Raw genomic sequence first — 65,029 nt, forward strand, 5'->3', positions numbered from 1 at the left:
CAACAGGGAAACACAAAGAGGGAATTTGATACTAGAAAGACTGTAAATGTGTCAGATATTCGCTTAATGTGACTCAGACTGCTGAAGCCTCATAGAAGCTTTCGGGTGAACGTTTAAATTCATGAAGAGTGTCTTTTACTGGCCAGTACGAACAGGAGGAATGATTACAGGGAAGAAAACCTCTTTCAGTCTTCATATGGACACATGGCTGTTGTTTTAGGACAGACTTGAAAAACTGTGAACCTATCCTTAAAGCTCCCCAATCTTGAAGCCCTGTCTTAAAGAGGGGCATGTTTGACCTTCAAGAGTATAAGAATGCTATATCCATTCCACAAGAGAGTGGGGGGACCAGCAGTTCATGTTTGCCCCAGGCACAAATCCCCCATTCTTTTTACAAACATTGATCTGGCTGTCCAAATAAGATGCTTGCTGAGTAAAGTATATAAACATTGCTGCTATGTGTTATTACAAAGGTGGATTGTGGATTTTCCATGATAGCTATCCCCCCCCCCCAAAAAAAAAAGCCTGCCCACTTCACTTCAACTTCAACAGATGTCTCCCTTGTTGTGAAGGGTTGAAATGATTGAGGATTGAAGTGAGGGATCCTAAATCGTTAGTGATCTTTGTCTTATCATTGGCTCTTTGAGCTGTGTGACTAGATTACATCCCTGACAATCCATGGCTCATGTAAACATCCATGTAGGGTGTTAGTCGACCTACTCACATGTCATGACTGTGTTTGGTCATTTAATATTTTGAGTTTAACTTAAAAATAATTTTGAATCTTGATCTTTCTTTAGTTTATGGAACATCTTGTGAGAAATACCCCACCCTATTTAGGATTGTCCCCTTGTATCCCATCTGATGCAATGTCTTGGTATGTTGCCCTGCTGATGCTACTGCTCTGTAATGCTGTGGGAAGTTGCATCAGCCGGCTCAATACTGAACAATATGGAAATATCTTCAGAGATTGACAAGATGGCTGCTCCAATCATACGTTTAGTCAGTTAAAGGAGACAGTTCATTGGCCAATCGTGAGTAAAGTTTTAGCCTATAGTGTAACGAGTTTGGCTTTAAAGTCCCGCCTTATTCGGCGCACACGAAATTTGATTGGGTGAAACGCGACAACAAATAAAATCTCTTAATTACTATTGGTCAGAAGCAGTGACGTAAATATGCCCACCCTCACGTCCGCATTATAAGAACATCGCTAACTCGCCTCTTGTTATCGAGGAAACCATTCAATCCACCGACACTGCTCGGCTACGACTAGACTACCAGCTAGTTGTTTTAACACTAATATTTAATCAGGCCTCTATCGTTTCATTTGTTAGTCTTAAAGTCGCGTTTACCTCGACCGGCTGAACAAGCTGGTCAAAACGGGTTTTGTTATTTTTAATAGGATCTGAAGGGCCTAACCGGCCGCCATGGATTTTTAAGGCGTAATGCGGCATCTGTAATGCAATGGCAATGCATAGTGCAAGGCAAAAAACTGCGAAACTCCATCTTCGCAACTGCTAAGCAGTTGGGCTCCAATACCGTCCGCGGTATACCAGCGAGCCAACCGGTACCTCTGCTCCTGGACCGGAGGAAGCTCACGTTAGCTAGCTAGTCACCTTAGCTTAGCATTGTGTTAAGAGAGAGAACGTGATCCATAGATTCATTTTAACGCCGTCTACACTACCCAACAAAATGAAGCCTCAAGACATAATCTCCGCGAAGAGCAGCCTGTGGATCTTCGGGTACGGGTCGCTGGTGTGGAAGCCCGACTTCAAGTACAAGAGGAGCAAAGTGGGTTTCATCAGCGGCTACAAGAGACGCTTCTGGCACGGAGATAACTTCCACCGTGGAAACGACGAGCTGGTAAGACTAAGAGTGTTTTGTTTACTTTGGCACATGATGTTCTGCTTGTGTTGGTGTTAAACCAGCCGATGTGAAGCTGCTGGTTAAGGCCTGACTGACAGGCGGTGTCCATGACGACTTACCCATTTTTTCCTCTTCTCCTCCTCCTCCTCCTCTCTGCAGCCCGGAAGAGTGGTGACGCTCATTGAGGATGATGACGTAAGTAAAGGTTCCTGTTGCTTCCTGCTGGTTTTTGTAGTTTCTAAGCGGCAGGTTAGAAACTACAATGCAGCTCCAAGTGTTATTTCCTCACTGAATCATATGTCTTACTAATTTTTTTCCCTTCTTTTTTTCTTGTCACAGGAGAGCACTTGGGGTGTGGCGTTCGAGGTGACAGGCGCTCAAGTTGAGGAGTCCCTGAAGTACCTGAACGTGCGAGAGACAGTCTGCGGTGGCTACGTCACCAAGATGGTTGATTTCTACCCCGAGGGGGAGGGCCAGTCTCCGGTTCAAGCGCTGGTGTACATCGCCACTGCTGACAACGCCCTCTACCTGGGGCCAGCCAGCCCAGAAGAGATCGGTGCCCAGATTGCTGTGTGCAGAGGGAAGACGGGCCACAACATGGAGTACCTGCTCCGGCTGGCCGAGTTCATGAGGAAGAGCTGCCCACAGGTGGAAGACCATCACCTGTACTCCATCGAAACAGCGGCCCTGACCATGATGTCCTATCTGTTGGCAGCCCAGTAGCTTGTACCCTTTGTCTCCCTAGCTTATAGTGGATGAATACACTACACACATAAGTACATACACAACACTGAGGCTTTTCATCAGTCATGTATTCCACCTCTGTTTTATGTTAACAATATATTCATGACTACCATGCAGTGTAATTGAATCCATTGAATGCTACTGAAGTGATATCAAAAGGGAAGCATCACTGAGTTGTTTTTTTTTTTTTTTTTTTTGAAGGATTCTGAAGCATGACCTCATGTTTACATTGTAATGTCAAAACTGATGCATTAGTACATGAGTTGTAATAGCAGTAAATTGTTGCTTGTAAACATCGTTGCAGTTCTGTGTCATAAAAAGATCATCAATGCTTTTTTATTTGCACAGTTTAGATTCCGTCCAGACATTTTCAGCAACTAATTGTGATAGTTAAACCTGTTTGCAATTCACCAAACTGCTGCTGTGTTTTTTTTTTTTTTTTTTTTTTTTTTTTAAAGTTGCTGGTAACTTTTCCATTCACTGTAAAGGCAAATAAAATATTTTAAAAAAGCACTTTTATTGTTTGTGTCTTGTGTGAGCAAATGGGATATCTTTCTTTAATCTGGTGCCAGCAAACATCTTTAGCTGATCGTATCAAAGATTTGATATGGCTTGTTAAATTACATTCCTTGGATCACTCCCAAGTAAAACTTGTACATGTGGGCAGAAGGAAATGGTACCTCCCTCTTTTTTTAATTAATTTATTTTTTTTAATGTGGAACATGGAGTATGGTGTATTTGCATCCATGTGTGGAAAATCCATGATGGCTGACTTGCAAAATTCAGAAAGCATGACCAAGATCATCCTGTTAATCAAGATGTATCTGAAGTATTGCTTCAAGAGGGGGGAAAAAGCAGAAAATATATTTTTCTTTGTCATTTGAGCTTTTCTAAAAAGGTAATACTGCTAAAAATGAAATCTAGGACGTTAAAAAGAAATTCACACTTTAGTTGAAATTGCTTCAAACACAAACTGATGTTATAACCTGCAGTAAAGGAGACACTGTTTTATTTTGAGGGGTCATAAGCTAAAAGGTTTGGAAACCACCAACCAAGACAGTTCTACATATCGGTGGAGAGATTTCATATACGGATATGTCGTCTGCGTACACGTGCAACATTGACAGCCACGCTGTACATGCCTGGGGCTCGTTCCAGGAAACAGGCTTACAGAGTTACACTTGCCTAGATTACCTTTCTTTCACCAGTTACACTTTAACTGGGATGCAGGTTTTACTCAGCAGCATTATCCAGATAACACAATAAACCAGCTTTCTGGAACAGCTCCCGGGACTACACATATACAAACATACATTAGACACTCCCAAACATTGGCCGGAGCAGCTTGTACCTTGGACAGGATTCAAGTCAAGAGTCTATCTAGGTGCACAGGCTTATATAACTGCTGGCTGGGAACAAGCCCAGACCTGGAAGTCCTGTGTTTACAGTCTGCTCCGTGGTCATGTCAGAGTGCACCAGGAAGAACACGCTGAAGGCACTCATCTAGATGAAATCTTACTGGCCCGGCACCAATCCATGTAAAAATATACTGCTGTGAATTCAGGTGCACTTTAAAATACTGATGTCCCAGACCTTTGCCACCCAGAACATTTGAAATAGATTGCCTTGATAGGGTTGTGTGAGGGGTGCTAAAGTTAGTCAGGCCAACATGTTATGTATGATGTATCTCTTAAAGGGTCAGTTCACCTAAAATTAGAAAAGCTCATCCCTAAATTTAGGACTGTTTAAAAGTAATGTTTTCCTGTAAAATTTCTGCTTGTGACTCAATACAATGGACCTAAATAAAAGGTAGTTTGTGCCGCTCAAAGCATTGAAAAACTACATCTGGAAAACTCAGCAGCAACATGTCTTTCCAAGAACAATGTCCCAGTTCCTGAGACCTCACTGTCAACAATTTTCATAGGGACTATTTCTTTGTAGAAAGTAGTTCCAATGAAAACTCCACAGCGAGGTCCGTGGATTATCTACAGTATATTCAGGGCATTGTTTCTGGAAAGACATTTAATTTTTGAATGTTGGAGCACCATAAATGAAATTAGGACTGCCCAGGGAGGTCTTCCAAATCAGATTATGTTTTTGGAATGTTGTCTAAAAAATAGAGAACCACAGTGGTGGATGAGGTACTAAGATCCTTTACTGAAGTAAAAAGCATAAATCCATCAATAGAAAAATGCTCCATTACAAGTAAAAACCCTGCATGAAAAATCCTGTTGAAGTAAAAAATACATAAATAGCAGCACAATGTAGATACAGTATTACAGTGAAAGTAGTGGTTTTGTGCCTCTGACTGATATATTATTACATATGACATCATTAATACTGAAGCATCAGTCTGCAAGCAACATGTTACTGTTGTAGCTGCAGGATGTTGAGGTAGTTTGAACTACTTTACAGTTAACTAGTTTAGTCCAGTGGTTCCCAAACTAGGGGTCACACCCCTTCTAAGTGATAAATAATAAACCAATCTGAGGAGTCGTGAGATGGTTAATGGAGAAAAAAAGAATAAAAAACTAAGTTCTGATAGACAAATCTGTTTCCATTTTTTGGACATTTTCTGTAGTCTTTGAAATTGGTTAATATTGGATCATTTGAACATTTATTGAAATGAAACCATGTGAGAAGTTTAGAGTAAAATCACTATTTGGTGGAGCTGTTAACAACTTACAGACATCTGAAATGTGACCTTGACTACACACTGCTTTTTGTAAGTCGTCAAAAGCCGAAAAGGTTGGAAACCAATGGTTTGTTCTTTAACGATGAGTTGTATTTTAAAAGGTTGTTATATTATCAATTGTGTCAAACCTTCATTATGAAAAGTAACTAAAGCTGTCAAATAAATGTTGAGTAGAAAGTACAAACTAAAAAGCAGCATAAAATGGAAATACAATTACAAGTATAATTGTACTTAAGTGCAGAACTTGAGTAAATGTACTTAGTTACTTTCCATCTCTGTAACTGTGTGTAGTGTTTTTCAAACACAGAGAGCAAAGCAAAACATGTTGTTGTAGTTTGCAGATTTGGTGCAGGGATTTAGTTTGGCCTTCAGGTTTCAGTGACTGTTGAGCCTCTGCAAGCATGTTTCTAAAACTCTGTGATTACAGGTGTCAGAGGGGAGAAGTCTGAGACTTGAATCTCATCAACAAAGAATAGCAGACACTTTACAGGGTATTTGCCAAAGTCAGCATAGTTATGGTTTCAAAAAGCCACAGTTGATTCAATACCTCTGTGATAGTCTCAACAAAAACAGTTTTTGAGCTTCATAGAGCTGATATTTATAGCAGAAACATATCTGAAGCCACTGCACAACGTTGTATAACTTGTGGTAAGAATCTCTGAGCAACAGAGGAAAGTGATATGGCTTGATGAACTGTTTCTTACCCTTGCAGTGCATGCCAAATGGTGCTCTTCAGCTGACGGATGTCATTTTATCCTGGATGTGATATATGAGCATCCATCTCATTATTACCTCTGGTGACCCCTGTGTAAAGCCAAGGAATAAGAAGCCTTTTTCCAGAACTGGCCACAGCAGCTTCCTGAATATCAGGACTAAGTCAAACTCATGATATGGCCTCTAGGACCAGTGTGTAGAATGTAGTGGCATCTAGTAAAACAATCATAAGTATGATTTCAATAGTGTATAACCACCCGAAAGCAGTAATTGTTTTTTCTCAGAATCAGCACTTTATATCTTCATAGGGAACGGGTACCCTTACACTTAGGCTGCCATGTTGCACTGCCAGGTTTCTACAGTAGCCCAGAATGGACAAACCAAACACTGGCTCTAAAAACAGCATTTCACATTTTTCTCAAGTTTCACAGCCACTACAGATTCTCCTACATGCTTGAAAGGAAGATGATGAGGGGAGGGGTATTCAGTAGACAAGTGCAGCTTTGCTCCCTATTTTACCCATCTTAGTTGATTAGTATGAGTGCACAAAGTTTACTTATCCCTATACTACTGTCATGAACAACAATGCAGATTTAAAAGAAGACTACGCAACTTTTCCTGACTAGCGGCCACTGTGGCCACAAGTAACATTTACAGGTAAATGGCAAATTTTGAAACTCAGAGTAACAAAATCACAAGTAGAGAAGAATCATAAAGCAAACTGAATGATGACTGTTTGTTAGCAATGTGTAACTTAAAGTCCGTGTAAAGTCAATTCATTGATTTACTTCTAAACATATTATACATGTTGGAAAATGGTTACAGAAAACATGTGAAAAGGCTGATAACTATGCAGTACTGAATTGTGGAGATAGAGCCTCACCCACCCATTTTTCCTGATTTTCTGAGCCTGCAAAAAAGGGGTACCCCGTGACGTAGTGGTGTACCTGCGTGACCTTGGTCCCTCCCTTACTATATAGTCTGCTTTCCTCAGTGGTTAACCTGCCTAGTGGCGAGTTATTGTTAATATCTAACACTACTAGTCTACAGTTAGCCGCTGAGTTAGCCGCCAAGCTAGCCGGTGAGCTAGCGGCAGAAAGCTCTCAGACGTAGCGTCCATGTTTCTGGTAGAGGTGGTGACTTTGATTGACAGGTGACACTTGGTAGGGGGCGGGGTTTCAGCGAACTCAGCGGGCACTCCCACAGCGTTTGGGAGCAGAGAAAGAGGCTGATTTTTACACAACTTTGAAGCCTAATTTCATATATTTGGCGATTTTTGTAATCATTCAAATTTGGCAGGGTGGTTAACAACACACTTTTCTGTGGTATGTCAAACTCAGAACACATATTTATTCTTACTTTACACGGACTTTAAGTTTTCTAACATTAGCTACCACAAGCTACTGGTCATATTGTACTACTGTAGCACAAAACTCTTAGCGCTTTTCCACTATACAGTTCTAGCACTACTCGGCTCAACTCGACTCGGTACGGTTCCAGGAATGAACCTTGCCATTACAAAAAAGTACCTACTCAACTTGGGCGGGGTCGTCATAGCACGGCTCTGCGAAACTGCCGTGACTTCGTTTTATACGCGACAAAAAACACATATACAATGGAGGACATTGAGGCAGTGGTGTACTTGCTGCTGTATGTGGCTTTTTGTCACACACAAAGCAAGAAAATTGAGCCGTATGGCTGTAACGCTGTTGCCGGTATTTAAAAATGCTGGGTTTGATTCTTGTGTGGGACGGCTCATGACTCTTCCAGCGACAACTCTTCTGACCAAACAGTGGCCGGCAGTCTGTTGACGTCACATTTAGTATCGGCTCGGCTCGCTTGGAACCTCACCAGAGCAGGTATACTAAAAAAGTACCAGGTACCAGGTACTATCCCTAGTGGAAACGCAAAAAAAAAAGTCGAGTCGAGTCGTGCTGGAACTGTGTAGTGGAAAAGTGCCTTTTAATGTACTGAATTAAGTATTCATTTCATTGATAAAGAATTCAACTTTAAATCTTTAGGGAGAATTAGTTATTTTGTCTTTTAAATGTTACACAGTGTTACCCTAAAGTAAAATTGTAATAAAACAAGCAGGGCAGCTAATTTAGCACTCTTTTATTTTCAGTTGGCTCCTCCTGTTAGTAAAATGGCAGATGCATTTATTCATATGTACACACAACCTATAAAAATAGACAGGCAAATGGGGGCGGGGGAAGCCAGGGGAAATGTTGCTCTCATCATTATGTACACCAATATAGAACATCATATTTTAATCACACTATTAACACAAAACAAACAAACCTATAACAGATGTAGTGCTCAACTCAGGACACCGATGCAAACCTTTCCTAAAACATCAATGACATCAACGAGAACCACAGACTCCTCAGCACGAGAACAGTTTCTGAAAAATAGAAATGGCTTCAGTACAATTTACACTGTTTTACAGGTGAATATCCCATAAACAATTGCGATGAATTGCCTTTTTTCCTTTTTTTAAAAAGTGGAAATAACTTAAATATTAGACAACCAAATCATGAATGAATTCATAAATTTACTTTAGCAGCAATGCTGGATCAGCCAGTAACCCTCATTTTGGAATATAATTTTTTTTACATTATCCATTCGTTTTCCCATTAGACAAAATATATATAATCAATTTTCATTTCTTGCTGTACTGGAATACATTTTTGCACAAAATGTTAAGACCTGCCATGTTGGTATGGGTACTCACTTTTTTTTATTATAAAAATAAGCTTTATTAGTACAAAAGCTGTAGACGTGTTGTTTGGTAAAGTATGGGTTGGTAAGGTTCACATTTAAACTCTGTGAAATGCAGAATCATCCACCAGTTTGCACTGAGCATATCTATAGAACATTTAAATAACCTAATGTACATGTATGACAATCAATAACACACACGGGAGGGGACAAAAAAAAAAAAAAAAAAGGAAGACGTGGCTCAGTGCATTTGACAGAAACTTCTTTGCTTCACTACCCTGGCAAACACGAGGATTTCAAAGCCCTTTAAGCCACATGTGTCGGTTCACGTCTTTGTTGTAGCTATGTAGCAAATCAAAAGAGCTTCCAGTCATGAGTAGAAAAGTTCAGTTTTCTCTTCTCAAAAAGCACTTGGAAATACTCGTCACGACGCAAATAAAAAATACTCAAGGCAGATTTTGTCCACTGACCTGGACACATTAAAATAAAACGTACACAAAAAATGTGGAGGCTGGTAGGGACTGTACCTTAAAATGACTGTGTGTGTGGTTGTGAAGAGGGTCCTTTTAGTTGCTGAGTCAGCAGGCATGAGCATGGTCCTCCAGGTAGTGAGCCTCACTTACTATAAATACTGTACTCCCTATTTATTAGTTTAGGCTTAGGACATCTGTGGGGATCACAGTGAGAGTAGGTCAGTTATCTATGCATGTGCGTGTGTGTGAGTGCACATTCATGCGTGTTCAGAATGTAAGAGTGCATCCATCATCGAGCCCCAGGACCACCAGGGCCCTTCCCCTTCCTGACTGCACCGTGGCTGCTGTGGTGGTGGCTGTGGGTCAGCTGTTTGTGTGGGCTCGGGGTGGAGGTGCCTCCTTTGGCCTGAGGAGACGAGCTTCTGCTGGGGTTGAAGGCGGGGCTGGTACCAGACCGGCCCAGGGAAGGCTGCAGGGGGCTGGACGCAGAGAGGCCAGCTTGGGGAGAGACAGGCATGGAGATTTTAAAACTCTGACAGTGGACAATATGTTTCTGATCTACTTCTAAACATATTATACATGTTGGAAAATGGTTACAGAAAACATGTTAAAAGGCTGATAACTATGCAGTACTGAATTGTGGAGATAGAGCCTTAAACTGTTTCTCACCCACCCATTTTTCCTGATTTTCTGAGCCTGCAAAAAAGGGGTACCCCGTGACGTAGTGGCGTACCTGCGTGACCTTGGTCCCTCCCTTACTATATAGTCTGCTTTCCTCAGTGGTTAACCTGCCTAGTGGCGAGTTATTGTTAATATCTAACACTACTAGTCTACAGTTAGCCGCTGAGTTAGCCGCCAAGCTAGCCGCTGAGCTAGCGGCAGAAAGCTCTCAGACGTAGCGTCCATGTTTCTGGTAGAGGTGGTGACTTTGATTGACAGGTGACACTTGGTAGGGGGCGGGGTTTCAGCGAACTCAGCGGGCACTCCCGCAGCGTTTGGGAGCAGAGAAAGAGGCTGATTTTTACACAACTTTGAAGCCTAATTTCATATATTTGGCGATTGGACTATAAAAAACATTTTAAATCAGTGTGAAATTTTGAAGTTCTTATTGAGAAAATATTTCGAGCCATTCGCCAGAAAGACAAAATCACTGGAGAAGAAGCTTTGAGAATCATTTCCAGCAAAGTCAGCAGAAAAGACCACACACAGACACTGACACAGAGCGACGTAGCTAACAAACATTGTTCCTACAGTTCAGCTAACAAAGCCTTTTCTCTTCAGTTCTAACTTATTCTTAGTGTGGCTAGTGAAGCCCATTTTTGATTACATTTTGGTGTAAAAACACACAAAATTGCAAACCAACTAGAGGAGGGAACTTCAATTTAGAGATATACCAATCAGACTTTTTCTCTCCTGATACTGATTCAGATATGTCATGGTAACTTACTGGGAAAAGGGCTAAATTTCACTCCAAAGTTGAACTGTCTTTACTGCGAGGTCTGTGACACCATGATGTCAAACGATTGTTTGTAGTAACTTTTAGTAGCCACTTCATTGTTTCTCTCTAGTGGGTTGTTTCTATACCTCTAGACTCTCTCTCTTAGGACTCTTTCCAAAAACCAAACATTTGCCATTTTCAGCACGGAGCAAACACTATGTACCATGAAAGTTTCACTCTCACTGATGTAAAATTTGCTCCTCTTCTTGTCCAAAAATCAATATGCGTTTGTCTTTGTGTCTTTCAACTGATGTTCTAACAGACTCTTGCCATAGTAACAAAGCTCTCTTCCGAGGCTTAGCCAGGGGAAGAGGTGGTTAACCACAATATTTATACAACAGATAGGCTTAATTAGACTAGTCTGACCTGACCATCTCAAACCAGACTAACACCAAGACTAGTCTTAAACTAAGTTTATGCAACTAGTCCCTGATCTGCTTAATTAGGTCAGTGTCAGCTCTGATAACAATCCAGACATTGGCATCAGTGTACCCCTACTAGCTTTAAAATATGAAATCATGCCAAAGAGAAAGTGTGACAACCTGTAAATAAAAGGCATGAAACAACACAACAGAGATCATACACAGTTCAGTTTTTTCTAACCTTTAGAAACACTGTAGCCGTAAGCAGCATATGCTGCTGCTGATGCAGCTGCTGCACCAGCCATTGCTCCTGCCATAGCTGCTGCACTACCCGCTGTTGATTTGCGCCCACGTCCTTTCCCTCCCGACTTCGCTCCGCCACCTGATCCTTTAGGGCGGCCTCGACTCCGCCCAGACCTGCCTCTGCCGGGACTGATTGTGTCTGAGGTTGAGACACCTGAAGAAGGAAGGAAAGTAAAACAAAAATCAGAAAAATGCTCTACTTTTTATTTATTCATTTTTTATTAATTGCCCAAGTATTTTCACTTGTTTGAATACATACATGAACATATTGCAGATAGAAATGAAGTCAGGAAGGAATAAACAGTACTAATAAAAAGTTTTGGAAGAGAGATGTTCTGTCTGGCTTGGTCTTAATTCAAGTCCTCAAAGATACTGGTGTGGTCATTTTTACGGTAATGCACCAGAATTATTACACATTCATCACTACCCATCATTACCCTAAGTACAGGCTCAAGCAAAAACGGAAACTCTACTCCTATTTTCCATGCTGCTTGCAGAATTAGAGCTTGTGTCTGCCTCACTGATAATGTGCATAATCCTCCAGTACCTTCTCCCCTCACTCAGACTCCTGTCTCTCCACTGGTCTGCATTTTTTTTGCATGTTTCCAGCCAAACTCTGGTATACAAGCCCTCTCTGGGGGGATATGAGTCTCTCCTATCACCAACACCCAGCCACAGATGAAAACCCTCCACAAATCTCTGACTCGTACTCTCCCCTCTTTAATGTCACTCTTCCTCCCCTTTCACTCATTTGTCTAAATTTCAGCAGTTGCTCCCCCATTCCCACCTTCATTCCACCTTCTCAACTTTTCATTATTGTATCTCTGAAACTTCCTCCTGGCTCACGGGGCCTGGTTAACAGGGGCCATTAATAACCTTTCTGGCAGGAGCCTCTTAGCATGGCAGAACCAGCGAGTATTTAGGAGGGATTACCTTATTCCAGTGCATCCAAAGTACAGATATACTGTAGAGACTATAAAAACTATAAGTTCACTATCTGGATCCAAAGCATACTGAAACATTGCAGCCAGTAAAACTCTCATAAATCTAAATAATCAGCTGCATGATACATTTGAGGGAAAAAAACTACTTGTCTTAATGGATGCAAGCCCTGACAGAAAAGAGACCATAACAGCCAGCAGTGATGACCCTCACTTAAGTCACAATGTAATGCGATAATACTGTCTCATAGAGACAGCACAGGTTTATGTTTTGCTTGGCACATTTGGAGTCATTTTATAATGAAGGGCAGCAGCACAGATTGCATGCACTGAGATTATCTTCAGCTGGGAAAAACATCAAAAATGAACATTTTGATGATGTGCGTCATACGGTTGTGGGCTGGGCAGGTGGAGACAAGCAGAAAAAGAATGTCCCCCTAGTAACCAAACAAATTGTACACACTAATTACATATATATTTCAAATATCATGCCCTTTAAGGTTTATTAGATTTTATGTGTACTTTAAGGTTTATTAGGGTTTTGTGTGTAGGTGTTTAAAGATGGATACTGATATTTTTGGACGCAGGCTATGGATATCACTTGTTATGCACTTTATAATACAATTCTGGGGTATGTCAAATAAAGATTTTTTTTGATAGTGTTAACCAAACTGGAATTAAGCAATGAGACACATCATCCTTGGGTGCGCAGTGACCAGCTGGTACCTCTCAGAATTTCTGGCTCTAAAATGAGGTGCGTCTACTGGGAATTGTAAGGTGCTCTTTTGCTTTTGCTCTTGGACAGATGTTGTTTTTTTTAATTTGGTGGATCAACACATGGAACTCTTTACCCGCAGACCCCAAAATGGACCATGACTGGAATCATTTTATACTCAAATTAAAGTAGTTTTTAAAGAGCGATCAGTCCTGTGGTCATGAGTAATTTGGTGTTTGTTGTTTTATGATACGCTTTGTGTTTTAATGTGTGTATATGTATTGTTGAGTTTTGGATTTAATTAAAGAGTTTTATGTATTTTTAAAAGGCCCAATTAGGGAGGGGCTTTCCAAATTAGCTGCGGCTATAAATTCTGTGGTATGTGGCATTAGTCCATGCTATAGACTTTATCATATGCAAATAAACATTAAATAAATAAATAGTCAAACACAAAGGGCCAAAACTCATTTGATCTCTCACCGTTCATGTTGTCAGAGACTGATCCAGACACAGAAGCCGGGGAGTTGGTGGCACGAGACTGCGGCGCAGATGAAACCGGGTCGTCCACAATGACCAACATGTCGCTGCTGCTCTCATCTGCGTCAGCGTCTGGCGGCAATGAACCGGGCTGGAGCTCGCTGCTCAGGGAGATCTGGACGTGTACAGGAGCACACACAGACACACACAGAGGCTGGGGGTCAGCACCACAGGGAAACAAGGGAACCAGGCCGGTGCAATAGAGGGGAACCGTAGAGAGAAAGTGAAAGGAACAAAAAGGAGGAAAGCGAGGAGTTCGGGAGGCAGAGGAAGAGATTGATTGAATAGACACAGAAAAAAAAAAGGTGAGAGATGAGGAAAGTAAAGAAGCAGCCGGGGAGACAGAAGGATAGAGAAAAAGTAGAAAGTAACACATGGAAAGAGAATAATAAATAACCAAAAAAAAAGGTATTAAAAAGGGAACAGAGGATGAGAAAAAGAGGACGAGAAAGGCAGCAGCATAATTTAAAAGCACAAGATGCAGAATAGAGAAGAGAGTGAGTTTGTGGATGCAGGCCAAAGCAACATAATGGAGAAGTCTCTAACCATCCTCTCATCATAAATCACACTCATCCACTCTTATTTCCCTTCTCCCTCACTACCATAAAAGGAGAAAATCTCGCTCTTTGATTCACTCACCTCACTAAAGGGGCTGGGCATGGCTGAGTCCATCTCAACGCTGATGAAGGAGTCGTCCCCGTCCGCGGACAGGTTGGAGTTGTCGGCTGAAGGTGCATGAGAGATGACCAAGTTCACCTCCTTTCTCCTCTTGTTCTCCGACTCCTCATTCTTCTTCTGCAAGTAAGAGGTAGAAACCAAGTGAATAAGATAGTAAGTGTTTAATATATTTCCATTCCTTTCCTAGGATGTAGTTAAATCTCACATCCTACCCAACACTTGAGTCCAGGGGAAGATAACATAACAACTACTGGCCAGATTGCCATGAAGTCTGGTATGGATATAACCCCCCAGAGGATGATTTCTAATGATTTCAGTCTACCCCTCGACCTTACAGCTAACACTTCTTTAGTCCCTGTCAAGGTATCTCAAACAAATGGTCAGATTTCCATGAATTTTGTGTGGATTATCCCTTAAGAATCAATCTTAAAATCTTAAGTGACCCCGTGACCTTTTCTGTCCAAAATCTCCAATTATGCACAAGATAGTCCTTGAGCTTTCTGCTGATCATACCTTCTCAGCGTACTTCTCCCTCTTTCTCTTGCGCTCTTTCACCTTGCTGCTCTCCTCCTGCTGCCTCTTCTCGTCCTGTCTCTGACGCACTGCGGGAAAACACAAACCGATTTTAAAAAAAAATGTTCCTTAACACTTACGGTTACTTCTTGTAATAGGTGCATTCATTTAAAATCATGCCTATGATGTATTCAAAAACTCACGTTTCTTCTCCAGCTCATCATCGTCCAACAGCAGGCTGACCACCTCTTTGGGTTTGAGTGTGTCTGGTTTGAAGTTGCCTCCAGAGATCACCACCCTTTGGATCTAATCACACAGGGACAACACAGCATTTAGAAACTCTCTAATCAATTCATATGCTTATTCCAGCTTGTGTTTTCTCTAAAAAAACACTCAAACTGAGTTCAGATTAATGGAATATAATAGTGTGCCTGTGATGTGTTTAAGTGCCATATAACATCAAACAATTAGTTCATGCTGGTAATATATTTGTATCCCTATTGGTAGGATATATTTAAAAGGAAAGTGATTGAATTTGAGACCTCGCTCTTCTCCTTGGCCCGCTGCAGGATCCTCTCCTCGATGGTGCCCTGGCAGATGAGGCGATAAACGGTGACCTGCTTGGTCTGACCCAGTCTGTGAGCCCTGTCCATGGCCTGCTGGTCCACCGTGGGGTTCCAGTCGCTGTCATAGAAGATAACCTGGAGGCAGAGAGAGAGAGAGAGAGAGAATAGAGATATTAATATTAAGACCAAAGTTATTTTTTTCTAAAATAAATTACAATCCACGAGGTCAAGATCATCTTCGGTCCACTTCCAATTTTTAATCCTGCTGCATTGTTATTGGTGATGATGTGATGAAAAATATGAAGCAAACACTCCCTTTTCTGTCATTTCTGAGATTAATTATGGCGATGTGTGTCCCAAGTGGATTGCCCTTTAACATGACAGATGTCCTGTGTTGACAATCACTTCAGGCTCATTGTCATTAAAACTAATCCCACTTGAACTATAGGGCTGCAGGGACACAGAGGGACATTTTGCTGAGAGGTACACAGAGATGTCCACCCCCCTTCAAAAGTATGTGCACCCATACTATAGTGTCATAATGTCAACATATTAATGCTCCCACATCACCTACACCCCTTTCTGAGACACACACACACACACACACACACACAGAGCACAAAGTACAGTATGATACACTTCAAAATATTAGTGTTTCTTATAATTGATATTAAGTCAATTAAGTGTTTTTCCTTCATGTATTGCTGACTCACAGTGTCAGCAGCAGTCAGGTTAATGCCCAGCCCTCCGGCCCTCGTGCTCAGTAGAAAGACAAAGATATCCGTCCTGTGGATGGAAGAGAAAGGGAGGAGTGGGAGAGACGCACAAAATGAGAAAAAAATATATAATTTACAACTGCAGTGCAAATATCCATATATCATAGCACAAAATTAAGTTACAATGTAAATTAAGAAGAACTCCTAACAACATCAACTCAAACTGAAACCAAACCTGAGACCAGCCTGACAGCAAAACTGAGCCTGTGTGCTATAAACTGTTCAAACTTTAAGAGAAGGGAGGCACGGAAATTGAAACATACATACATACATATCATGTACTTGATAGCATCAGCAGTTACGTAAAATAAAGCGGTTTCAATAACCTAAAAGACACTCTCACCTACATACGCAACTAGAACCAGAGAAATACCGGCGCCACGGAGCTATGCACTAATGTAAACCAGAGCATGTGGACTCACAAGGAAACACACGCACATAATACACAAAAAAACCATTCGTTTTGCACAAGCTTGTGTAAGATTAAACTGTTCACTGATTGAGGCAATATCCAAAATTGAGGATTTACAGTCAGTTATTGGCAAATACACACACACACACACACACACACACACACACACACACACACACACACACACACACACACACACACACACACACACACACACACACACACACACACACACTTCAAGTCATCTTTACTCACCGGCTCTGGAAGTCAGCCACCATGTCTCTGCGTTCTGAAATCTTGGAGGATCCATCGAGGCGCATATAGGTGTGCTTGCGATAAACCATGTACTCCTGGAAAATGGGATAAAAAATAAATAAATGAAAAAAATAATAGTGAAAATGGATGCCAAACACACAGTACAGTAATTTCACCATGTGGGATTTAGTTATACTATACGTTTTCATTTATTTTGGTCTGTGCCAGAGCTAACTGTAGCACGCCATTAATTCAGAGGAAATGTTACAATTTGCTTTAACACAGATGTCACCTAGAATAAGGGAAGTAATAAGTGTGAATGGTTGCTGAATACCAAAGGAATTGCAGTTGTTACTTTTCAAGATGCTTGAACAAAAAGTGGACTGGATCCAGCCCCACATGGAATTCATGAATTTAATTTTTGATTCGATGAATTTTTGCTGTTGAATAGTCCTGGGTCACCCTCACCACTAATTTTGCAACGTGCTGACTCTTGTCATCCAAATCTGAGGAAATCGGAATGCCGGACTGTTTCTCAGCCTCTGTTCGGGGAATAGTCACCAGCGACTTTAAAATCAATCTAATAAGTTCTCAAACATGCAATTCTAAGTAAGTCTTTCTCCAAGGATCAAATAAGCCCTGCAGGTCTATTTGTTAAATTCCAAGGGTCAAGTCAAATGTTTAAATTTAAGAATTTCTTTCTGACCACAACTTTGTGTCCAATTTATGAAAATCCCATATTACTTAAGCACATTTTGTGAGGTTGAAACTTTAATCCCACTCCCAGTGAGACATTGAGAAATGCAGAAATTGATATTTAATACCCCATATCCCCTAAACTGTTCTATGTGTGTGTGTGTGTGTGTGTGTTTGTGTGTGTGTGTTGGGGGGATGTTAGGTCTGATGGGACGGGCCCCCAAAGTGCAGGTGTCAGAGCAACAGTAGTGATGAGGTGACATGTTGATCTCTCTGTAAGCACTGCCTTGACCCCCGACCTCCCCGCTGAAACATATCAGTGCCCATAAACCAATAAGCTGGTTACAATTGCTGGCACACATCAAAACTCACCTCACACAATCATTACCAATGATACTAATGACTTGACACTATGTTTTCAGTGACCCCTCAAAGCCCAGTTATGACACCCGGGGCCTCTGTCCCGGCAGGGCCTGCCCTCCCCTCAGTATGTCTGGCTCTGATCCCAACTGCCCCATCTGTTCTGAGTGAACACTACATTAGGGGCCATTAGCTCGGTGCTCGCCAAAATGCTGCTAACCTTGTTGAATTGGGGTTTGATATCTTGCCAGCAGGATGTTGCAGATACTGTTACGAGAAAGCCTTACTCAGCCTTCCTAATAATAAAAATTAATCAACATCGAAAGTTATCTGAAAAGAGTTTCAGAGAAAGATCACCTGCGATATCTCACTGTCATGTTTTAAAGCTTGTTGAGACCTGCCTGGTCCTACGATGCAATACTGCATCCTACATTATGAACTTTCTCCAACAGTGCTGCCCCACTGAGATCTGTACCTCAACAGCTGGCAATTTTATTTTTTCTTTATTGCACGAGTTTGTGTTAATCATCACTCACACTGTTACATTTCTGCATTTAGATTGCTAATGTTATAAATCAAGGTGAACCTTTCACTGGACAAAACGTTTATCTTGTTCAACCAACTTTCAGCAGCTAATTATGAATCATATTTAGTAAGAAAACTTTGTATGGGTGTGATTTCTGAGTTAGCTAAAGTAATGTATGGGAGGAGGACAGAAATCTGTTTAAAAGCCACGGTGATGTTTCCTGTTTCCTGTCTAATTTTTCTTTCTCAGCTCCAAACTACATTTGTACTCTTCGGAGTTGGCACATTAATGTTGCCGAAAAGCATTTGTTATAAAAACACAAGGAGCGGGCACTCAGGTTGTTCTTAACTTCCCAAACAATAACATGTCCCTTCGGTCTAGAAAAAAAGAACTCTCAGAAGTACACTAATACATTGTGTATTTATTGCAGTTCTTAACTGGGAACACACTGTGCAAGGTCATGGTCTGTTCCAAACTGCGGTGCTTACTACTAAAAGAAAAGAACATCAAGTAGAGGGACTGTAAATACTTTTTTAACCAGCTAACTGCAAAGACTGCCAACGTTGTAACAGACGTCTGAGTTGGAATTCAGCTTCGACTGCCATGATACATCAAGTACCAAAATGCTCAAAATGTGCTATATAATCCATCCATCAGAGTCTAAAAATTAATGACTGTATTAAATAAAACTCCACTGCTCATGATTGCGATAACATTAAAAGTCCACGCAAAATTAGCTTTTTGCTTGTTAGTTCAAGTTGGACGTTTGAGCTCTGATGTATGTGCAGACTTTGACATTGGAAAGCTGTTTTCTTATTATATTGATATTAGAATATTTAATGAGCGTGATTTATTATATCACAATTAGTTTAGAGCCTGTTGTGTTGCAGTATACAAACATTGAAAACAGACTTTTCAGTGAAGTAGGAGACATCTTGTGTCCAGAGGCAAAGGGAGCAAATGTTATTTTAAGGATTTTAATTGATCATTTTTTTGTGGAAAAAGCCATAAGAGACACACATTATTATTCAAAGTAGAGTGTTTTATATAAATCTTAAAAACATGTCTGAGTGTGGCTTTTCATTCACTTCTACTTTATTTACAATCACAGTGTAGCAGAAACATATAATAAAACATTCGGTATGGATCAAATTTAAAATCTAAAATCTAAAATTGAAGCCATGCTTTGTATTGAGTAATGGGTCAGTTTATCCCACAGTATGTTGGTTAATAATGAAAAAGAGGAACTGACAGGCAATTTATGCCACAGTTGTATATCTGTAATCTTTACTCCTTCATACAATCTTCTTGATTTCTGGCTGCCTCACCAAAGACTTAGTGCGGGCATTCCTGCCAACTCTAAGCCACAGACTTGCAATTTCAGTAAAGTGCCGTCTAAGCAGCCACAGACACACAACTCATGCAGCGGGGCAGTGTCTTGGCGGTCCCGATCCGATCTCGGCCACTGCCACAGAAAGCCAACAATGTTATTTTTCTTCAGGCCACCCGGATCTCAACAATCCATCACCCAACAGCGTGATGTCACCGAGAGAACCGGCAGCCGACTGGCGACGAAAACAATGACGCTAATGACACAGATTAGCATCAGCCTCTCCTTCACTCTTTCTCCGGGTTTCATGTTCAGGAAATCAATTCCATCTGCAAAAATTTCATCCCCGTACCAATGAGAAAGATAATACGGTGAAGGAAAACTGAGGCCAGATTGGGCGAGTCTATGATTTCAATCGTTTTACCCATTAGTAGAGGAGATGCTGTCACAGCCAGCGGTAACTGTATGAGGTCACTTATAAACACGCACTTCTGCGATACACATGGCACTGCTGTGTGAGCATTCTCGCCACTGCTGTTTTTTGTACGGCCTCTGACACAAGGCATTCCCAGTGTTTCCAGACACACAGGAAGACAGTGCTTAACCACCTGGGTGGGTCCATCTGCCATCAAAAGATTTGGCTGTGGAAACGGCACAGCGCTGTGTGAACGGGGAAGGAATTCCCAGTGACATCATGCCAGAGGCTTTTGGCTCCATAGTGATGTTTGCAACAAATATGGAGGCAACAATAGAGTATTGCACGGAGACTGTAGGCACATGATTGCTGGCAGAATGGCTTTGTAACATTGTTTTTCTAAAGAGAGTGAGGTGACGCAGATTTTATTTAGACTTCAACTCTAAATTGCTGCTGACCTTGAAATACATTATAGCTAGCCAAGAAGCTAAACACAGATAAAGTGTCTCTGACTTGGGTGTAATGGTTTTCTGCAGTATGTACTTCGCAGTTCTTGTTATAAATTACTTAAATTATATGATGATACAGCTGCACTGACTCAGTGCCCAAACAAGCAGCTTAGAGCATTTATCCTGTAAAGATAAGAGTAAAAAGACTCCCATTGGTGTTCACCATCGTCTGCTCAAACAACCTGGCTCTTCTCATTTCTGGCTCAGAGCGGAAAAACAACTTTTATGCTAATCTTTCTGTTCTTGTCCCATCTTTCCCCCTCTGTCCTTTCAACTACCTTTGTATTCGATTTTCTGCTGAATTTCTTTCTCTTCTAACCCCAAGGGTTAACCCCTTGCCACTCCCACCTCCTCCTCTCCCTCTCTCCCCCTACATCTCTCCTATCTCCTTCTAGTCGTCCCTCCCATCTGGCTGCTTCCCCTGCAGATGAGACCCTGCTAATTAGCCCTGACCTGTTAATTAGCTGTCTAATGAGTGCACTAACGAGGGACAGGCAGGCTGATTAGAGGTACTGGAGCTCGACACTTCACGGGTGGAAACCTACCAGTTAAACAACTGGTTTGGAAACACTGAGATATATGTAACTAACAGATTAAAGGTGTGTTTTACAAAAGGATCAGGATTTAATAACATGAATGGGAATGTTAACAAAGTGTGTGTGTGTGTGTGTGTGTGTGTGTGTGTGTGTGTGTGTGTGTGTGTGTGTGTGTGTGTGTGTGTGTATGTGTGTGTGTGTGTGTGTGCGTGTGTGTGTGTGTGTGTGTTCATACCTCGAGCAGGTCTATCATGCGAGTCATTTGGGAGTAGATGAGGACTCTGTGTCCCTGGGCCTTTAGACGACTCAACAGGATATCCAAGGTGTGGAGTTTGCCACTTTCCGTGATCAGGCTCTCCTTATCTGAGAGAGAGAGGAAGACAAAGAGTGAAAACCCTAAACTAAGTAGACAGCTGGAGATCGATTATTCACCCATTTCACACAGTCAGTATACAAATTAAAAATATTTTCTTTGTGGTTGTATCCAAATATGTAAGCTCACAGGATAATGACTTTTTTTAACATGTGAAGACAATAATGAAAGCCTTTTCATTGGACTAGCATCCCACTCTATTCAGAGGTTACAAACTCTTCACTAATCAATATAAGTCTTCGATAAGACTCCATATTCTCTAGGATAACGGATAAGCTCAGAGATCAATCCTCCTAAAGCTGTCCCTGAACGGGTGATTGTTTAAATAAAGCATGTGTCCTTATTGACTGGACAGCTGATGAAGGCAGAGAGAGAGAGAGAATGAACAGGAGAGGGGGAGAACAAGACGGTGTGAGAAAACAGAAAGTGTGAGAAAAAGTGATTCACGCAATGGCACAAAAGACGAACAAACAGGCCTGCCAGTTGGTCTTGGTCACGTTACTGCCAACACCACATCAGGTGCTCTGCTGCCCTCGGATGATTGACTGCATGAAGCAAATGGGGAGCAATCTGACCCTGGGTCCACTGTTGAAGTGCTTCTCTCAACGTCCAGCTGATGAGGAATTAACGTCATCTGGCACAATGGCAGAATGAGAAAAAGGCTGGGGCTGCCATCGACCCAGTGACAGGCAAACTATGGTGTTTGACCAAAGGGTCGTGACCCTGAGTGGAGGAAACTAAGCCCAGGTCCAGGGTCAGGTGACAGGGTCGGACCCCGGTTACAAGAGAGTCCCTATGGGAGAGTTGAACTCAGCCGTCTTGCACTCGAGTTGGGACACTTGTTCCCAAGGCCTTTTGTACAGCGAAAACTTGGACTTATAAATATTTCCAAGTCTTATTTCCTTGCTTTGTCAACGTAATGTAACCAACTGCGTTAAAATCACACTCCAATAATCCAAAACACAAGATCAGAAACTTTAAACTGAGGCTGTAATAACACACACATACAACATCGTCCTACCGCAATATCTGTAAAACCCTGACATTTCTGGAAGCATAATAATCCATAATCCAACAAAATCAACCAGATCCTTCTCAACTTTTAAACCAGTAGCACTTCATGCTAATGAGTACTCAGGCTGAACCCTGACCTGTGACCCTCTTGTATAAGCCCCCCAAAAAAAGGTCAGGCCCTGCCGAGGTGTTAAAGAGGAACTAATAGAAGAGAAGAACAGGGAAAACACTCTGGGGAGGTATTGGAGAGGTCACTGTGGAGTGGTGTCAGCCTGCCAGATACATTTGGTCCTGGTCACACGCAGGCAGTGATCTCCCTGTCGCCAAGTGTTGACAGGGTGGGTTCAGAGTTTGACGTTCTATTTAATTTTCCCCTCCAGATAATTGTTATATCTCGGGAAGAATATCAATGTTTTCCTCATTTTACTGTTCCGGTTATGAAATGTGACCACGATAAATTGGACTAAATCTCTGAAATTGGCAAGGAAAATGGTAGAAGGACACTAAAAGGATGGAAAGCAGGGAAGAGGGATGTAAGGTGATAGTAGAAGACACTGATAATACACTCAAAGCAAGAGACCGTGAAGTAAATCTGAAGCAGACCAGCGCACCCCCAAGCCTTGAGACATACAAACACTGTATCCCTATAATTGCCAGTGGCGTCGAAAAAGTGGACGGATTGAAAAGTAAAAAGGAAGAGAGAGTGAAACACGCAGAGGATTAGACGTAGACAGAAAAGAAAAAAAGGTCCAGACAGAGGGGGACAGGGGGAGACTGAAGGGGGTCTGTGGTGGCTCCGGCTACAGCGAGGAGGTATTAGCCTGGTGGCGGCGGCGGTGATGTTGTGGTTTAGATCAGACGCGGGCCTCCTCACCACAGGTGCCAGTCTAACCAGGGCGCTACTCAGTCAAGGGCACCAACCAGTGCTTCGGGCCACACTGCCAACCCACCCAGATGCTAACCACTGCTTGGCAAAGTTGCAGATGCTCATATAAAAAGGCAATATTGCTCAACCCCTGCCACCAATCTGTTTCTGTTTAGCAGATTATATTTAAGCCTCCAGTCTCCGATGTCATGCTTGAGGATGGGTTAAAGCCCCCATCCGAAGATTTCTGCACCCAACAGGCCTAAATGACGCAAGTATTTAAACTAATTCTCGAGAGGAATAATCCACAAAATCTGAAAAAATCCCATATTAAGCGGATGAATACGACATTTTGCTCTTTTTGTTCTGAGAGGCACCAATATATCCGAGGCTCAGTGGCGAGAACATTATTATACCTGTACAAAAGAGATGCTGAATAATCAAAAGATAAGCAGAGAAACAGATGTGAGACAGAAATGACGAGATTGCTTGCAAGAAGAAAAAAAAAAAAGCACATATCCAAACTCCCTCAAGCCCAACGATGTGGCTTACAGAGAGAGAGGTGGCCGAGTTCAAAACATTCAGTGCAGCATACAGAAAATCCCTATTTCTAAATATCGCTTCCATACCCTGTAAAGCTGAGCCAAGGAAATGAATAATTGCGATTTGGGAGGGCTTTGGTGGTCTGTCTTATTCCAACATAACACTTATGGCTTACATTATAAGCTACATGTGGCTGCTGTGAAATGCATGACCACTGGGTCCTAAACATGAGCAAACTGGATGCAGTAACATGACTTATGAAGGCCTCAGAGGATTAAAAATGGGTATGTCTATACATCTAACTCATGTGTCGCTTTAACCCTCACATACTGTTCATATTCTGACCCGTCACAGTATTTCCTCATAATTAGTCTTTATGCCAAACTTCTGAACCACAAGTCATTCATAAAGACCTCATCAGTCATAAATAATCATGATTAATCCTTAATGAAGCTTTCAGTAAGCAGAGAGTTTTTTTTTTTAATCCTCCAGGATACATGCAAAATAGAAATTTGGATTAAAATACAGTGAAATGGACACAAAACAACTTTATAATTGCGGACTGACAAGGACTGCATTAAAGACCACACCCCAAAACACAAGCAAATCCCATGTGGTGTCACACCACTCTGCCGTTGCTATGGATACACATATCAAGCTTCACCACCTGCCCTGCCCCCCTTTCACAGCACACACCCGCCTCGATCCAATCCAGTCTAACAGCGGTATTCACCCAGCCAGCCAGCCAGCCAGCCCTCCCCATCTCCTCCTATCCTTACCTCCTGCTGGCAGATTAGGCTACACTCCCCTGTCTCTCCTCTGTCCCCCCTCTCTCCCACATCCAATGCACCCTCCAGCTCCCTCTCCATCCATCCCGCCTTTACTACTAAAAACTCTCTCCCTCCTGCTCCCTCCATACACACACCCTTTTTCTCCCTCCCCCTACTGTCTGTCCCCTGACAGTGTAATCCAATCCCTGTAGGGCCAGAGCCAGGGGCCTGACACGGTCCTGACCCAATTAGAGGCCTGCTGCCAGCTAATTAACCCCGGCCCAGCCCTGGTGCCTGGCGCCTGATACTCCCAAACCAACTACAGCGCTAATTTCATTAATACGCCACTACAATCTTCTGCCCCGTCCTGTTCCCCCTTCCCCTCTGCTGCTGAAGCCGAGCGCGGAACCGCCCTCAACGGGGAGGGAAGCTGGGCCAGATGCGATCGAACAGAAAAGGGAATGAAGAAGAGCGAGATAGCAGACTGGAGGAAAAAAAAAAATCAAAAGCTGATGAAGGAAGATGGATGGATGGTTATGTGAGAAAGAGAGACAGATGGGGGGCCACAGAACAGGTCGAATCAACGATCGAACCGAGCGCCGGCCCCTCACTGTATAATGATATATTACACTGTGCAATCAATAAGTCAATGGGCAACACTTGTTCAGCACTGCTGATGATGGAAATATTAGCCCGACACTACTTTGCTTCTCCTGCATGTATTGACAAAATCCGACTTAAACTTAATTTCCTCGCCGTGACAGCATCAGGATCGCTAAGAGCCAGATGCCAGCAGGAGGTTTTGGAAGCTGGGAGCGAGAACGCTGACAGAAAAACGGAAGATTGCAGCTTCATGTTGGGGCCTGCTGAGATTTTACAGATGATTCCCCCCCAAAGTCTGCCTGCATCCACAATGCAGTATCTCTGCAGTATCTGTAGCTCTGGATAATAGCCAAATGGCAAAAATGCTTCAGCTCTCCCTTGAGAGCCCAAAAATGTGTATGCGTGACTATGTGTGGCAGAGAGTGAGTGATGGACTGTGTGTATGTGTGTGTATATATAGGAACATGTTTGCGCATACATCACCGTCTCCCCTCAAACATGCAAGAGGAGCACTTTCTCTCGCTTCCCCAGCAGTCGTTAGACAGGGGAAGAGACAGACAGTCTGATGAGGACTCTTGAGTTTCGCGGGGGAACTCACCGCAACACCGCGGCCCACTGTGAACTCTGTCATTAAGATAGATTACTGCTAGTTACCCTTGGCCAGTGGTGACTCGACACACACCGCAGATGAAAGGTAGCTGGCTAGAGACAGAGAGGAGCTAGATATTACGTGGCTTCCATGATGTTCCCAGACCTCATCATCATGTGGCTAATGTCTCCCCCTTCAGTCGACTTTGTGATTCAGAGTTTTTTTAAAGCATCAGTGAAGCACTCCTTCTTCTGGACACATTAATAGCCATAAATTAGACAAGGAAATCAAAACATCTACGTCCCTTTACACACTTGGCTGGATGCTTTGCTTTGTTTTTTTTTCTCCGCTGGAAAAAAAAAAGCTGAATTCCGCAGACGGTTGCCTTTGCCAGTTTAATGTAGATTGAGAGGGGCAGAGTCAGACGGTGATGTGGTGAGGCTGGCCGTCTGTGTTGTTTTGTGCCTGTCTATCAGAGGGGCCGGGGGAAGCTTCCTGCCATTTTGCTGGAGAGCAGAGTTTCTTTGAAGGGACAGGAAGGCAGAACTGCATTTCCCACAGCCTGATGTGGGCTGCTGGGCCAGACCAGACTGGCCTCTCTCCCTCTCTCTCTCTCTCTCTCTCTCTCTCTGATAGTCTGATTGATTCACAGACACACACATACACACAAACACACACACACATGCATTCAAATACAGTCATTAAGAAACAAGATGCACACCACACATACATAAATACATTCTCTTTTACCTCTAGTTACATCTTTTCACGGTTTCCTCACAAACACACACACACACACCCACACATACACACACACTCCTGCCGCAGTGGGTTGCCAACTCGCAAAAAAGCCAGAAAAAGAGTAAAGAGTCGCCGCTGTAGTGAGAAGGCCGTCATTTTGTGGAGCGGCTCTTTCTAATTACTGTAAGCGACACAGGGGCCACACAGACACTGAGGATGGTTATTTCTGTGTCACACTGGAATGTTCTCCAAAATAATCCTCCAGCACGCAATTTCGAAACTATTCTTTTCAGACTGATTTTTAACCTGATGCGAAAGACGAAAACAAACCTCAGTATGAAATCTTTCCTGTTTGAATACAAAGCGACCAAAATGTAACTTTATGAGAAATTTCCGGAGTGCGACAGAGAGATGTGACCGCAGAGCTGCGGCAATTTAGCGAACAAACAAGACTGGAATGTCTCTCTAATTACAGGCAAAACCTCGTCTCCCACCGCGTCCTGGTGGCTCAGTCAGTTCCTTTTCTGATACTACCCTGCGTGCATCTCGCTTTCTCTGTGATCACTACTTCAAAAAACTGATTGTTGCTGACATTGCACTCTGATACCTGGAGTGTGAGTGTGGCTTTTCTTTTGTGATGGGAACCACATCGTCAACAATATTAAATGTTATCAACATGGAATAATAAGAGTAGATGGCAAATTTTGAATGAAAAATGTCTATTCTTTAACATCACAATGACATCAATAACAAAAAAAATCTGAGGCCTAATACGCTCATGCTTCAATTGTTTTTTCCTCCTCCATGGCCTGATTCCTAATAAGCCCTCTGATTAGATTCCTCCGTCGATATCAGTGGGCAGCCGTACTCACGCCATGGTGCTCAAAACAAACAGTTATTCAGCTCTGCCATTTGTTCTAAAGGTGTGGGGCTGGGAGCGCAGAGGAGAGGGAGGGTGGGAAACTTCAGCTGGGCTACTGTACATATCTGGGCCTTGATGTGGCAACAATGTGTTCAGTGGAGGACGGGTGCCGGAGTGTTGGGTCACTTCCTTCCTACCGAGGCTGAGAAAGAAGTGGGAGAGCAGACCGGCTGAGGGGCCAAAGCCAGATACTGATTTCAGGTCAGCTTACGGTGCTGTCTGTCAGTGGGAGAGATTGAGTCCAAGCTTGCCCTCGGTCTGTGTGCGAGGGAAAGCAATGCCGGCGAGCGTGGGAGAGTGTGAGGGGAGAGGTGAGAGACACCTCAGGCCCCGTGTGAGTGCTTTGCAGTTCCCTGAATGGCTTCGATGGTACACACACACACCAACACCAACACACACACACACACACACACACACACACACACACACACACACACACACACACACACACACACACACACACACACGGACCATCTATTAGTGTTACCTAACTAAGCACTTGAACAATGAGCAGTAGCTAAACTTCCTCGCTTTGTCTGCCTCCGTATAACTTCACAAGAGCTTTCAGACTGTTCTCACACAGACACACAAATACTTGTTTTGTTTCTCACTTTTACACAAACACACTGAAGCACATGCATTCACAAAGAATCAAGCACTACAACATGGGAGAGTGTCTATGTGATTTAAAGGACTGTATATTATGTTTATGGATATTGTTTAGTAAAAGAGGGGGTAGTAAATGAATACTAATCAATTAGTTAAGTCATAGTGTCCTTAAATACCAAAAAATGCAACATAATGCACTGCAGGCTTATCAACAACAAGTATACACACATGTTCATTTTCTGTGCCAAGAAACCTGTTGTCACTCAAAACAAAAAGAGAGCAGTCATCATAATCCATGACAGAGACAGTTTATCAGAGGTAGAGAGGGCTGAGCGGGTCAGTGAGAAGGGAAGTGTCGTCTGTAAAACTGTAATGGCCTCTCTCACCCTGGACATCCATCAGTCGACTGAATCCTGGCAGTGAATCGGCTCCCACTCTGCTCCAGCTGACCCTTAAACTCAACGAGCCGAGCTATTTTGATAAAGTGCTTGTGAGCACACGTACACCCACGAAGGCACAATCACGCATTCACACCTTCGACAGAAATCTCTGGTATGAAAGTGAACTTGTGCAGGAGAACTTTATCTCAGCCTTTCCACTAGATTGTGATTCAGCCTGGCAGACAGACAGAGATGGAAGAGGGCGACGTGCCCGGCTCTGCCCCTCTGACCCTGGGTTGGCCTGTGCGGATTCTCCCACGGGCCCTTAGACATGTTCAGTACATGTAAAAACAAGTCTTTAACAATGAACGTTTAAACTGAACTGACTGTACTGAATCATCATTGTCAGTGACTGGAATGTAGTTTTTAGCAGTCGTGATGGTACATTACCTTCCTCGGTAAAACATAATGTGATAGCTCTATCATAAATAGCTGGCTGCTGAGCTTTTAGTCGTATAAATATAGGTTTGGATAGGCCTAGTTTAGTACTGAACTGAATCTAACAGCTTGAATCAGAAACAGACTGAACATAACACTACCAGTGCCAAACGACACATTACATAAATCTGAAAGCCATATTTGATTTTTTCATTTATGGTGACAAAAGCCACAAGGAAAGCCCAAAAACACTCATAAACCTTATTTCAAAGTATAGCAACAGCGAACACGCGCACACACACAAGCCCTTACCAGGTATCCGAATGTACGACCATCCATGGCGAGGGGAGAGGGCCATCACACCCCCAGGGCATTGTGGGTAAAAGGCATTGGCTCTCGTGCGCCAGTCTGAGGCAAGATCAGGGTTGCCGTAGAGGAAACACTGTTTAAAGACTGCGCCCCCTCCGCTGCGCGTCACCCGCCACTCGTACTCGGCACTGCGGTCGTCACAATAACGCTCCATGGGAACTGCTGTCACCTAGGAAACCAAAATTTTTTTTAAAGGTTTTTTTTTTTTTTTACACAAACAAAAGATAAGGAGGAGGAGCAGTTTAGGATAACATGTTAGATGAATGTTGATGAGGGGTTTTTTTAATTAGGAAATGCATTTTTGAGCCATTCATTCTATTAATTATAAAATGCACAAAAACTGACAACTTCACCACATACATTTTTATACTGTGGAGGATGAAGTCTCTGCGTGAAGCCTAGATTCAGTGAATCAGCGGGTTTTGTGTGTTTATGTGTGTATAAGAGGAAGGCAAAAGGAAGCTGAACAACCAGTTATTCGAGAAGCGAGAAGCCCTTCTTTTGGAGGCTCTATTTGTTTTAAATGTGGCACACACACACACACACACACACACACACACACACACACACACACACACACACACACACACACACACACACACACACACACACACACACACACACACACACACACACACACACACACACACACACACACACACACACACAGTTACACATATTTCACAGATAAGCTTCATTGTTGCAACCCTACAAAAGGCAATGTGCACAGAGCTTCCCTCTTCCCTTTCCACGACCACCCAGGTGCTGGTCTGTCTTACACAGACACACACACACACACACACACACACACACACACACACACACACACACACACACACACACACACACACACACACACACACACACACACACACACACACACACACACACACACACACACACACACACACAGAATTGCCTTGCTCAGACCACTTCTGACACACACACACACAGACATACCCTGGGTGTGGCGGTGAGCAGGAACTTGGGTGGCAGTGTGGGCTGGCAGGGCCGCAGCGTGGAGGTGGCAGAATTTCTACTGTGGATGGTTGCATCTGTGTGTCCCATCATGCCGGGTCTGAGGGCTGTGAAAACCAGATCCTGAAGGATACAAAAATGCACAGACATTAAAAGGAATTAGGGTCTGTGTTTTTATTAAGCCCAAAACAAGAACGGAGTGGTTAAAATGTGTTCAGTTTTTTGTTATTTCAAAAACATCACGATTGCAGTTACACCTCCTCCAGGAAAAACAAGAGGTGAACAAACCAAAACCTACAGAGGTACTGAGTGCAACGCTCATGGTTTTTATAAAACAGCTCTGTATATTTACGTTTCAGTGGCTATATGCTTAAAATGTTATGTAAAATTTTAGCTAAATGCTTAAAATGTTATATAAAATGTATGATTACTGGAGCTTATAGGATCTGAACGCTGTATGTCACAGGATAAACTGGATTTCCCATCATGTACTGTAATCGTTTCTGCAAAGACATTTTTGGAAGAGACTCAGTGTGGAATAAATACTTCAATTTTTAAGCAAAAGATCAACGCTGATAAGATTTGATGAATAATGCAGAACTGGGACATGGTAACGGAAAATATTAATATGATGTTTTGTTGCTGTGTCTGTGCTGTGTGAGAAAACACTGAAATGTTGGATACACAGTGCCATCTACTGGCAGAGTTTAAAAAAGACATCTCCACCACTTGTCAGCAGGTACTCATGTCTCTCCATTATTGGGTTTGATGGGATCTAACCTTGACAACAGCAATGCACCAGTGATTAGGAATGAGAATATTTTAAAAGAATAAAACATTGAACTAAATAAATGGATGGATATAGATAAATAAGAGGATACAATAGACAACATTTAGACAGGAGACACACATACAGTACACATATTGTATGGCATTCATCCTACATATATATAAAAAACACAGTAACTATAATCTTGGTAAAAATCTATCAACATTTTAGCATCCACAACATATGGCTTCTAGATTAGTTTCATATTGGAAAGAGCACGGATAGAGACTGATTGACAGGGTGGAGAGGTTTTTCAAAGTTGCCTGGTTCTCTTGATCCCTAAACAGGAGCAAACAGGGGGGGGTTCTTGACCACACTGTCAAGAACACCAGCCAGTGAGAGATGAGCCAAGCGGAGGGGAGAGGCGCTGTGTGCCAGCAACACACAGCTTCAAAAGAAAAATGAGGAGTGGAAAGGAATTGGCATAAACTGTGGGGGTGAGTAATTTTCTAGAAGCGGGAGTGGGAGTCTGGGGTCAGCCTAGTCATACACAACACATATTAGTTCTCCAGGTGTCTGTAAGTTTCTCTCGCTTTCTGTCTCATACTTGGACTTCTCATATCTGATATTTTCTGCTCTTTCGTTCCTTAATCCGCTCGAAGGGGGGAACCTAACACCATGGGCTGTCTACTGACTCAGTGTGATGAGGCCAGGAATGATCCTGATGGCACTTTTTTTCTCCTCTTGAGTAGCTTCCACCCGACAAGTTAAATTAGAATTTGTGTAACATGATATTGTGATGCATATCTGCGAATCGGTAACCTTTTGCTGGGTGAAAGATCTGAGTGGAATGACTAAAACACTCAAGCAGCAGTAGAGTATCATCAGGCTGCTGCAGTTCATTTTCTTCACACGGCTTAGACTGCATATTTGAACCAGCATCAATTTGCTGTACTGTGTCTTCCCCACTAACAATCAAGTTTCCATTATGCCAAATAATACAAAAATAAGTAGAAATACTGTTTGTGCTATTTCAATATAACTCTATTAGTCTGAGCTGCAGATTACTGCACATATGAAAACGTTTGAATTCACCCTCTGACATACATACCTTAACTGACAATACACATGGCCAAGCAGGACAAATGGTGGGTGGACTAAAAATTAAATCAATCAAAATGTACCACTCATTTCTGGTGTTTCACGAAAGCCAGAAGGGAGAAGTGATTCCAAAAAACCTCTGTTTGTTTAATCCCCATAAACTCCAACTGTCATTACAAATGTGAACCATCATTATAGCCTATGGAGTGCTGAAAGCATCTTGGCCAAAAACTGTACCTTTGAGGATTATGCTTCACTGTGCAAGACTTATTTTTTTATGAAAATGAGACCTTAAGAGATTTAAACAAATATAAATGAGAGGAAGGGGGGTTCAATATTGACGTGACAGAGTTGGTGTGACTTGACAACATTTGCAGAAATAGATGTGAAATAGAAGTGTTAAAGGATAATGTAGTGTGTCTTCCCAGAACTTCCCTCTGCAGTAAAGTGGACACAGGCCCTGGAGACATACAGAGGGAGGTACTCGGACAGTGTTTCTGGGTCAGAGGGTTACGGCGGGGGGGGGGGGGGGGATTAAGTTCCACACTGGATCCTGTAGGAGGGTGAGGAAGCCTGGGGCAGAGAGCACGTTGTGTGGTCAAACACTGACTGATGCTCTGGGGACAATTTCAGCATTGTCAGCAGCACATGCCTCCCTGCTGGAGTTTCACCATTACTATCTGTTGCACACCCACAAGTACTGCAGATGGCTACTTAAGAGCTTCTTGCACATACTGTACATCTTAGTCTGTGTGTGTGTGTCTGTATCTGTCTTACCTGTAGGACAGGGCTGGTGTGTGTGTTGGGGAAGGCAGTGGGTCTGTTCAACCACAGAATCAGATCCTTGCGAGACAGACATCTGCTCCTGGGCCGTAACCTCCCCCTGTCCCCCTCCCCTTCTCTGTCTTCCTCCTGCCCTTCTTCTTCGAGGCCAAACAGGCGTTGACAGTGGAGCCGGTATGCAGCTTTCAGGGAGAGAAAAAGGGCTAACCATCTGTAATCGGTGAAGGGAAAGGAAAAAATAATCATGTGAATACTTCATAATGAATTCTGCAATGTAAACTTGGCCACTATCAATTCTTAAACAGCCCTTTCTCTACAGTGAGAACAGAGTACAGAGTAAGCTAGGGTATAACACCCTCAAGAGCTGTTGAACATTCATGGTCTCACTTATTGGAAACAAAAACAAAGAGAGTAACAGATCTGAAGATGAAACCCACCTGACTAAGGTGCCTTGTAGCATGAGATTGGACATCTCGGCTGGTGACACATCGATGAAGCGCAGGAAGGAGAAACAACTTCCTTTGTCATCACCTGGAACAGTAAGTATAGGAAAATAAACCGAAGCAGAAAGAAAAGCAAAATATCAATTGGGAATGATGGAGACGGTAAAGTAGAAAGAGAGAAACTGGAGTGAAACTGAGGTTTGAATGTCAACTGAAAGATATTATCTCAGAATAGGGAAACAAAATGTGCTCACCTTTCCTGTGGAATAGAGACTGCTGGATGTGATTTGGAGAGAAGGGGGACAACAGCACTTGAAGTAATCTATGGAGAGAGACTGGGTTAAATCGCTGGAAATGTACAAAAGACAATCTGATCCCAGTCAGACTCACAAAACGTGTTAATAGCTATAAATTGGATAATAGCTTTTGGTGAGTGAAACTACCAAATTAATAAATGTCCACAAGAACAAAGGTTTGCTGGGAAAAAGTAATTTCACATTATCAAAACAATACTTGTAGGAATTTTGACAGCGCTGTTTTACTTGGATTTGTGTGATTTTGTGTTGAGATAGAGCATCTGTGTGGTGTGACTTACTTGTTCTTGGCCTGGTTGTGTGTGAGGCCATGACGGTAGAGGAACTTAGACATGATGTAGGGCTTGAGGGACATGTGGAAAGGAGAGCGTGTCTCCTGGCGCTCAAACAAGTCGGGGTGATTACACACCTACACACAGATGGTGTAATTAGGAAATAAGCATTACTCATATTTGTTGTAGGACTGTCAAACCAAACATCTTGATTTTTGTTCCCATCAATAAAAATGCAGTGTAAATGTAGTGACAACATCATCTAAACTAATAAACGCTTCACTCATCTAGTAATACTTTATTCTATTTTCACACTCTGTGTGAGCTGCAGGTCCTACCTTCCTGAACTGCATGACCAGGTTCATGAGGGAGGATGTGGTGGTGTGGGACTGCTGGGCCGTTCCCATGGAGGACTGAAGTAGATCCTCAATAGAAATCTTGTTTCTAAGAGCCTGATAGAGCAACCTCTGCCGGGATGTCAGCTGGCAGTAGGTCAGGATCTCGATCTGCAGAGGAAAAGAACAGCAAGTGTGCATAAAACCGAGCTCATAAAACCCCCACCATAACCATCATCTTGTTTCTCCTGGTTGGGTAAATATGAGAAAAGAGATTTACTGTGAAATTCCTGTAAGCACAGCTTGAGTTCGGATCTCTACCAATTTTACTTTTTCCTTTCTTCCAAAGCATATGATTCACATAATTTTCATACTCATTAAACCATTCAGTGACACCTCATGTGCTATGGATCCATGCCCATTGTCATCCTGGAAGAGCCCAATCCCATCAGCATAGAAAATGTGTCATGAAAGGACAAAAGTGATCAGTCTCAACAACTTTGTATTGATTTGCAGTGATCCTTCCCTCTAAGATGAAAAGTGGATACAAACCATACCCCCCCCCACAGCATAACAGAGCCACCAGATCCCCTCACTGTAGGGGACAAGCATTCAGACCTGTACAAGTTTTTCCTTTAATTTGTCATCCGCCTATATATATATATATATATATAAACACACTGTGTAAAAGACAGTTGACATACATAAATTGAGCCTACAGTGAGAACAAAAATATTTCGTTTCTCAATTTAGGATTAGTATGATGTTATGCCTGCTTTAGGTCACATACAGTGTTTACACATGGGCTATGGGACCATGAGCATGAATTTATGGGTTCAGACTTCATACCCTGCTTGACCAATATTCTTTAAACACACATCCAAATCTGTGGTTTTTATCTAGTGTCATGTTTTGATGAAAGCAGGGAAACTGCAACAACAACAACAAACCATAAAACTCGACCATGAACCATGAGTGAACTTCACCAGTCACCAAAACAAGAGAACAGAAGAGGAAGTGGGCTGGCAGAACTGCATGTGGGTACGAACTAAGAGAGTGAAAAAGACAGATGTGGGGGAGTGGTGAACTCTGCCATTCCTCTGACTCTGACTGTGTTTCGAGACTCCCACAGCGTATGAGTGAGTATGTGTGTACCGGGTGTGACAGCAAGAGACCCTGAGTCCAACATCTGTCAAGAGGATCTGCCAGCACAAGCATCACTCACAGGCTTATTATAACACTTTAGGTGTCAGTGAGCTCTACAGGGTGACAGATGGAGGAAGGGTGCAGGTTTAACCAGGAAAGAAAAGAAGTACGGCTATATAATATTGACATTATTATATGATATTGCACTTTTAGAGCTGATACATTTAGACTATCTTTAAAATCTCACCCAATACAATTCATTTTAATGTTCACATATTAGCGTAGACATTTCTTGAAAAATCCAGAATTGATAAATAAATATTCATTTCAACGATTTAACTGCCCGAAAAAAGATGTCTCCTCCTTCACTTTAAAAAAACCCACTCTCAGTGTGTGTGCACTGGTTGCTTCAAGTTTCCACATCACACACAAGTTGCATACTGGACTATGACTGGCTTCCACACCAGTTGTGATGTTACAAATGCCCCTAAGCCCACCCCTAAAACCCTTTTTTTAAATTGACTTTAATTAGTACAGAGAAACTTTCTTCCCTCTGCAGATGACGTTTCCAGTTTAAACTTTGCACACACAACATTCACTTCATACAAGTGAAGCTCAAACTTCAAACTGAAGGAACAATGGGCAAAACTGATTTTTGAGAGGAGAGGGATTTTAAGTTTTAATGGTGCAAGAGAAACTTAGTTTGAGCAAACACAGAAAGTAAAGTTCTTTCGTACCTTGTCCGAAAGCTCGTTTTCCACGTCCTTCTTTATCCTGCGCAACATGAAAGGCTTTAGGATCATATGCAGTCTGGAAAGTTGGTCTGAAACACAAACATCGAACAATTGTGTTATACATATCACACGCAACAGTGAGCACAAATGTTGGCACACAAACAATATTATTTCCTAACAAGTGAGCTGAAAAATATTCTATGTTGTTGGCTGAAAGAGTAGGAAAAACGTAGCCATGGAAAAAATGTTCTTCAGGAGCTAAGAGTCATACTCACTCTCATCGATGGCAGACTTGTTTTCAGCATGGCTCTCAATGTCCTTAGAGAACCACTCGTTAAACTCTTCATGGGAATCAAACAGTGTAGGCATGATGAAGTGGAGCAGGGCCCAGAGCTGAGATACAATAATAACATACAGTTGTCAACAGTTCTTGCACAAACTGCATGTACAAACATACAGACAGATATACGGACAGACAGACAGACACACACACGCACGGACACACGCACACACACAAAACTCACCTCAGCCATTGTGTTTTGAATGGGCGTCCCAGTGAGCAGCAGTCTGTTTCGACACTGGAACTGAAGGAGGATTTTCCACCGGACACTAAAAACATGAAGGGAAATGGTGACTGGAGATAAAGTGTAAAAATTATGAGTTTATTATTTGTATTTAATACTTGCCTTACTACAATCACACCAAGTCTTTGAGAACATTGTGTGACTAAATTTGTACATTTTGGCTAGTGTCCATGAAATGACGTATACTTGTGTTGTTGGACAGATGAACAACTATATTTTCCCCCAGTTTTTCACACTTTTTGTTTCAAAGAACGGTATCTCTTATCTGCATGTATGCAGTTAATTACAAACTCTGTTTCTGATGGCAATTTCACAAATCATAATTTACTAAATGTGTTTAAAAGAAACTTTGCTTTTCCAAACATCCAGCAGCTAACAGGGTATATCCGTGTTACTAGTATAGTATAAAGATATCAACTTGTAAAGACTTGAAAACTAATTGGTATCACTCTGTTTTTGGTAAAAAAATTAGGTTTTTATTGGATAGTTTTGTAAAACAGTATAAAGCCAAATTATAGAAAAGTCTTTTGGATGGTGTTTTTATCTGCTGAAAAGTGGTTGAGTGGTTGAATCAGGAGTAGGAAAATTGCATCAATCAATCTACAAGACTTGGGGGGAAATGGAAAATTAGTACATTGGAGTCCATTCATTGTGAGGGTGCTGCCACATGCAAATTCGCCACTAAGGTCCTCTACACTCTGGAGAAGTATCAACATAACTGACAGGTATAATAAATCTGTAAATCTGTAAATACTGTGAAGTATTTCCTGTTAACATTATAACACACAGGAATCCTGCGATTTGTTTTGGAATCAAGAATTACACGAAACGAGCCACCTTGTTATCACTTTACCTGGTACTGCTTTTCAGTGCCTGGGCCTCATCCAGAACCATGTACTGCCATTTGACCCTCTGGAAGTACTTGACATCCTGGACCACGAGCTGGTAGCTTGTGATCACCACGTGGAATGGTGCATTTTGAGTGTAAAGGGTTTTCTAAACGTGTACACAAATGGCGAGAGAGAAAGAGTTACAGACTAGAAGAAGAAAAGAACTGAGAAATAAAATTTACTGACAACACAACACACTGCCACATTTTCATGACAATGTATCATCAGCTTTGTCATCTTTTCTCTCCTTACCTGGCTCCAAAATTTCCGAATAACTTTGCGATCGTGAGGGTTTCCCCAATATGGCAACACCTGATGGACAAAACAGTCAAGTTAAAAACAAGGAGGAAAAAGTGGCTCTATCCACATATTCAATAATACCGATATCATCACTTGTGTGATTCTATTTCCCCTGATCTACGTTCAAACTCATCTCTTCCAAATCGCTTACATTCATGCCGAGCTACACTGATGTTCCCAGAGAAAATATTTAGGCACAGCATCATGTATCAATCACTGCTTCAGTTCAAAAGCTGTTGATGTAGAGTGTGATGTGAAAAGTTTTACACATCATTACATCAATCCACACCAGCTGTTATTCCATTGTTTTCAGTCAGTCTTGCTTTGAGTGTGCAGGAAGCTTATCTTCAAATTGTGTAATATGGTCTTTTCACACTTCATTAGCAAAACAGACTGGAATTGATTTTTGTTTTAAACTAGCTGAGAAAGTGGGCATACTTGAGTGCTGACCACAACATGGAGTTAAGAATATTAGACTGTGCATGAGTGCATCTGTGTGCATTGAAGCATGGCTGATGGGTTTGATAAATGGTGTTTAGCTTGCAAGAGCCTGTCGAATGTTTGTTAAAAGCATGCCAAAAGATTTTTTTCAAAGCCCCCCCCCCACACACACACACACACAACTTTGTTCTTACGTTTTAAACCAGGCAATGCTATAAATATCCTAATACAATACTGCCCTCTAATGAGCAGTTCTAAAAATGTTTGCATCTCTGAGCACTTTATCCTGAGTGTGTTTGCTTTCTATTGTTTCTCAGCATTTCTCACAAAAGCCACTCTGCACTGGGTTCATTAGAGGGGTGAAAAAGACTCCAGTAAACAGTAGAAATGAGGACGCCAGTATTCCTGCATACATGTTTTTCACAGGTGTTTCCGCTGACGTGCTCATTTAGCAGTGTCATGGATCCTCACCTTGAATTTGGGCACAAAGCGGGTGAACTCCTGGTGCCAGTTGTTGAGCGTGGATGCGGGAGAGATGATCAGGAATGGACCCCAGATGTTGTCTCTCTGTGCAGGGAGACAGAAAAGAGAAAACATGGTCAGCCGCAACAACAGGTGGTCTTTGTGTGAGCACCCAATAACAGGAAGATCTGGAGGAACACAGCATGCATCTTCCTGTCAGCGATACTTCAACACTGAAATGCTCCCATTTCCCCTGATTTCTACTTTCGCTCCCTTTGGAGCGATGAGAGAAAGAGAGATCTAAAGAGCGGGCAAATCAGCTATTCACAACAATGAAATAAGTCATATGACTCATTCAATGAATTATTCCAACACCTGCAAAGAGCCAGAAACTAGGGACTCTTTTAAAGGATGCAGGTGCACAAAGAATCTGGGGGTTAGATGTTTTCCTTCGTCAGAAACAACAGCAAAGACAATTGGATATTCCACAAAGCTTTTCGGAAGTGAAACCCATTGGCCCAGTGCTCTCTCACCTCTGCTAGGTGGGCCAACAGGGCAATACTCTGGACTGTCTTCCCAAGTCCCATCTCATCTGCCAGGATTCCATTGATTCCCTACAGAAAAGAGAGAGAAACACAGAGGAAAAAAATAAAACAGTCAATGTTTATAAATAAGAAAATAATATGGAATCACTTGAATGCCAAAAAAACACTCTGAAATAACTGTAAAACTAAAAGAAACTCCAGAGTGTTGTAATACCATGACATAAGTGTAGCCTGACAAAAACATTAGCACTGAACTCTTTTAGCATTTCAAACTTCTAGCTACAAAATTAACAGATCCAACCTTTATATTTAAAGAAAAAACAACTAAGAGAAACATTAAGGGTTACAGATTTATATATTTTTTTTAATTCCCCCCCAGGAAGCTAGATGGACAGTGGTACCTGTTCATAGAGGTTGGCGAGCCAGTTCATGCCTTTGAGTTGGTAACCCTTGAGCTTGCCGTTGAAGATGGTGGGCTGAGGAATTTCTTCACCTGCGTGTATGGATGGGTTGGCAAGGCTGTAGCTCTCTCCAAATCCGGAGCCGGCGCCTGAGAACGATGCAACAGCTGCATGGAGAGATGCACTGCGGCTGTCCTTCGCCTCCTCGTCAAACATTCGCGTCTGCAGGGAGAGATTTGGCAGTTAGACTGGGGCAGTTTGTGTGTATATGGAAGTGCAATCAGACCTGAATTATCTACTTACTTTTTCTTGATGAATCTTGTAGGCTTCTTTAGCGTTCCTCAAGGCCTGGGACTTGTAGTATTCACTATCTGAAATCATATACAGACAGTTTGTGCATAAAACCATAAATTCCAGTTCAACATCACACTACACATACCCAAAGGAAAATTTGCAAGAAAGACTGACATTCTAAAAGAAATAAATACTGCAATTTCTTTAATAATTATTATCAGAAAATTAATTTTAAATAATTGTCATTACCAATTGTAAATTTGTAATGGGTAGCAATGAGTTATTTGTTGGTTAACAAAGAGTGGCCCTAATCGACCTGCATTATATTTACAGTAGTTTCCAGACTTAAATTAATAGAATTAATTACACATATATTCCTACTGTCCCTAAAAGTGATTCAGTGGGTAGAGACATACAACTTTCACTTATTAACTGACTCTGCTCCAGTTACAGAATAAACTTGAATGAGCAGTTCATACCATAGTCCTCCTGTCCCATATTGACCATAACGCCTCCTCCAATGTCAATTTGTCTCTGCGCCCCACTGTCATCAAGCTTTTTCAGAATTTCCTCCTGAGCTTTATCTCCCCCTGGACCCCCTTTGCTGGCTTTACCGCTCATGAAATGAGCATACAGTTCTGTCTGGGTGATGAGGAAATTCAGTTTACGCTGCTGACGTTTGGCCTGCAAGAGACAAAGACAAAAAAATGTTTATGTATCACTGCTAAAGATGGTTAATATATCCCACATTCCAACCATTCTAAAACGTGTGTTTTTATGTAACATGGCACCTTCCTCTCCACTTACCTCTCTCATCTCCTCGTCAAGTTTACGTTGTTCCAGGGCTTCCTTCTCTGCCCTCTTCCTGTGCTCCTTCTCTACTTTGTCATATTTCTTCCAGTAAAGCATCATCTCCTTGGTGAGCCGGCGAGCCCGAGGTAACGTCTCTTTACAGTTCTTCTGGGCTTGGATAGCTGCACGCCGGACCTCTCGCATGCACTGGTGAGCCAACTGGGGAAAAAAACAAAAACAAAACCAGCTGAACTGTTGTACTGGAGCTTCAATTTAGTCTTTCAAAAATCAAGAAATAAAGAGTTAGTTTCAAGCATCAGCAGAAAGTTTTGATACAATTAAACGCCATGGTAGTGTGTATGCTTGACCGGGACTTACCTTTTTAGCATTGGTCAAGACAAGGTTCTTAGCAGAGGTCTTCTGCTTAAAAGTCTGCAAAATAAGTATAAATAGGACAATTGAGACTAATAAGTCTTGGAAAAATGGTACTGAACACTTCACCAAAAAACAATCATAATTTTTTACCTCTTCTCGTCGTGTCATGCGTACTAACCTTGGGGATCTCCTTTTTGGCGATGGTGAGCCACACCTTGCGTCTACGTGCATTAAGTTGCTCAACGGTAAGATGTTTCTTCTTCACCATGGGCAGCGGAGCATCGTGGGAAAACTTTGCGAAGATCTTGGTGACATAAGGCCGCCCCTCGTCCAGAAAATCTCCCTCTCCCCGTTTCTTTTTCTTCTTCACTTTTTTCAGTTTGGCTAAGAGATGAACAAATTAATAATAACAAATTAATGATAACACATTTTTAATCTTGCCAGCTATTCCAGCAATTACCCAATTATTTTGCTTTGCTGCACTGACACGACTGCAAAAGATTCCTAATAAATGGTTGGGTTTTTTTGTCTTTACCTTTGAACTTTTTCTCATCTTTGATTTTCTTCTTCTTTGGGCCCAATAGATGGCGCTGTTGTTCATAGAAGGAATCATGAGTAGAGAGGAGTCCAGTGCTGTAAAACTGGTACTGGTGAAGCTGTAGAAGAGACAGACAAAAATAAATCAGACAAAAATAAATCAGGAGGATTTTCTATATCATTAGGTGCAGTATTTAACTCTGTGTGTATGTGTACCTCGCGGTCACTGTGGAATTTGCTCTGATGCTGCCTGGTGTAACGGTGTAGTCTTAGCATGTCATGCAGCTCCTCCCGGGACAAACTGAAGTCAGAGTCATCGGAGTCTGTGTCCGAATCTGTGGTGTCGTCACTCAACAGGATACTCTGCAGGAGACAGAGGAGGAATGTGGTTAAAAGAAGCTGAGGGATGTGTAATGGTGCGTAAGGAAGAGGGCGAACACAACAGTAAGATGTTCTATACCTTCAGCCATCTCCTGTTCTTCTTTAGCTTTGAGAAATTGTAGAGGTTTGTTTTATCTGCCTTTTGGTCTGTGGATTTTAAAGAGAGGGTAAATCATCACATATGCAGATTGACGAAGACTGCTGGACGAATGTTTACGAATCGTATCTTTTAGCAGGGAAATAGCAGCAGCAGTGGTGTGCTTGTTTAGTAATATGTCAATAACATAAATGAAAACATTTCAGCAGAGCATGACACAAGCTTGGTGACAAAGGCAGACTGATCAGAAAGAAATACAAGAAGAGAGATGGATATATCTTACCTTTACCTTGCAGAAGAACTCCATTGAGCGGCTTACCCTCTGCCAACCCTTCCCCTTGCTCACATGGCTCACTTTTCACTGTCAAAGCTGTATGTTGAGTGGAGGGGTCCAGGGAAAGGCCTGTTCCCAGTGCACCATCGCTGTCATCACTGTCATCACTAGAACATGAAATATGTAGCTGTAAGCCCAGTGTTCTTCGTTTCATTCTGTATATTTGTATTCTTCTTTTTAGTGATGAGTGTGATTGAATAAATACTGCATTCATGAGGGATACAATGTAATTACATTTTGGCTTGTCCACATTCAAGCAAGTGCTGTCTTTCAACTTGAGCACTTACTGAAACTGATCCATAATGTGCCCAGAAATAAATCTGTGTCTTAGAGCAACAAGTGTGTGTCCATCCCCAACTCTCTTTGTCTGTACCTGGTTATGTCTCTGTTGAAGATTGCGGCAGTGTGGCGCAGGAAGCTATCCAGCCTCAGGGATCTTTCCAAACGCTGCAGGTAGAGAGGTTTGGCCAGGCCAGAGCTCCCTGATGCTCCAGCATCCAGCCGGCCACCCTGCCCTGACGCCATACAGCACGGATACCTCTGCCCAGCTGGGCAGGAATTTTTACTGAAGGGAGACAAGTGGGGTAGAGGAGACAGAAAATAAGACACGCAGACAATTCAAGGTCTGAAAAAGCAGCACAGAAGACTATAAGACAACTAACATCCCTGATGTTTTATAGTAATGCACCTTAATATTAGCCAGAATTTTAAGTATGAAGGTTCATGCCACTCAAAGGATTTGTAAATTGTTCATGGGAAGCTCAGAATCAGTTGCTTAATTTTTCCTCTGCCTTCCTAATCCAGATTAGCTCTCCTTCTAGCCTGGCTATAGACCTCTCTACTACCATCTATATCTCAGATCCTCTTATGGTAATGAAATAGCCATTTAGACAGAATATCAGGCTGCTCTCCTCCAATGGCTGGGCTTTGAGTCTGGTGCCTGCATGGGCCACTGTGTATCATATGTATATGTATATGTATATATAGTGGACCTACCTTCTCAGTAAGGAATGTCATTATTCTTGATTCCAAGATTAATGGTCAGACAAAGGTAAAAAAACCCTACAAAAAAAAGAAATCCCCAGTCACAAACACATGTCCAAAAGACAATAATAAAGTTTTTCTATGGATGTGTTAGTGGTTCTGTTTATTTGGAGTTTGTTTATTGTGAGCTAATGATTTTTAAATAAGCATGTTTTTGTCATAGTTTGTTCACACATGAAAAATCTAAAAGCACACTACTACTATAACTTAAAATGTGCAACGTTCCTTATTAAGATAATTGTACTTTAAATGTATTTTTAAGCACAATAGCTTCATTTCCCCCCCTAATTTCCCAATCTTGTTTGTATCATAAACAATAAATATGTAAGTTTAGCCATTGCATTGCATACAATTTTCATGGCACTTAAGTTTAATAACGAGTCAAACTAGACATATTCAAATGTAAATAGTTTAATTTCACCCAAATTTGAGTTTAGCGTGTAATTCTTTGGGCGCACATGTGATTGTTCTGACAGCTGCATGATAAACTTGAGTCAATACTCCTCTTTATGTTACATATTCACTTGACTTTTATGAGACAAGTTCACTACATCACGTGTGTGAAGATGCAAGAACTAAAGTCAAACAAGAGCATGAAGGGGTTTTTTTTAATGAGGGGGGGGGGGAAAGGGTGAAAGCTGTGCCAATCTTAACATATTTATGTCGCTATCATGTCGCTATGTTAAGGTGAGCTAGCTAGTTAGCAAATCCGAGCTAGCGTTAGCCACCTTGGATGATGCATTAGGGTTGTAGCTATTTTAGCTTGCAAGCTAACGACCGTTAGTTTACCATCAATGATAGTCAAGGGTCACACTGACAGTTTACTGCTTCAAGTAAACCTAATTAATTATATCAAATGAGCGTCGGTGGTCGTTTTCCTAATCCTTTAGAGCCTTTGTTACCAGAGCGACTGCTTCCTTGCTAACTCGCCTTTAAGCTTTTCATCATTATGGTTAGCATATGAAACACCGAGACGCTTTGACACAGACGTCCTCTCACACCATTAATATGAAGTATTCAAATCGGCCCTGTCTCTTTAAGGCCACCACCTCCCTGCCTAAACAATCTATTATGATATATTCGTTTTAATAGCGTTTCTTTAGCTTGGCTAGTCGCGTCGCGGCCGTAGCAAGGCCCTCTGCCCGCGCCTCTGGTAGCCTCGCTGCGGACCCGAGCGGGGACTCGGTCGCCTTGGTGAACGAATGATCCCCATGTTTTAATTCTTTCTCCCTCCCGGCCATCTTCCCCCCGTTGCTCCTTCGCCATAACAACCACCAAGGAGTCTCTCACCTCGGCCCCGTGTCCCCCCTTTGCCGTCTCTCGTCGCCGCTGCCGACTCTCTGTTCTCTGACTCCAAAATGGCGGTTTGAGGCGCCGAGCGAGTCTGTGAGCTTTGAGTCGGCAGCAGCAGCGGAGAGGCGGCCACTTTCTGTTACTGAGAGAGCAGAGACACGACGCCATGGCGAGGGTACAGCAAGGAGCAGGCATTTTAATCAATCCCAGAGAGAGGGACGCTTGCTCTTTGACGTCTCCGGAGACAAGACTCAGCCGATAAATGCCAGCAGTATTTGATTTTCATGCAATTAACTACACTGTGAAAATGTATGGCGTACCAGGGTGCATATGCTCAAGTACTACAAATGTGTCGATGAATTTCCGAAGTCGATTAATAGTGTCTGCTCATGGCGAAGATTACCGAGCGACGTCTTACGTCATCAGAAGGGAACTCCGTTTTAGGTAAGCTGCTGTACATCCATGACAAGGTGAGGCAGTTGGACACCCACAGAGAAATATGACAATTATTTTAGAAAAAAAACATTAAACACAGTAAACTATGAAAAAAATATATAATTGTATATATGAATGTATTAACATCCACAGTGGTAATGATTATATGACACCAGCAGACTCATGCAGCTGGTAGGGATCCAAACAATCATGCTTGTTGTCACAGTGGCCTAAAGCTTACACCCAAACCTCCCACCTTGCTAAATCTCTATATTGCACAGATTATACTCTTTCAACACATCATTTTCCCTTGTGCTGCACAAGTATAGTCATGTATGTAGCTATTATGCTTTGCCTTCTCATTCTCCTCTTTCAGCTCCCAGGTGTGCTGGTTGTACTCCTCCAGGGAGCTGCAGATGCCCTTCCGAGAAACTGATGAATTATTTTTCTCATTACAACTGCTTAAAAAAACCTGACATTTCTTTGTTAAATATTTATTGCACATTTAACAACCAGAGTGATCAGAACTGACAAGCTTTAATATAACAGAACTGAATTGCAAAACAGTCAATACATGTAGAGTTTGTTAATCTTACCCAGTTTGATTTTTTAGATAAACACAGAGCTGTAGAGTGGAGATGCTGAGCCGAGCTTGGAGGAACAAATATTGTCTAAGTGCATGTTTCATTTTTGGACCAAACAAGAGCATAATGTAATGCAATGAATAGATGTATAGTGCAGTTATATCCGATTTGAGCGTTCAAATCATTTTAATCATCATTATAATTATAGGTTCAGGCACGTGTGAGCACTGTGCAACCCTGACGTCAATTTACATTACCATATTGTCTTGTATCATTGTCCACAATGTACACTTGTGTATCTTTCACTAGAAGCTCCCATACAAAGTGCAAAGATCTTAAAAACAGCTTAAAGTACTGTCAACAAAATAAGTGCACTCTGTAGAGAATAACTGAAGCTGATACAGTTTATAGTAGTAGTCACCACCAGCAGGCAATCAGGTGGATGTGTGTATCCTCTAAATGGATCTGTCCTACGGATGGTGCATTTTCACTGACATATGGATGGTGGGCTGACATGTCTTTTCACAGTGAGAGGAGGGGAGGCCTCATTCATAGCCAGCTGGATTTCTCCTCCTCAAATTTCAGTGGATCAATGAAAGGCTTGTCGATGGTCTTGATCATCAGTTCGCCGCAGTACACGCATTCAGACGCAATGACGTCATCAATGTCTGATTTTATCTGCTCGCGGCTAGTGCCCGCATTGCCTTTCCCCAGGCTGGAAGTGTCTCCATCGTCCCTGGGCGCTGGGCGGTGGCGAGACTTGGATGACTGTGTGGATGTTGCCAGCTTCTTCTGCAGCTCCTCAAGACGATTCTGCTTATATGTTGACAGCTGAGGGGTCACTTCCTAGAAGGTGGAAGAAAAAAATGGGCATTTGGGAATTATTACCACACTGCTATAACATCTTAAAAAAAACATTTAAATAAAGTTTAAAACAGAAGTTAATATTTTTTTTAATAAAATAAAATAGACATATTGATGATTCAATACTACCACTTTGAATTAGTGAAAAAGCTGTATGGAAGCAGCCTTGAACAGTTACCTGGAACAAGCAGTCATAATGGAACATGTGTCCACACAGGAAGAGATAGAAGGGCCTGTTGAGCAGTGGAAAGTCACAAGCTGCACACTTTTCTTGGGAATCCACCACGCCATACTTGTTCCTCATTTCCTGGATGTCCTCTCTGATACGTTTAGCGCTCTCTGTGGCCTCCTCCATTTCCTGCTTCAGCTCCTCAATGTGCTGGTTGTACTCCTCCAGGGAGCTACAGATGGCCTCCTGATAACCCAAACAGATGATTAGGTAAATTGATCTGAATGTTAACCGTACACTAAGCAATCTTTACATCTATCATTACTGACTGAATGGGAATTTAATAACTGGTATCAATAAGGGACCATCGTCTGAACTCACCTGATTGGTCAATAAAGTGATTAAAAGAGTAGACCTATATTTTATTTATTTCATGTTTTTCCCTTATTAATGTAAAGGTGAGGAAACACTGTTACAAACCTTAAAGTGATCAATGGTGACAAAGTCAGGGAAGAATGGCAGGATGTCTTCAATCTTGAGCAGGTTACAGCTGGACAGACAGTTCATGGCTTTTTTTACATCTTTCTCCTCTTGCACCACGTGCCGGGCAATCTTCAGCCAAAGCTTTTTTCTCAGCTCCTCGTCATCCTCGGGCAAGTCAGCACATGACTTGGCCAAGTCTACATCTACCTATGGACAGTAAATAGTAACTAACCCAGTTAGTGGCACTTTTCAACTTTTATCAATGATTACAATGAGTTGTTTTTTTTAAAAGATTACTTTGAATTACTGGAATAATTACTCCATATATGATTATATCGATACAGATTTCATGTTTGCTTGTTATTAATATGTTTAAATATGTTAAAATACTGACCCAAAAACATACATCACTTACTTGCAAAGCAAGATCCACTGCCTCCTCATACAGTTCCATAATCCTATACACCAGGACACAGGCCCTGAGGTAGCCATTTTCTGCACACAGCCTGAGAGCATACTTCAGGTCATAGTGGATCTCTGAGGCATGTGTTCCTGCCTGCTCTAGATACCACAGCAGAGAGTCCGGCTTGTATTTGGCATAGAGAGACAGCAGGTAGTTATGGATTGCCTCCTCAGTCACAGTCAGCTCATACACACAGAACTCCATGTAACGGATGGTTTCACTGATCTGCTGGGTGCTGCCCATCTGGCTGTAGTTCATCAGAGCTGGGATGAGCTTCTTTGGGTCCAGCCGCTTGCCCATCTGAATCCAGGCATCTACTACTTTTTTGGGAATATGCTGCATAAGCACTGGGGAAAACTTGTAAAAAAGCTTCTCATCACAGTGCTTGGAGAGCACATCCAGAGCAGCACTGTAGTCGTCATGTTGACAGTAGTGGGATATCACCCTCTCATAGTCCTGCATGACGACTGAGAAGTAAACCATGTCGTCCACGTTACCGTGGCTGGCCAGCAGGTCATATATGGTGGTGCGGTTGTTGAACAGGCATTCCTTGTGCTTGGAGGTGCTGAGGAACTGGCGGAACTCATCACGGGTCTCCTGGAAGATGATGGTGTTCCCATCACTCTCCAGGAGACCGAGCCGGTTCAGGTACAGCTCTGCTAGCCAGGTGACAAGCAAGGTGATCTGTGTTCTCTCACTCTGTTTGAGATTATTTAGTTTCTTTAGCAAGAACTCCTTCAAGGCCTCTTCTTGTTTGGCTTCGATGAACTTGAGCGCTATCTCTTCAAAGTAGTTCTGTGTCAGCGCGTAGCACTTGGCACTCTCAAGGTATCGCTTGTTCTGGAAGCAGTACTCCGCCTCCTTGGCCAGCACCATGTCCATGCACTCAGGCCGGTCACGACAGTACTCTTTGGCCAGATCAAATTTATTCATGCTCATGTACATTTGCCAGACGTCCCTGGCCTCACGCTGGATGTGGTACCGAAAGACTGCCCGCTCGGTGTAGATCCAGACCAACCCACCAACAGGGTCCTTGATCATCTTTTTAAGAGAACCAAATTTATCTGGGAACACGTCCTCATATACCACCTGTCCATTCAGGGTGCAGATGGCCTTAACTCGGTCGTGAAGCAGGAGCAAGAAGTGGAACTGTGTCAGCACAATGGAAATAGGTTTGTTGCTACTAAGGTCAATGTCCGGGGTGTACTCCCATACCTGTGTGATTGTGACAGAGACGAAACAGGGAAGGAAACACAGAGAAATTATGAGAAACATAAAGATAAAGAGAACAAAGGTGAGTGTAAGGAGGGTAGAATTAAATATTATTGTCTTTTAACTTTCACACACACGGATGTTTACCTGCACATCACTCAGCAGGGAGTCAGGCCTGACGTAGTCCAGCTGCCCATAAAGAACTCCATTACCCATCATCCAGGCGAATGCTTTAGGGGAGGTGCGAAGCTTTGAGGTATAGAACGTGATCTCACTGTAGCCCATGTTAGCTGGGAACTCCTGGAAACTGGGCAGCAGATCCTGGTTCTGGCTGAAGATGGAGCTGTAGCCTTGCTGTTCTGACCCTTCAGCCACCTTACCCACAAACTGGAACAAGCGTTTGCGGGTTGTGGCGATGATGAAGTACTTGTTCTCCAGGCCTCGCTCAACCTCCAGGCAACAGACTGGTGCTGGCTTCCCATCCTCCTCCAGGTAGTGGACCTGCCTCAGGAGAAGAAGTGTTGTTTAGTTGCATGCAAAAAGGCAGGCAGCTTTATTTATATAATGCATTTCATACCCAGGGGCAACTCAATGTGCTTTACATAAAACAAACATTTAACAGTAAGAATTGGAAACAAAAAACATAAAAACATGCAATTTGAAAAACAAAAATAAAACCCAATAATAGTAAAAACATGGGAACATTAAAACATCCAATTAAAAACAAAACCCCCCACTATAATAAAAAAAACAACAACCAAAGAACAGAAAAGTAGAAAACTAGACTAGAATAGAGCATTAAATATAAGGTTGCAGCATAAAATAATGGTTTGATTTAAAATCATTAAAAGGACATACAGTGCAAATGAAAGATTAAAATGTAAAGTGCTTTAAAAGAGCTCAATCATAAGCACAGGAGAAGAGAAGTGTTTTTAACCTGGATTTAAAAATATTCACAGTTGGGGCTGATTTCAGTTCTGCTGGTAGTTTGTTCCAGTTGTGTGCAGCATAACAGCTAAAACCTGCTTCACCATGTTTAGTCTGAACTCTGGGCTCCACTATCTGACCTGAGTCAGTAGATCTCAGAGCCCTACTGGGTTTATATTCTACTAACATGTCATTCATGTATTCTAAACCACTCAGTGATTTGTAGACCAGTAGCAGAACTTTAAAATCTATTCTATAGCTGACTGGGAGCCAGTGTAAAGACTTTAGAACTGGAGTAATGTGCTCTGATCTCTTTGTTCTGGTTAAAACTCAAGCTGCAGCATTCTGAGTGAGCTGCAGAGGAACAGGAAGAAATCAAACATGTAGGTCACTATTTTTAAATACATCCATATGAATGAGCCTGACATTTTCCACAGAGATAGTAGAAAGAAATGTACAAACAACATCTGCAGTCTGAAGTGCAAAGTTTTGCACATTCAGATGACTGGGGAATATTGTTGTAGTTAGAACAGTCAAAACCACAGTTATGAAAATGATAAACTGTGCTGACACTAGCTAACACAGATCAAATCAATCTAGTGATGGCACAATAATAAAATGTCCCCATGGAGCACATACTAAACACTGATTGTTAAAGGTGATCACACATGCTCTGACCTGTCTGAAGTACTGGTCTGGATTGGTGTTGAACAGACTTCCCTCAGTTGCAGAGATCTCAGCCTCAAAGATGTTGCCTTGACTGGTGCCAACTAGGATGGGTCCTGTGTTGGTCTCGTTGCCCAGCAGCTTGTTCCAGCCCACACTCTCAATGAGGTGGCCTCTCCACCGCGACAGACTGCGCACCTTCTGGGTGTTCCTGTTGAGGTACAGACACTCACTGGTGGTCAGGCTGATCAGCAGATGGGAGCCTGCAGTGGGAGAATATGGAGGAGGGCATAGCTGTTGTGGTTAATAAGAAATAACATGACATGACAGTAAAGTCATAAATCTTGCAGTTGCATCAGGCTCATAATTCGAGGGCCTGTGGCACTGTTGTTACTGCTCTCACTCATTTATCTAATTAAATAAAAATTATGATAGAGGGCAGAGCCGACAGGGATCTTGCGGACTATGCTTTAGGAGGACAATCTGGATCAACCGACTTACTAACATTGCAGCCTCACTCACCTGTGGGGTCCAGGAACAGTCTGTGCACTTTACTGTCATCTTTTCTTCCCAATTCAGTCTGATTAGGTTGATCTGGCTTGGCCAAATCAATCCTGGATGGGACAGAGCATGAACACACGTCTATCAGCACCCTTAACATCTCAATACACAACAATAGTTAACAGTTGATGAATACTAAACACAGTGAATGGTAGTCATTAACTACAACGAATGCAATCAAAATATACAAACACAGTGTTTTCAATGCTTATGATAGTGTTATTTGCCTCAGCAGGGTGTCCTTTCCCAGACTCATGCACAGCTGATTGTTGCACACTGCCAGGTGGTTTATCTTCTCAGGTGGTGTAAAATCGATCCTCTGCTTGTTGAATATTGGCTTCTCTTCCTCAAGTCTCACATTCACAAAGCCTGACGATAGGGAACAAGTCAACAAGATGGCTGCATTAAGCATTATACGTTAGCATTTAATACACACTAATAAAAATGGTAAGAATCGTTGCATGAAGCTAATCAGAAACAACATCTTCAGGGAGGGGACCAGGGACCCAGCCCCCCCTCTTACCTGAATGTGTTATCCCGATGTTGGCACTTGAAAGGCGCTGCGCACTTTGCCTGGTGTTTTGCGAGTCCTCATACTCATCGAGAATTGAAGCCATTGTTTAAAGTACCCTTCTTTATCTAATGTTGATACCCGAAAATGAATTTACTCTTCAAGAGACAGGCGGACAGTCTAAGACGACATGGCTAAACAGCTAACCAGCTAACCAGCTATCACAGCTTGCATACGTTCAGGACTACCTCACTAGCGTCTTTCCTCTCTTCACCTGCGTCTGGGCTGATAATAAAAATGCAAAAATACACTGCCGCATGCATAAACACCGGAATATATGAAATTTCAATCATTCATGGTAACAACTAGCATAGCTTCCGAGTGTACAACGCAGGGTGGACCAGGACAATCAGGTGACCCATGAATCATGTGATCACATTTGATGTAGAGCTCATCTCTGGCGCTTGGGGGCGCAGTTTGCCCAATTTTAGAGTGAGTGGTGTTGTCATGAACTAATAATTAAAAAGAAAGTAGGATTAAATCTCACTACTAAACAGTAGTGAGATTTAACTGAGTGCATTTACTACTGTACTGCATTCATATACACATTTATATAAGAACTACCCATATAGCCTGTAAAGTTCAAATTAGCTGCACCTCAATAATACTTCTTATACACATTAAATTATAGGTTCACAATGTCTTAAAACAAGGGTCAGGTGTCTATGTAAAAACTGAAAGAGGTTTTCCTTGCTGTAGTCATTCCCCCTGTTAATACTGGCTGTTAAAATATCTCCTTCAAATGTGCTTTGTAATAAGGGGCCAAACTCCAGTGTGTATACCAAGTGGATGTATGACACATTTAGTCTTTTTTACCATAAAAGTTCCTCTTTGTGGTTCCTCAGACAGTGGTTCCCCGCTGAGCTGCAATATGGCAGTATATTAACTAAAAGAGGCACTGAAAGAATGTAAAGTTGAAATAGGCTATAGCTACTTAATTAGTCTTATTTGGATGGCTGAAACTTCATATTAGCTGCAGATAAACTTTTGCAAACAATGAGGTCTGTGGATGTTGGTCCACATCATATAAGTACATTGTGAAGTAGTATTAAGACTTTGAAACAACAACAACAAACATCTATCTATCTAATCTAGCAAACTCTTCTTTATTTTTATTTTTCTCGGTGGGTGTGTCTATGCAAATCACTAGCTACCTGCTTGCACTAAAACGTCGCACCTCACATGTCAGCCAAAGCAGGACAGACAGGCTGTAGGACACGCACTACTATTCAGCTCGCTCAGTATCTAGTCTCGCAGAGGTCAAAGACAGCAGCTGCAAGTCTGTATTCAGAAGTTTAATGTGCGGCTCGACATGCCACCTCACATGGATTACTTTTACCACGAGTCCCGAGTCCCCTCTGCTTGCGGGCTCACCCGGGAGGATGAGCTGGAGCCCGGCGTCATCAGCTGTATGCTGGTCGGAGACGGCGCCGTCGGGAAGACCAGTATGATTGTGAGCTATACTTCCAATGGATACCCAACAGAGTACAAACAAACTGGCTTTGATGTATTCTCCGGTGAGTGATCATACACTAGTAGTCTACATGAATGTATATCTTGCCTTCTGCTATTAAAAATGTAGAGAGGAAATAACATAAAGCTGCATGAAATATGATGCGTTTACTTTCAGTGTGGGGATAACACCGATTTTTTTTAGGGACTTTAGGGACTAAGTAATGATGCTTACAAGTTTTATAGCCATATAAGTGTGAATATGTTACTCTGAAAACATTCTGAGGATTAAATGTGCTTACTGACACTTAGTTTTTATTGCCACATAATCATTTGATATTAGGGCTTAACTATAAATGTATGTGTTTGATTTGATGTATGTGTGTTTGTCATTTTGCTGTTTGAAACTTAGTGTTTTAAAGCATATGTCTGAAATCAAGTGGATTGAAACTGACTGGTAACTGGTTTTTTACAGGTCAGGTCCAAGTAGAAGGATCTCCGGTCAAAGTTCAGCTTGTGGACACTGCTGGACAGGTAAGACTCTTTTTGTATGTTTAATTGTTTGTTTTTTTTCTCAAGAAATCATGTAGGCAATTTTTACAGTTTTATTTTTACAAGTGTTTAAGTAGTGATTCATCATTTATTTTTTACATAAATTATTAAACTAAATTATAGTGATTATAAACATAATATGGGATTGTTTCTGGTTTTAAAAAATAGTATATGGGATGCACTATGCAGATACAAACCCTGTCACATGTTTTCTTCATTCTATCTGTGACTCAGTAACAAGATTTCACCCAGAATGGTGAATGGTGATCTTATCTAGACATTGTAGTTAGTCAGTCTTTTCCACTCATTCCTCGGTCATACCTGGTCACAGTTTGATTGACACTAACTTACTTTCTTGTCTTCATGTTCCATTCAGGAAGAGTTTGATGAATTCAGGGCACTCTCCTATGCCCACACAGACGTCTTTCTCCTGTGCTTCAGCATGGTTAACCCCAGCTCATTTCACAACATCACCAAGAAGTGGGTTCCAGAGATCCGGGCTTATAATCCATCCTCACCCATTATTCTCGTTGGGACTCAATCGGACCTCTTACTGGACGTGAACGTCCTCATCAACCTGGACCAATCTAATGTCAAACCAGTTCTGAGTTCACGGGCACGGGGCATGGCGGACAAGATCAGGGCCACAGACTACATAGAGTGTTCGTCACTCACGCAAAAGAACTTGAAAGAGGCGTTTGATGCAGCCATCTTTGCGGCCATCAAGAGCAAAACCCGCAAGGCCAAGAAGAGGAGGTCCTCTGACAGACGCACTAAAGCTTTCTCCAGGTGCAGCTGGAAGAAGTTCTTCTGCTTTGTCTGAACTCAGACTGTTAACCCTATGGGTTATGGACAGAACTTTTATTTATTACAAAGTCTTACTTTCGCTTGATGCCATCCATCCCATCTGTGGCAGTTTTGCATCCTTCCCTGTTAAGTATTTGGCTTACTTTACTCTCGGATGCCAAATGGTGCAAGGGAAACAAGATATGAGCACAGTGAGCATTGGGAACTAACATCTGTGGAGACAGCAGAGAGGATTCTGGGTCAGTCTCAGCCAGGATCTGGTTTCAAACTATGAGAAATAACTCAGGACAGCAGCGTTGTTTACATTATATTGAAATTTTTGATTGTTTTAGGTCAATAGAAGAAAATAGCCACTGTTGAGCTAGTTGAGGAGAAAGTGAGAAATTGTGGGGGAGAATAGATCAGAAGAGCACACATTTAAAAAAAGACCATCATGGACATCATGTAAATGCTTTAAATTTGCATAGTGTGCTTTGCTGCCAACTGCAGTCTTTAATGCAGGCAAGAGAGAAACAGAAAGTGTGAGGGCTGTTTGAGCAGATGGGCGTTAGCCACTTCTCTACTGTGTTTTTGCTGTCTGGCTACACCAGCCTATTTATATGCAGCAGCTGCAAGTTCAGGTTGCAGTGCTAAGTGTCACATTCATACCTGTATGTGAAAGCTCCCCTGGCTGGTTTGGGTTGGTGGCTTACATATCTCCACGTTAGTCGTCTGACAGTCTTATCAGCTCTGATTTTAAAGTGGAATTTTATCAGATGACTTACAATCATGAAAAAGAAGCACAGCTGGATGATTTGTTTGTTACAAACCAGAAACAAATGTGTTACCTCGATCTTAACCAACAGATTGACACAGGGAACTGTTTGAAAATCCTCTTGTTTGAGGTGGAAGCTTGCAGGAGAGCAGTAATCTTTGGCTTATTGTTCCTGTCTCTCATCAATCTGCATCTGTAAAAGCAGGCTCTGCAGGAGTCTTGACTTCCACCCTGCAGACTCTCCCACTACCACCACCAGTCTTGGCTTTTTTGATTTGCCTTTCTTTGTTTATGTGCTCAATACACTCTTTATCTCCTCAATAGCCCAGTGTGTACAGTTAGAGGATACTTAACAGCCTCTGCTTGATTGAAACTGTATGGTAATACACAAAGTACGTCGTTCCTCTGACATTTGTGCAAAAGAAATTCATATTTTGTACTATAGTGTCATAATATCTGGTGGGTACACAAATGTTTATAGGGTGAAGTCAGGTAATTTGAAACACTGTTTGGTATGTTACCAAGAAAACTACCTAAAATCTTGAAGACTACCTTAATTATTCCTTTTCAAAACTTGTTATGGATCTCTGCTATATGTCTATACAGAAAATGTGTTGCCAAGTAAAATACATTAGAAACTGTGGGCCAAACACATCAAAAACCCCTACCTCAATCCAATGACACGTTCAAGTAAAATGGGACAGCTGGTAATATATAATGGGACAAACAATGATGGTTGTTTTCAATTCGGATGATGTAAAAATTGTAGCGTAATTTCCTTGCAAGTCTACTTAGTCTAGAATTTTTTTATTTTTTATTGAATAGTTAGGTTAAATTAAAAGATTTAATGAATTAATGACTGAACTGATGAAAGTATTTAACCATTTAAAAAAAAAAAGCTTACATGAAATACAATGTTCTGTATCCTGTGATATGACAGAGTGGGACACAAAAGCCTAGTAATGAATGATTTTATGGCTCCTGGTAGCCTAAAATCATCAGAAAAATGTCTCATTTTAGCCTAATGTTTTGTCCCATTTGTGACTGTCCCACTTTTACCTAATACAAAGGGATGGTCACTCAAAACCCTTTCTCATAAAAAGTAAAGGGTATTGTGAAAGATATTTTGATTATAAATCAAACTGTTAATAAAATGCAAAATCATATAACCATTTTTGGTGTTTTTGGCTGCTGATATTTAAAGAGCTCAAAATCTATAACCTTATTCGTCCCATTTTACCTGATGTCCCAAATTATCTGACTTCACCCTAAGTGACGAGACCAGAAGACTTTGCTATGCTTCTTGTGGAAGTTATCTTCATGTATATGCTATTGTGTTTGTCAAAACAGTTTATTTGTCAAGTTTTTCATTTGGAATATTATATAAGACATACATTTTAAATGCATTCTTGTACTCCACAAACTATTTTTGTTATATTTTGTATCACTGTCACTTATCTTAAAATGACCATCTTCTGATCTAACCTGTGTGACTTTTTTACATGCCAGAGTGATGTGATGCAAATAAATGAAGTGCAAATTAATGCCCCTGTGTTATGTATATTTTTAGAACAGCATGTTTTGCAATATTATGACTGCTCAATTCACAACCAATCACTTATCATGTCTGATAGCGGAGGCTACTTTACATTCAGGGAAGAGTTTTTTAAAAGAGTCACCGGAAGTGCTGAAGCAGTGAGCACTGGTCTCCGCAGGAAGTCTGAATAATCCTCATCGCCACTCCAGGTACTTTTCCTGAACCATCATTCAGTCAAAACATATGATAAATAACCTCAGGATTCCAGCTGTGCCTCCAGCCAACCTATTCTAATGCAATCCACATGACCACTGATGGGGTTGGCAGTGCTGTGACTGATTGATGTGGCTGATTGTGTCTTTTCAGAAGACCTGAAGACATATATTGATTGAGTCAGATTTTCTCATTGAGAATAAACACTAGAAATGTACTGGTGTATAACATCAATGGAGAAGGCACATTGTTTATGAAACTCAACAACATCACTGACATTGGGGTGACATGTGACTATGAAAAGTCAGTGAAAGGGGGCTATAAAGGTTCATTTCAACCTGAGTTGGAGAAAATTGAACACAGAGGATTCTTTGTATTGCAAATCTGAATGAACATGACGGAGAGAGACAAAAACAGAGTGGAAAGGGGTAATAAAACATTGCCAAAGCAGGGTGTGTAAGTCACAGATGAGCAAGATCATAAAGAAACACAAACTCACATCAGCAATCTTTTTGCCATTAGTCAGTGTGTGCCGTCCATCACACAGTCATTTGTGAAGGTCCTGTTTGAACGGCTGTTATCAATAGGGTAAAGCAGGACATCCTGCGTCTTGGGCTAATGACCTCATATGCAGAGGTCGCAGAGAAGGGCCAGTGTTTTGTCATCTGACACCGCTGACAATAGTAGACCCATGATGAACTTTGATTTCAGGGACCAGTTGGTATCAGCCATGACTTGTCCAGAATTTAGATCAATTGCAATACTAAGAGGAAAATCACAAGTGTATGTCAGGATTTAATGCTGGTCTTATAAATATTTTTATATAAACAAATGACTAAGTGAAATGTGAAAGGTGTTGCTGATGTAGTGATGAACCCACAGAAAATGATCACCTGACTCTGCAGTACCTCTCAGCTTTATGGAGTGTTTTAGCATGTTTTAGCTCATTGTTTTGGTTTGAGGGCATGCAACTTTACTGTTAGGATTCACGGTTCTCATCAGCGTACTTTTCAAGAACAACTGGCAGCTGCTCCGATAGAAAACAAACCTGTAAGCTATTGCCATTGTAAGAAGTCATTTGGGTTTATCAGAACTTAATTTTTGTAGTTTTGGCCATTATTTGTACCAGTAATAACATTGGTTAATCTGGGAAATAAAAAAAACGTTAATAAAAGAAGAAACACGGGAAGATACATGATCATACAGGACTTAACTGTAGCAATGTTGCCATGTTCCCAGATTTTAGCAATCTGGGAGTACAATGTTTTCCTGACTAATAGAAAGTATGTGCAAAATTAAGTCCAGTTGGATTTATTGGAAATATCGTTTAAATGTGGACAGACGCATCCTTAAGTCCTTGTTTTGATGGCTTAGAAGGAGTCAAAGGTGCAGTTTAAGTTTGTTGGAATAGCTTTAAACCATGTGTGTGTGTGTTTTGCAGATAGTTGAGGGATGCTCAGGTTTGTGTGAGGGCAGGTGAAGGTCAGCAGTGCAATGGTTATTAACATCTTGAAAGGTGGCAGCCCTGGGTCAAGGCAGGCCGTGAGACTGCTTTAAGAAACACACTTGAATGTCACATCTTATTTATGACTTCCACTGAAACAAAACACAGATGCTTTGCAAAATCTTTTTAAAAATTTGATACAAGAAAGAAAAAAAAAATCTGATATGAAAAATCTTATATCTATGTGGTTGTATACCCTCACTCATTATGCAAACACAGACACTAAAACAGTTTGTGTAGTCATAGTACTCCCATTGAGCAATCATGAAGGCTACGTCGGACAGGTTTTAGGTTCCCAGGAGTTAAGAGCGGTGAACTTTTCCTTTTTCTCATGGTTAGTCATCTCTTTTTTTTTCTCATCTCCACACCAAGGGCTGGTCCTCCTCCCAGGATCCCCTGCTTTTTAGCAATTGTGTCAGGAGTAGTCAACCAGCTCTTCCTCTGGCTCTGGGCCAGTTTCACCCTCTCTGGGTTTCGCTGTAGTTCGAAGATTGGCAAGGAGGCCTGGGAATCAGCAGGTGCACCGACAGGTCTGCCTGGGTGAGGACAAAAGCCTATTGGCTCACTATTGCTGCTTCGCGGTCATCCAAATTGGCAGTTTGAGAGCAGTTATTCTTTGAGGAAGACTTGGCACCACTCACAATGTTTGTTTCACACAGTCCAACAAAAAAAAAATCTGTTATGATTTTGTTGTTGTTATTGTTGTATTCCCACTCCTTACTGGCTGATTTATGTGTTTCTGAGAATGTCTGACAGATGCATTTGACTGAGATTAAGTGGCAGTGTCAAAATATAAGGTTGAATGCAGATTATGGCGTGAAACAATAATATGAATTATGTTTCTCCTTTTGCATTTTACCTGCAACCTAATACTTTAGTGTTTATATTGCACAATAAAGTACATTATTTCTTAAAGACATGTCAATCTTGTACCATTTCCATTGTAATTTACATCTGGAGTTTGTCTGTAGTATAATGAACTTGTCAGTCAAGGTTGTTTATAAAAAAACCTCCCATTATTTCTGTCAAAACATAAACTGTCAGTTTCGATGTCAGGCAGAGCCAGTGAGAATCGCCTCAGTTCCTGACTGTGACTGTGCCTGGAGGCAATAACGATTATTATTTCTGTCCCACAGTCAACAGCTTTAGTTCGCCTCCACAAATCTGCTGGTCTTATCATTCATGCAGTTGAGTAATACACAGGAGGTAAAAATGCAAACAACATCAAACACTTGCAAATGACAGAAGTGCATAATCACAAGCCTTTGCTGCTTTTGGCTTTGGACTCTTCAATGTCAGTTGCACGGATTTGAAATACACCTGAGCCATTCAAAGCATTATCAGATGCTGTTTTCTCTATTGTATGTTGTCTACTTAACCTTTATCTTAATCTGCAGTCATCAAGAGACAAATAATGACTTTAGAATGACCGTCAATGAGCACACATGATCAAAGTAGTGCATAGATGAATTGCATGCATCTTTTGAGATGAGGCAAGTGAAGAGCTCATTTAGCATTCAGGGAACGATGATGTGATTAACACTTCAAACAGGCCGTCTCCGGTCTCATTATGTTACTGACGACCTGCAGACTTTCAGACAACTATCAACTGCCCACAGCTCAGGACACGATTGTGTACTCGAGCTGTGAAATAGTGTGTTTTGTGGTGTAAAAGCAGAACATTGGTGTGTACTGTATACTTATTTCCATGTGCTTTCACTGACTTCACACTTACACATAAATCAGTTAAGGGTCTTCACTACCCTGAGGCGATTGGCAGGGTAGGTACAATAAAGCAAATAGGCAATAAAAACACAAGTCACATATAAAATCCATACAGCAGCAAACCACATATACAATGTGACCTGCATTAAGCACAAGATTTAAGAACTAAAATGAGAAAATAGTGGAAGAAACACAGCAACACAAATGTGCTAACACAAATGCATGTGTGTTACAAAGAGGCAAATTATAATTTCATCTCATACAGATGTTTTAACAGCTACTTGTTAAGTGCTGGGAAGAAAATACAGACTTTATTGTTGCACATTACTAATAAATACATTAATAGATTAAGTTTATTTTTTAATTAAAATATTATGTTAGAATATAGATGCATATTTAAATGCTACATAAACAAGTACAATTTGGTAATTATATCAAATTATACTGTCAATTATTCACTGTAGCTCAGTACTATTTGTGAAACGATCAAGTCCAGACCCACTGTATATACGACCTCACTCCCATGACGAATAAACAGATTCTGACATAATCTGACAAAAGTCTGAGTGATGGTTTACTCACTGAAGGTGTCACAATCTTATCAACACACTGTCCTCTTTGTGGGACACATCTGCTGACCCATTCTCTTGAAGATTGCCAGTCAACGACTGCATTATCTTTCTAGAACAGAGAGGAGGAGAGCTCTATGCCAGAAATCTTAACACCTTCCTTCTGATTTGTATTAAAAGAGTGAGCAGGAGAAGCCCTCAATGTGTTGGTCCGGGGGCTGTGGGGACTGTTACAACTAGTCATCATTACGAAGTGTGAGATACACATTGGTTGTGGATGTGGATTAAAACAGCTGCAAAGCGTATTTGTGACAAAAGTTTCTTTTATTGATTTGTTCCTTTGTGACAGGTTAGGCTCTTCTCTGATTCAAATTGCCTACATTTAATATTGATCTAATTAGAACAAGACCAGAAAATAATTAAATGAATGATATAATGATTACGTTTTAAATTTTTATTTTTATTTTGGTTGGGTAAGATAAAAAGAAAGAGCCAATATTAGAGTATTTAGGTTTAAGATGTGCTGGCTGATCTTGTAAATGTTGGTTCTCTGTTGTCCCAAATAACTCAACAGCATGCTGTAATATCAAAGTATGGTGACTAAAGTAAATATAGCTCCCTAGCAGTGATACTGATTTTGGTTTCATGCTGTTTATCAACCTGCATCTTAATCCGTAGCCAAGCCGGAGACAGAGTGTGCAGATAAGCTGAGGACAGTTTCAACATGAAAACTGTTTTTGATTATATTTTTTTTGAAAAGTGACAGTTAACCAAGAAGGACTTATATAGTGTCATTTGCATATGAGAAGTGTGGGATTTGATTGGCTGTGAGTCTGTTCATTGGGTGTGTCCACGTCTGGGAATCAAGGGGGTGAGGTGTTCTCACAGTGGCGTAAGGGGGTGTTGTGACATCTACACAACATACATGGTGGCAGTGAAGCAAGTGAGGGCATGATGCAAGTTAACACAACAGACATGCACATACACATACACACACACACACCTGTAGAAACATATATAGTGCACAGTTAAATGATATATGAGAATAGGAATACAATATGGGCACGTATACATGTAAAAGGCACACACATATATTCATCCACATACATTGTCCCCAACATTTGGACAGGCAGACACAGAAGAGTATTTCCCAACACATGATGTAGTGTAATGGATTCATGACAATAGTTATTGTGTGTTTCCATCAACCTGAGAGCGATAAGGTGTGTCTGGACTTGTTCAATAGAGAGTGACTGGTTGCTGTCTGATTACTCACTGCGCAGTAAATCGGCTTACTCAGTCTGTTTGTGTCACCATCAAAGGAGTGTGTCTATGTTGGGAGGGGGGAGAGGGGAGCGGGAGTACCTTTAATGACAACTGAGGGTTTACTTCCATATGAGTCAGTATCTTTGAGCATCATCAGACCTCTCAGTGTTAGGAAACAATAAAGAAATATCATCATGAAACCAGACTAATAGGAGCTGTTCCATTGATACTTAACTACAAGTGAAAGTCATGTGTTCAAAATCTTGCTCAAGTAAAAGTACTTATCAGCAAAATGTACAGTGTTTATATTCTATGACTGTTAAAAGATGATGCATTCATGTGTGAGCATGATGCCCCCCCCCCCCCCCCCCCCCCCCCCCCCCCCCCCCCATGAACACAGTTCTGTCTATAATTCAGTTCTAACAGGTGGATTTTTCAGCACAGTGGAAATGTTTCAACCCGTTTTTAATTTGAATCAAGTTTTGAAATGTTTCAGAAATGAAATTGTCTTAAAAGTCTTGCAATAAAATTATTTGCAGTGAAAGTAGGTTGGAATATTCCAACTACAGTTTAAGGACTTATTTACAGAAAAAAAAAGTAAAACTGTTTAATGAAAGCATTTCACTGAACAATGAATCCCATTCTAGAAGCTGATAATGTTTTAAAGCTAAATTAAAAAATATTTATAGATGCCTGATAAATGTAATGGAGTACAAAAAATGTACAATATTTGTAAATGTAATGAGTGGAAGTAGTTCTTGAGTATATATAGGCTACTTAATTGTTTTTTTTATATCATCTATAGTCACACAAAATGATCTGATTCACACATAATCATAACGTTTTACACCCTTAACTATTCTAGTTGAGATCATACATGTAGGACGTGCAACCAGAGTAGGAAACAGTTGGATAGGATGAGTTGGCATTTTCATGTGTTTATGTTACAAAAGTCTCTAAAAGATCTGCAAGTGACACAGCTGAAGAGGGTATGTCACAGTTCTGCAGAACATGGTGTACATGTTGTGACATTACACAAACAGTGTTAATTTATTCCATGTCAACAACATAGCAGCAGTGACATAAACCAGGCCTGTTGACCACAACTGTTTGCTTTACAAAAACAAGAAGAAGCTTAAGCTGTAGATTAACACTGACAGAGAAGTGCAGCAGCACAAAACACTGCAAAATTCCTCAACTAGACCAACTCCCCCAGCTGTTAGTTTTTTAAAAAAACCTTTTTTAAATCATGCTCAATAACTGTGATTTTTCATTTGTAGCTTCTTCAGGTTTTTGTTGAACGAACCTGAAGGAGCTACAGGCAAAACGCGTTGCTTGTTCCTAAAAAAGTCACTGTAAAGTCAATTCAGTGTGCAGTGGTTGATTTTGATTTTTCACTTGACATGTTGCTGGGACCGACCAGCACCTGATTAAAAATACTGTCTGTGCATGGGGAGTTCCAATGATATGATACCTGTTTAGATACACGTTTCCATTCTGCTAAGATGACATGAGTTTTCAAGGGAAGTGTGGATGTGTCATGTAGTCATGATGCAACAGAAACTTGCTGTGGGGCTTAAGAGGAGTTAGGACAGTCAGACAGCCTCCAGGGTAAACCACATCATTTTCTAGAGAATGAGGCCTTCACTGAGAATGCCAGGTACCTTTTTAATCAAATGATATGAAGTCACTATCCAGTTAAATCTTATTTCCCCAAATCTCAGCTTTTTATGATCCATGAGAAAAGTTTCAGGATGTCAAGAGCTCAGGTAGGGGTTAATTGAGAGGGATTTTTTTTTCAATGAACAATAAAAATAACAGCAGATTTATGTGGGTGATTCTTGTGTTGCATTTTCCAATGAAGTAAGACATTTTGATTGTATCATTTTCACAAGAAGAATTAATCCTATCTTTGATTTCCATCATATTCTAATCCCCACTGATCCTCTCCATTGTCTGCTACAGATGATGTCATTTCGCGTGTGTAGCATGCGCCATTGGTATGTGGGGGTATTTCTGAACGAGTGACATAGCATCTTCAAACTTCACATATATGTAACAGCTGATTACAGAGCAGGCATACTTCTCCTTGACATACATTATCTGTGCATGCCTATCTATTAACAGACACAAAGGAATGGGCCTATAATTACATCAGTAACCATCTGAGGGTAGTTTTTCCAGTGCTGGGATGATTCACAATTAGATTTCTTTATTAATGGCCTTTCTATTTTCTGCCTTTAAAGTTTCATGCAAACCACTTTTCTGGCTCAATCACTGGTTACAGACAATCCAGCACTACTTAGAGTGAAGAAATTTTGTAGATTATATTACTAGCTTTATTGTCATTATATTGAGGATCAGACAACAATATATATGAAATTTAGATAGCACTCCCTGAGCCATAACAACATTAAGACAATTAAAAACAACTTAAGACATAAATACAACATTAACAATCTATAAGAGCAACAAAGTGCAATATGCAATATAAAAGGTGCAAACAGTAGCAATTCTCTTGTAACAGTAGGCCACAATCAGTGAGTGTGTGTGGGTGAGTGGGATGAGGGGATCAGGCCATGTTTATTAGTTTAACAGCTTGGGGGAAGAATTGTCCTGTATCGCCTGCCAGAGGGAAGTAGTTGGAAGTGGTGGTGGCCAGGATGTGTTGGGTCACCAATTATATTTAATTATATTTAAGGCCCTGCCCTGA

At 41.5% G+C, this 65,029-nt stretch overlaps 4 protein-coding genes across 5 annotated transcripts; 2 read left to right on the forward strand and 2 right to left on the reverse strand.

The window, feature by feature from the left end:
* The first annotated feature begins 1,214 nt into the window (after positions 1-1,214).
* chac1 (ChaC, cation transport regulator homolog 1 (E. coli)) lies at positions 1,215-3,123 on the forward strand. Its single transcript, XM_062437218.1, has 3 exons — positions 1,215-1,863; positions 2,026-2,061; positions 2,206-3,123. The coding sequence occupies exons 1-3, from the start codon at positions 1,693-1,695 to the stop codon at positions 2,587-2,589; spliced, it is 591 nt and encodes a 196-aa protein (XP_062293202.1). The 5' UTR covers positions 1,215-1,692; the 3' UTR covers positions 2,590-3,123.
* A 4,996-nt stretch (positions 3,124-8,119) lies between these two features.
* ino80 (INO80 complex ATPase subunit) lies at positions 8,120-45,060 on the reverse strand. Of its 2 annotated transcripts, none has more exons than XM_062436756.1 (37): positions 45,000-45,060; positions 43,662-43,727; positions 43,039-43,230; positions 42,621-42,772; positions 42,314-42,381; positions 42,070-42,216; positions 41,852-41,972; positions 41,495-41,700; positions 41,320-41,373; positions 40,957-41,160; positions 40,629-40,833; positions 40,159-40,226; positions 39,856-40,077; positions 39,443-39,523; positions 38,919-39,014; positions 37,959-38,018; positions 37,670-37,812; positions 36,757-36,841; positions 36,508-36,625; positions 36,236-36,321; positions 34,356-34,523; positions 34,027-34,154; positions 33,686-33,753; positions 33,426-33,519; positions 32,983-33,199; positions 30,318-30,458; positions 29,301-29,526; positions 21,377-21,504; positions 16,770-16,864; positions 16,040-16,112; positions 15,303-15,461; positions 14,964-15,066; positions 14,761-14,849; positions 14,209-14,364; positions 13,513-13,684; positions 11,315-11,530; positions 8,120-9,711 (listed from the first exon to the last, which is right to left on the reverse strand). In XM_062436756.1, the coding sequence occupies exons 3-37, from the start codon at positions 43,188-43,190 to the stop codon at positions 9,503-9,505; spliced, it is 4,710 nt and encodes a 1,569-aa protein (XP_062292740.1). In that variant the 5' UTR covers positions 43,191-43,230; positions 43,662-43,727; positions 45,000-45,060; the 3' UTR covers positions 8,120-9,502. The 2 variants fall into 2 exon arrangements, with proteins under 2 accessions (XP_062292740.1, XP_062292739.1); XM_062436755.1 differs by having other exon boundaries at positions 42,615-42,772.
* Positions 45,061-45,930: 870 nt separating this feature from the next.
* On the reverse strand, positions 45,931-52,272 carry vps18 (VPS18 core subunit of CORVET and HOPS complexes). Its single transcript, XM_062436757.1, has 9 exons — positions 51,890-52,272; positions 51,594-51,735; positions 51,328-51,419; positions 50,818-51,068; positions 49,360-49,713; positions 47,953-49,215; positions 47,535-47,744; positions 47,064-47,300; positions 45,931-46,867 (listed from the first exon to the last, which is right to left on the reverse strand). The coding sequence occupies exons 1-9, from the start codon at positions 51,981-51,983 to the stop codon at positions 46,571-46,573; spliced, it is 2,940 nt and encodes a 979-aa protein (XP_062292741.1). The 5' UTR covers positions 51,984-52,272; the 3' UTR covers positions 45,931-46,570.
* Positions 52,273-53,249: 977 nt separating this feature from the next.
* rhov (ras homolog family member V) lies at positions 53,250-54,803 on the forward strand. Its single transcript, XM_062436759.1, has 3 exons — positions 53,250-53,454; positions 53,865-53,923; positions 54,318-54,803. The coding sequence occupies exons 1-3, from the start codon at positions 53,250-53,252 to the stop codon at positions 54,762-54,764; spliced, it is 711 nt and encodes a 236-aa protein (XP_062292743.1). The 3' UTR covers positions 54,765-54,803.
* Positions 54,804-65,029: the final 10,226 nt, after the last annotated feature.

Source organism: Scomber scombrus, chromosome 17 (genome assembly GCF_963691925.1).
Source record: "Scomber scombrus chromosome 17, fScoSco1.1, whole genome shotgun sequence".
In the NCBI taxonomy this organism is placed as follows: domain Eukaryota; kingdom Metazoa; phylum Chordata; class Actinopteri; order Scombriformes; family Scombridae; genus Scomber; species Scomber scombrus.

Bases quoted from the DNA above. Each gene is read 5' to 3' on its own strand.
- rhov (XM_062436759.1), top strand. From the start codon at position 53,250: ATGCCACCTCACATGGATTACTTTTACCACGAGTCCCGAGTCCCCTCT. The intron at 53,455-53,864 runs GTGAGTGATCAT...GGTTTTTTACAG, and splicing joins TGGCTTTGATGTATTCTCCG to GTCAGGTCCAAGTAGAAGGA. The intron at 53,924-54,317 runs GTAAGACTCTTT...TGTTCCATTCAG, and splicing joins TTGTGGACACTGCTGGACAG to GAAGAGTTTGATGAATTCAG.
- chac1 (XM_062437218.1), top strand. From the start codon at position 1,693: ATGAAGCCTCAAGACATAATCTCCGCGAAGAGCAGCCTGTGGATCTTC. The intron at 1,864-2,025 runs GTAAGACTAAGA...TCCTCTCTGCAG, and splicing joins ACCGTGGAAACGACGAGCTG to CCCGGAAGAGTGGTGACGCT. The intron at 2,062-2,205 runs GTAAGTAAAGGT...TTCTTGTCACAG, and splicing joins CGCTCATTGAGGATGATGAC to GAGAGCACTTGGGGTGTGGC.
- vps18 (XM_062436757.1), bottom strand. From the start codon at position 51,983: ATGGCTTCAATTCTCGATGAGTATGAGGACTCGCAAAACACCAGGCAA. The intron at 51,069-51,327 runs GTGAGTGAGGCT...CTCCCACTGCAG, and splicing joins ACTGTTCCTGGACCCCACAG to GCTCCCATCTGCTGATCAGC. The intron at 46,868-47,063 runs GTAACTGTTCAA...TCCACCTTCTAG, and splicing joins ATTATGACTGCTTGTTCCAG to GAAGTGACCCCTCAGCTGTC.
- ino80 (XM_062436755.1), bottom strand. From the start codon at position 43,190: ATGGCGTCAGGGCAGGGTGGCCGGCTGGATGCTGGAGCATCAGGGAGC. The intron at 41,973-42,069 runs GTACACATACAC...TCTCTTCTACAG, and splicing joins AATTCCACAGTGACCGCGAG to CTTCACCAGTACCAGTTTTA. The intron at 40,078-40,158 runs GTAAGTAGATAA...CTCTCCCTGCAG, and splicing joins ACAAGATTCATCAAGAAAAA to ACGCGAATGTTTGACGAGGA.